Source organism: Tachyglossus aculeatus, chromosome 7 (genome assembly GCF_015852505.1).
Source record: "Tachyglossus aculeatus isolate mTacAcu1 chromosome 7, mTacAcu1.pri, whole genome shotgun sequence".
NCBI classification, from domain to species: Eukaryota; Metazoa; Chordata; class Mammalia; order Monotremata; family Tachyglossidae; genus Tachyglossus; species Tachyglossus aculeatus.
In genome coordinates this window covers 32,430,117-32,501,946 of record NC_052072.1, presented here as the reverse complement: position 1 = coordinate 32,501,946, position 71,830 = coordinate 32,430,117, and the positions used below count along the sequence as shown (strand labels likewise).

General features: G+C 45.9%; 1 protein-coding gene across 1 annotated transcript; it reads left to right on the top strand.

Annotated features, from left to right (window-relative positions):
* Window positions 1-21,381: 21,381 nt before the first annotated feature.
* TSPAN2 (tetraspanin 2) lies at window positions 21,382-69,964 on the top strand. The gene is made up of 8 exons (XM_038748715.1): window positions 21,382-21,516; window positions 45,870-45,972; window positions 53,997-54,094; window positions 59,629-59,703; window positions 62,239-62,337; window positions 63,623-63,694; window positions 64,511-64,594; window positions 68,735-69,964. Exons 1-8 carry the CDS (start codon window positions 21,436-21,438, stop codon window positions 68,798-68,800), a joined length of 678 nt encoding a protein of 225 aa, XP_038604643.1. The 5' UTR covers window positions 21,382-21,435; the 3' UTR covers window positions 68,801-69,964.
* Window positions 69,965-71,830: the final 1,866 nt, after the last annotated feature.

Here is a 71,830-nt window from a genome sequence, read left to right as displayed (position 1 = left end):
GACAATGTGATTTTATTTTTGAGTTGGTCCTAAGTGAGTTGTCCCTTAAACCCAAAATGTCCCCTCCCCTCATTTTTTTTTAATTTTAGTGGTATTCATTCAGTGCTTCCTATGTGCCAGGCACTGTAGTAAGTGCTGGGGTGGGTACAAGCAAACTGGGTTGGGAACAGTCCCTATCCCACGTGGGGCTCACAGTCTCGATCCCTATTTCACAGATGAGGTAATTGAGGCACAGAGAAGTGAAGTGACTTGCCCAAAGTCACATAGCAGACAAGTGGCGGAGCCGGGATTAGAACCCATGACCTTCTGAATCCCAGGCCTGTGCTCTATCCACTACACCATGCTGCTTCCCACTAGGCTCATGTGCCTAGTGCAGTGCTCTGCACCACTAGGTGCTCAGTAAGCATCACTGACAGTAATAATAATAATAATAATGGCATTTGTTAAGCGCTTACTATGTGCAAAGCACTGTTCTAAGCACTGGGGAGGTTACAAGGTGATCAGGTTGTCCCATGGGGGGCTCACAGTCATAATCCCCATTTTACAGATGAGGGAACTGAGGCCCAGAGAAGTTAAGTGACTTGCCCAAAGTCACACACCTGACAACTGGCAGAGCCGGGGTTTGAACCCATGACCTCTGACTTCAAAGCCCGTGCTCTTTCCACTGAGCCATGCTCTAATTGCTGAATCAAGATGGCACCCCACTTTATCATTCACTGCCAACTCTAAGTCCTTGCTTATGTGGAAACAGCAGCAAAACTCAGACTGGGAATAACCCTTCATTGAGTGCATAGATAGGTGCTATAGGTAAGCAAATTGGAAGCCTGAGAAGCAGCCTGGCCTAGTGGAAAGAGGACAGGCTTAAGAGTCAGAGGACCTGGGTTCTAACCCAGCCTCCACCACTTGTCTGCCATGTGATCTTGGGCAAGTCACTTCACTTCACTTTACTGAGAGCTCACCTCCTCCAGGAGGCTTTCCCAGACTAAGCCCCCTCTTTCCTTTCCCCTCCTCCCCCTCCCCATCCCCCCTGCCTTACCTCCTTCCCCTCCCCACAGCACCTGTATATATGTATATATTCATTCAATCGCATTTATTGAGCGCTTACTGTGTGCAGAGCACTGTACTAAGCGCTTGGGAAGTACAAGTTGGCAACATATAGAGACAGTCCCTACCCAACAGTGGGCTCACAGTCTGGAAGATAATAATGATAGCATTTATTAAGCGCTTACTATGTGCCAAGCACTGTTCTAAGCACTGGGGAGGTTCCAAGGTGAACGGGTTGCCCCACGTGAGGCTCACAGTGTTAATCCCCATTTTACAGATGAGGTAACTGAGGCACAGAGAAGTTAAGTGACTTGCCCAAAGTCACACAGCTGACAAGTAGTGGAGCTGGGATTTGAACCCACGACCTCTGACTCCAAAGCCCGGGCTCTTTCCACTGAGCCAGGCTGCTTCCTAATATATATGTTTGTACATATTTATTACTCTATTTATTTATTTTACTTGTACATATTTATTTTATGTTGTTAATATGTTTTGTTTTGTTGTCTGTCTCCCCCTCCTAGACTGTGAGCCCGCTGTTGGGTAGGGACCGTCTCTATATGTTGCCAACTTGGACTTCCCAAGCGCTTAGTACAGTGCTCTGCACACAGTAAGCGCTCAATAAATACGATTGAATGAATGAATGAATGAACTTCTCAGTGCCTCAGTTACCTCATCTGTAAAATGGGGATTAAGGCTGTGAAGGACAGGGACCCAATTATCTTGTATCTACCCCAGGGCTCAGTACAGTGCCTAGCATATATTAAGCGCGTAACAAATACCATTAAAACATGACTTACCGTACCAGTTTTCAAGATCAGGCAATGTGGATCGATGTATGTGCAGCAGGCCAGAGGGAAACAGGCTAAAACTAGGGCCTAAGGGTACTTGACTAGAAAGGGATAGAGAAGACTGTGGCAGATTGTATGTGTTTAGTGGCTGAAGGAGCCATCAAGAGGAGAGAGATGGAAGTGCTTTCCCCCAATTCCTTCCAAGTTCCCCCTTGTTGCCAGAACTGTGGGAGGGCTGCCACAGCCTTGGCTCCAGCTCTAGGACCTCATCAAGGCTGAGCCATTTGCTGGAATGGCTCCATCCTAGCACAGGGAATGGGGAAATGCGAAGCGGATAAATCTCCAGTGGCTACCAATCAACCTACGCATCAGGCAAAAACTCCTCACCCTGGGCTTCAAGGCTGTCCATCACCTCACCCCCTCCTACCTCACCTCTCTTCTCTCCTTCTACAGCCCAGCCCACACCCTCCGCTCCTCTGCCGCTAATCTTCTTACTGTGCCTCGTTCTCACCTGTCCCACCATCAACCCCCGGCCCACGTCCTCCCCCTGGCCTGGAATGCCCTCCCTCCACACATCCGCCAAGCTAGCTCTGTTCCTCCCTTCAAAGCCCTACTGAGAGCTCACCTCCTCCAGGAGGCCTTCCCAGACTGAACCCCCTCCTTCCTCTCCCCCTCCTCCCCCGAGCCTTACCTCATCATCATCAATCGTATTTATTGAGCACTTACTATGTGCAGAGCACTGTACTAAGCGCTTGGGAAGTACAAATCGGCAACATATAGAGACAGTCCCTACCCAACATTGGGCTCCTTCCCCTCCCCACAGCACCTGTATATCTCTATATATGTTTGTAGGTATTTATTACTCTATTTATTTATTTTATTTGTACATATTTATTCTATTTATTTTATTTTGTTAATGTGTTTTGGTTTGTTGTCTGTCTCCCCCTTCTAGACTGTGAGCCCACTGTTGGGTAGGGACCATCTCTCTATGTTGCCAACTTGTACTTCCCAAGCGCTTAGTACAGTGCTCTGCACACAGTAAGTGCTCAATTAATACGATTGAATGAATGAATGAATGAATGAATGAATGAAAAAGGAAGAGGTCTATTTCGAGAGATGTGTCAGGCAACAAAGAGAGCAGTGAGAGAGAGACAGAGTTTAAGGCAGAGACCAAGACCCCATTCAGGAGAGAAGTCACCTGGCCCAAAGGAGGTAGCCTCCAGAAATCTGCCAGAGAACCAAATTAGAAAAGCCAAGGTTCAGACAAGCTGCCTCAGAAGGAGGGAAAATTAGCAGGGTCCCTGGCTTTGGCCACTTCTCCATCACAGGCCACAACTAACTGGCTATACCAGCAGCACTCATGGGGCTAGGAGCCCAGCAGCTAGAGATGGCTGAGTCCTGGAGTGATGGGTGGCACAGAGAGCTGTGGGTAGCAACTCAGTCTGCACTGAGAGACACCACCTTGGAGATAGTCCTGCAGGACAAAGACTCAAAAGACAAGGTAAAGAGATTGGAACCTGGGAATCAGAAGGGCCAGCTTGAGCCGGCAGGAGACTTCGAAGCAAGCCTTTCTGAGGAAAAATCAGACCCTGCTCATCCAGGCCAGAAGACAAGATTCAGTGAGGTTGCATTTACCTCTGAGGCTGAAATGGACATGGCTGACTGGATATGGCTTCTTCCCCAGTACTTTCAAACATGCTCATGTGTCCCCTATACTAAATAAACCCTCCCTTGATGCCATGGCTCCCTCCAGTTGTTGCTCCATCTTCCTCCTGCCGTTTCTCTCCAAATTCCTTGAGCAAGTTAGTTACACCTGCTGCCTATACTTCCTTTCCAATCAATCAATCAATCGTATTTATTGAGCACTTACTGTGTGCAATTCTCTCCTTGACTCCTTCCAATCTGCTCCCATCACTCCACAGAAACTGCACTCTCAAAGGTCACCAATGACCTCCTTCTTGCTAAATCCAATGTACTGCACTCCATCCTAATTCTTTTCAGCTGCCTTTGATGCTGTGGACCAACCTCTTTTCCTGGGAACATTTTATCCAATCAATCAATTGTATTTATTGAGCATTTACTGTATGCAGAACACTGTACTAAGTGCTTGGGAGGGTTCATTAAAACACGGACACTGTCCTCTCCTGGTTCTTCTCCTATCCCTCTGGTGGCTCATTCTCAGTTTCTTTTGAAGACTCCCCTCCCTCTAACTGTTGGAGTCCCTCAAGGCTCAGTTCAGGGTCCCCTTCTATTCTCTATCTAAACATACTCCCTTGGGGAACTCATTCACTCCCACAGCTTCAACTACCATCCCTATGTGGGTGATTCCCAAATCTACCTCTTCAGCCCCAATCTTTCCCTTCTCTGTAATCTTGTATTTCTTCTCACCCTCAGGAAATCTGTGCTCGGATGGTCCGCCAACACCTCAAACTTGTCCCCAAAATAGAACTCCTCATTTTTCCACCTAAACCTTGCCCTCCCACTGACTTTCACATCACTGGAGACAGCACCACTATCCTTCCTGTATCACAAACCCATAATCTTGTCATTATCCTCAACTCATCTCTCATTCCACCCACATATTCAATCTGTCACCAAATCCTATCAATTCGACCTTCACAACATCACTGAAATCCACCCTCTGTTCTCCATCCAAACTGCTACTACACTAATCCAAGCACTTATCCTATCCCGCCTTGATTACTGCATCTGCCTCCTCACCACTCTCCCTGCCTCCTGTCTCTACCCACTCCAGTCCATACTTGACTCTGCTGCCCAGATCATTTTTCTAAAAAAAGTTCAGTCCATGTCTCCCCACTCCACAAGAACCTGCAATGGTGGTTGCCCTGTCACCTCCACATCAAAGAGAAACTAATTACTATCAACTTTGAAGCACACAGTCAGCTCTTCGCTTCTTATCTTACCTCTCTGATTTCCTACTACAATTCAGTCCACACACTTTGCTCCTCTACTGCCAGCCTATACACTGTACCTCAATCTCGTTTACCTCACTGCTGACCCCTTGCTCCCTCCCCCTTCATATATGACAGACCACCTCTCTCCCTATCTTCAAAGCCTTATTAAAATCACATCTCCTCAAGAGACCTTCCCCGATTAAGCTTCATTTCCCCTACTCCCTCTCCCTTCTGCATCACCCCTGTGGTTGGACTTGTCCCCTTTAACCACCTGATATTCCCCCCCATCCTCTCAGCCCCACCTCCCTTAAATACATGTCTGTAATGTATTTTAATGTCTGCCTCCCCTCTCTAGGCTGTAAGCTTCTTGTGGGCAGGTAATGTATCCACCAATTTCATTGTACTGGACTCTCCCAAGTGCTTAGTACAGTGATCTGCTTACAGTAAGCACTCAATAAATATCATTGATTAATTGATTGATTGAATATGGGAACCTGAAAGCCAAGGAAACAGAAACACAGAATTTTGGTGCCCAGCTGAGGACTAGGAGTGAGGTGACCAGAATTTGTGGGGGCTCAAAGTGGGGTGGGACCAAGAGGAGGTTGGGCTGCCAGAGGGAAAAGGGAGAGGAAAAAGGGGAAGAGAAGGGAACAGGAAGAGGGGAGAAATGCTGAGAAGGGGAGAGATAGTGATGGGGAAAGGGAGAGACTTACCCTCTTTCTCCTCTGTCACCTCTCCCTTCCCTCACCGGCCAGCCACCACCCTCTGCCAGCCACCATGCTCCACTGCCCAGCCTGGACAGCTGAAGGAAGCGGTGAGGAGCAGCAACCGTGGCGGCAGGTGGATGGGGGTTGCAGAAGTGGTGGAAAGTTGTGAGTGGAGACAATGGGCTCATCCACAGCCACCTGGCCCCTCAACCTCATTATAATGTGTCCTTCCAGGCCTGGCTTGGGGGCTGCTGGGCTTGGGGACTTCCTAGCCATGCCAGGCTTTCCCGTCTCTGCTCTGGGTGAAACAATTCAGCTGCAGAGATGAGAACTCCTCTACCTATAATAACAATGGCAACAATGATGATGATGGTATTATTAAGCACCTATTATGTACCAAGAACTGTGTGAAAACTGTAGATGAGATAGTCATCGTTCTACCTGAGGCTCACAGTCTAAGAGGAAGGGGAACGGGTATTTTATCTCCATTTTACAGACTGTAAGCTTGTTATGGGCAGGGAATGTGTCTGTTTATCATTATATTATACTCTCCCAAGCACTTAATACAGTGCTCTGCACACAATAAGTGCTCAATAAATATGATTGAATGAATGGCTGAAAGATGAGAGAACTGAGAACAGAGAAGTTGTGAGTTACCTAAGATCACACAGCAAACAAGTGGCAGAGGTGGGGATTAAAATCCAGGTATCCTCACCCCCAGTCCTGTGATCTATCCATTAGGCCCCACTGCCTCTCTGGTACCAGGGGCAGGGGAAGAGTAGGGCAAGAGACTGGCAGCAGGGCCCAGAAAAAGTTAAGCTGGGAGCACTTCAGTAGAGGAGTCAGAGCCATGGAGGTGAAGTTAGTTCATTCATTCAATCATATTTATTGAGCACTTAGTGTGTGCAGAGCACTGTACTAAGTGCTTGGAGTTAGTCTCGGAGAGAGAGTGCCATTCTGCTGAGATAAAGGAAGTGTGACTACCAACTCCATTGTATTATACTCTTAAGTACTTAGTACAGTCCTATGCAAAACATCAAATGTTCAATAAATGCCATTGATTGATTGACCCCTGGCTCTCGCCCTCCCTCCTGCTCCATTTCGCACAGGCCACCACTCTCCCTCATCTGCAAAGCCCTTCTAAAAATCATATCTCCCCCAGAAAGCCTGATTTTTTTTAATGGCATTTGTTAACAACTTACTATGTGTCAAACACTGTTCTAAGTGCTGGGGTAGGTACAAGATAATTGAGAGAGACACAGTCCCTGTCCCGCATGGCACTCACCATCCAACTAGGCAGGAGAATAGGTATTTAATCCCCATTTTACAGCTGAGCAACTGAGGCACAGAGAAGTTAAGTGACTGGCCCAAGGTCACACAGCAAGCACTTGGCAGAGCCTGGATTAGAACCCAGGTCCTCTGTCTCCCAGGCCAGTGCTCTTTCTACTAGGCTATGCTCTTTCTGTGGCTAACCTCTCTCCTCCCTATCCTGTTTTCCCTCCCTTCTGTGTCACCTAAGCACTCTGATACCTCACCCTCCACACTTTTTTGCATAACTTTATATTGTGCTGCTTCTACTTGTAATTCATTTTAAGGGCTTACTGGATCGTAAGCTTCTGGAGGGAAGAGATTGTATCAACCAACTCTGTTGCCCTCTCTCAAGCACTTAGTACAGTGCTCTGCATAAAGTAAATGCTCAATAAATACCAACTGATTGATTGACTGGACAGTAAGACTGGCTAGCAAGAGTGTTCCATGTCTCTAAGAGGCCAAAGACCCACCTCCCATCACACAGGAGTGATGCCACGGTTCCCCACAGTGACTAAGGCAGAGAGGGGGAGTCAGAGGAAGAAAGAATCCGAGTCAGAACCCGGGACAGTGCTCTGCACACAGTAAGTGCTCAGTAAATACCATGGATTAATAATACTAATGATGGCATTTGTTAAGCACTTACTATGTGCAAAGCACTGTTCTTAGTGCTGGGGAGGTTTACAAGATGATCAGGTTGTCCCACGTGGGGCTCACAGTCTTCATCCCCATTTTACAGATCAGGGAACTGAGGCTCAGAGAAGTTAAGTGACTTGCCCAAGGTCACACAGCAGACATGTGGCGGAGTCGGGATTAGAAGCCACGACCTCTGACTCCCAATTGACTGACTGACAGGTGGGCTCCCAGCAGGAGGCTCTCCTCTAAAATCCCTGTGTTTCTGCTCTGCACACAGTAAGCACACGATAAATACGAATATAGCTAAGACAGGGCAGACAGCCGTGTCCTTAAAGGCAGAGGAGGCATCCAGGGACAAGGGGGAGAGCTGTGACCCTATAAACACAGATCTCTCTATTCAGGAAACGCCCAAAGCTCCACCACAGCTGCGCCCTATTAGAAAAGCACGAGGGAGAGAGCTGGTTTGGGAAGCTTTAGCAAGGATAGTGTCTGGCAGCAGAGGGTGCCAGCATCCCAGCAAATGATGCTGCTAGGAAGAGTTGGGGAGGATGTCTCAGCCCCCGTAGGCCTGCCTGCTGAAGAGATGCTGGAAAAACACTCAGAGGGCGGAATCAGCTGCGGAATTTCAGAAGGACGGGAGTGCAGGGTGAGTGAAACTGACAGCAAGAATCATCACCGTGCTTATGGAGCTTGGCCTGGCCTCCGCTTCATTTCTGGCAACTCATTTCCTCCCATGCCCCAAACACCAACAGGGGACAAGGCAGTCTGTGGGAGGTGACAATCACATTCTAGTTGGGGCGGCTATTCCGGGCCCAGGAAGGGGTCCCTCCCGCCCCCGACGGGAACAGGAAGAGGGTGGAGGGGTATGTGAGTCAGAGCTGAGGCTTCCCGACAGCCAGGTGCTCAGAGGGTGATGGCCTCCGGGACCTCTGCCTGAGATCTCCGGGCAGGGCTGGGTCCTGACCCCGTTCGTGGCCCAGGCCCGAAGGACAGCCCCCCTGCATTCATGCTGATTGGATTCCATATCCAGGTTCTCCCCAACAGGGGTCGACCCCTGGCAGGAGCCCTTATCAATCCTGGCCCTGAAAGGTCTGAGAGGCTTAGCCAAATCCAAGGGGCTTCCGTGCTGTGCTACCTTATGAACAAAAGACCTATAACCCTCTCTCTGAACTCCTCTTCATTGCCATCCACCCCTGTGGCTGCTCTCAGGCCACAGTGGAGACCCTGAGACTCTTTTAGACTGTAAACCCACTGTTGGGTAGGGACTGTCTCTATATGTTGCCAATTTGTACTTCCCAAGCGCTTAGTACAGTGCTCTGCACATAGTAAGCGCTCAAATACAATTGATGATGATGATGATGATGATGGGCTCCTTGGGTGACCTGGGCCCCCAAATTCCCAATTCAAGGGTGTGGGTCAGTGTCTTCCAGTGCCCTCACCCACCCATACACGACTCTCTGTAATTATAAGCAGTGGCCTAGGAGAATGTTCTTAAGCCCAGCCATTCCCCTTCAGATATCCCATAAAAGTAGGCAGTCGGGCTTTCTTTCAAAAGTCCCTCCCAGTTTGTACTTCCCAGCATGTTAATGATAGCCCGAATCCCTAGGGAGCTAGAAGTGGGTCATTATTCTTAAATGTTTCCATGACCAGATTCTGGAAGGCCCAAGGTGGGACATGGCAGGGCTCTCCAGAAGGCAGGACTATGGAAAAGAGTGAAGAAATAGAGGAAGAGAGAGAAAAAGATATGAAGAGAGGGAGAAAAAAGGAGGAAGAGATTGAAAGAGGGATGGAAAAATAAAAAGGGAGATGAAGAAAGACAAGCAGTATAGCCTAATGGAAAGAGCACAGCCTAAGAGTCAGAGGACCTGGGTTCTAATTCCCGCTATGCCAATTGCTTGCTGTGTGACCTTGGGCAAGTCATTTAACTTCTCTATGCCTCAGTTTTCTCAACTGTGACATGGAGATTAAATACTTGTTCTCCCTCCTGCTTAGACTGTGACTGACCTAATTAACTTTTACCTACCACAGCATTTAGTACATAATAAGCACATAAAAGATACCAGATAAAAGATACTTAAAAGAGGGAGCGAGAAAGACAGAGGTGGGGAAAGAGAGAGACAAGCAGACACAGAGAAAGATAGAGAGAAGGAAAGAGAGAGTCAGGGCAGTTTGCAGGGACAGGCGTACACACACCCAATTTTCCTCTACCATCAGTTGTTCTCTGGCCACAGCCAGCAATGTTTCAACCAGGACTGCAGCTGCAGCTTGCTGCCCTGGACTTGCCTTCTGGAGCCATTCCTTGAATGGGAAACAACATGGCCTATTTAATAGAGCACCAGCCTGGAAGTCAGGTGGACCTGCATTCTAATCTGTGCCCTGCCATTTGTCTGCTGTGTGATCTCAAACAAGTCACTTCACTTCTCTGGGCCTCAGTTACTTCATCTGTAAAATGGGGATTAAGACAGTAAAAGCACCATGTGGGACAAAGACTGCGTCCAACCTGATAAGCTTGTATCTACCCCAGAATTTAGAACAGTGCCTGGCATTTAGTAAGTGCTAAGCAAATATTTGTTGCTGAATTGTACTTTTCTGAGCACTTAATACAGTGCTCTGCACTGTAAGCACTCAATAAATTGCAGTTTATGAATTATGATTGAATGAAATACCATAAATAAAAAACTTTCCAACCTGGCTGGAAAGGCATCCTACAAGTCATGATTACAAGAAGCTCCAAAGAATGACCCAGGCGGAGCAGGTATATCCACTGAAGTAGCGGTGAGTGCTGTCATCAAAAGGAAGAGGAGGCTATCAGTCTCTCCTCCTCTCCTCCTCCTTCCTCAGTGGCACTACAGAACCCACCCTGGCAATTGAGTCCCTCCCTGCCACCCTACTCAAAAATGGGATCTTGATAGATCTCAATAGAGGCCTTTCAGAAGGCAGGACAAAACCACCAGAATTGTGTCCATTCTGCCTAAAGCAGGATATTTGGTCATGGCTCTGGGCCTGGGCTACTGGGCAATTAGCCAGCCAGCTTCTCCTGACGTGCCTCCTGATGGTCACTTCAGGCAGGAGTAAAGTGTCAGCAGCAAACAAGCACCCATTTCTGTTAAACAGCACTTCCTCAGCCTCACCCCTTCATTTCACCCCACACTGCTCCATCCACCCCTTATCCTATCCAAATCTTCCTGGCCTTTCACAAGTCCAACCCAACGTCAGCCCCTTACTCTTGGAAAGAGAAGGAAATGCAGAAAAGCACAAAGGGGTGGAAAGTAGGGAAACATGCCTTTTAGATGAAAAACTTCTGGTGGGCAGGGAACATGTCTATCAACTCTACCGTATTGTACTCTTCCAAGCATTTAGTATGAGTTCTCTGTACACAGGAAGTGCTCGGTAAATACCATTTACTGATTGATCGATTGATATGGCTGAGAGGGCATGGGATCAGTCAGGGGACAGGTTCTTTAATCCCTGCCCAGTTCTGGATAGGAAGGATGTTTGCTATCACAGTTGCCAGCTGTCACTGTTTGCTTTCAATGGCCATAGCCTCTCTTCAACAGCCTGATCCCCGCCATATTATGAGTGATGACCCTGATGGAGAAGATGAAACGAATCAAAAACGTGAGCCTGGAGGAAATGGAGGAAAAGGAGGTCCCAGTTTCACACCTCAGCTCTCCACTGCTACCGACTCTCTAATAAATAATAATGATAATAATGCATATGTGCAAAGCACTATACTAAAAATGGGGTAGCTACAAGATAATCAGGTCAGACACAATCCCTGTCACACACGGGGCTCACAGTTTAAGCAGGAGGGGGAACAGGTATTGAATCCCCATTTTACAGATTTGGAAACTGAGGCCCAGATCAATTAAGTAACTTACCCAAGGTCACACAGCAGACAAATGGCAGGACCAGGATTAGACGCTAGGTCCTCTAACTCCCAGGCCTGTGCCCCTTCCTCTAAGCCACACTGCTTCTCCAAACATTTCTCTAATGTTTGGGCAAGAAATAGGCTGTTGTCAGGTCTGCAGAGTGAAAGAAAAGATAAAAGCACAGTGTCCCTCAACAACTCTGGACTGCAGAGTGCATCCTACCAGAAGGGGTGACACTGGCAGAGAAATCAATCAATCGGTGATATTTATTGAGCATTTACTGTGTGCAAAGCACTGGATGAAGCACTTGGGAGAGTACAACAGAATTGGTAGACTTGTTCCCTGCCTTCAATGAGCTTAGGGTCTAGAGGACTGTAATCAGGAATCAACACAACATTTAGAAAGGAGGAAATAGATATTAGAATGCCTTTTAATTGTGGAAGGATTAAAAAAATCCCAAGGCGCCTCAGTGGGTAGAGCTGAAACAATGTGGAGATTGAAGTTCAGCAAAGTGAAGACATCTGTTTTGGCAATGGAGGGTTCTGCCACTCCTAACTAAACTTCAGGAACTGAGGATTCATTCTACACTGTCATGTACATGTTACGGGACAAGATTTTTATCTCAGCAATAAAAATCCCCCTATTAGATTGTAAGCTCCTTGAGGCAAGGGAATCATGTCTACCAACTCCATCGATTGTTATCTCCCAAGCCCTACTAATTCATTCGTTCATTCATTAATTGTATTTATTGAGTGCTTACTGTGTGCAGAGCACTGTACTAAGCACTTGGAAAGTACAGTTTGGCAACAGATAGAGACAATCCCTACCCAGCAACAGGCTCACAGTCTAGAAGGGAAAGACAGACAACAAAACAAGTAGACAGGCATCAATACCACCAAAATAGATAAATAGAATTATAGCTATATATACATCATTAATAAAATGAATAGAATAATAACCATGTACAAATATACACATGTGCTGTGGGGCAGGGAAGGGGGTAAAGCAGTGGGAGGGAGTAGGGGTGATGGGAAGGGAGGAGGAGCCGAGGACAAGGGGGGCTCCACCTGGGAAGGCCTCCTGGAGGAGGTGAGCTCTCAGTAGGGCTTTGAAGAGGAGAAGAGAGCTAGTTTGGTGGATGTAAGGGGGGGCGGGCATTCCAGGCCAGAGGTAGGACGTGGGCTAGGGGTTAATGGTGGGACAGGCCAAGAACAAGGCATAGTGAGGGGATAAGTGGTAGAGGAGCTGAGTGTGTGGGTTGGGCTGTAGAAAGAGACAAGGGAGGTGAGGTAGGAGAGGGCAAGGGGATAGAGAGCTTTGAAGCCAATGGTGAGGAGTTTTTGCTTCATGTGAAGGTTGATAGGCAACCACTGGACATTTTTGAAGGGGGCAGGGATGGCATGCCCAGAGCGTTTCTGTAGAAAGATAGTCTGGGCAGCAGAGTGAAGTATAGACTGAAGTGGGGAGAGACAGGAGGATGGAAGATCAGAAAGGAGGCTGATGCAGTAATCCAGTCGGGATATGATGAAAGATTGTGCCAACAAGGTAGCAGTTTGGATGGAGAGGAAAGGGCAGATCTGGGCATTGTTGTGAAGGTGAGTCTGGCAGGTTTTGGTGACTTACTGGATGTGTTGGGTGAATGAGAGAGCGGAGTCAAGGATGAACTAATGATTGACTAACTGATTGATTGATCTCTATAGTGCAGGGGACCAATAATGCACTGGTCCATATTGCTGTAAAGGCTTTAAATCAGCACCTAACACTCTGCTCAAAGAGAAAAATACATTGGGTTGGACCTGAAATCTATTCGTATGACAAATAAAAATGAGCATCAGTCAAAATCACCCGTACTTTATTCCCAAAGCAGCTTTGCCTAAATGTGCATGGACTGAGTCAAAAGATGTGACTTTATGGGTCACAGCTATGTGCTTACAGAAGATGTAAACAGTTGCCACCCCTCCCACCAAGTCACTAGAGGAAGCAGGGGCAAACAAGCTGCAGATCCATGCCCTATATGCTCCCTACCAACAGAACCTGTGAGCTTGTTGTGGGCAGGGATTGTCACTCTTTATTGTTGTATTGTACTTCCCAAATGCTTGGTACAGTGCTCTGTACACAGTAAGCACTTAATAAATACAGTTGCATGAAATAATTCCCGCTCCCCACTTCCCAGGGGATCTGAGGAAGGCAGACCTCTTCTTGCTTCCCTAGAAACTTCAAGAGCAGGTAGTGCCCTTTCTTCCAACAGTGCAAACAAGAAACAGCAAGACCAAGGAAGGAAGCTGCTGAGGGAAATACAGAGGGCTGGCGGCAGCAGCTTGTGGCTGCAGAGAGGGTGTGCGAACTGGCATATCGAGCTGGCTTCCCTTCCTGCTTCCCTGAACCATTCAGCTGGAGTGTTGCTGAGAAACACTCAGTCCTGGGACTGTTTTCCATCATCAGCTCCTGGGGAACACAAACATTTCTCACCAGCCACTCACTGCAAGCTCTCCAAGCGGTGAGGCTGCCAGCTTCCTGTCTGTCAAAACCAGCATGATAGTATTGATTTTCATGAAAGAGCAACTTGGAAAGAAAGTGCAGGTGAGGCATGGCCCCCAGAGGAAAGCTTGTGGGAGGGAAGGCATTGTATAGTCCAGGATCATCCAATCATGATCCCAAGAGACAAATGAAAACTGGGCTGCTTCTGAGAGCTCTGGACTCAAGACACCAGACTATTTAAAAAATGGCACCAGAATTGTGTGTGTGTATCTGAATCACTTCTCCTTCTGAGGGAAAGGGTGAGAGCCCCTCCAGGGCCATTTTTGAAGAACTGGTCTGGCAAAGGACCACCTCCACACCCTCTGAGAATTGAGTAATGACTCCTCTTCCTCTCTAGCCTCCTTCCCCTAAAAGTCTGCCTGGAGTTGAGCAGAGAGCTAGTGTTTAGGTCTCAGACATGAGACCACTTTCCGACCCTCTCCTACTCCCCAGAAGTGACTTGGAAGCACAGGGTGGACCAGTACTTCCTTTCCCAGCCAGGATTGGTGCCTGAATCCAAATAGGTTGGCCCTACTTTGTATAGTTCAATTCAGAACAGGCTGTTAGATTCTCTGGGAACGGTACCTAAAACGTCCAGAATATGGAAATCAGCATGGCCTAGGGGAAAGAGCACAGTCCTGGGAGTCAGAGAACATGGGTTTTACTCCCAGCTCTGCTACTTGTATGACCTGTGCCTCAGTTTCCTCATTTGTAAAATGGGGATTCAATACCTGTTCTCTCTCCCCCTTAGAATGTGAACTCCATGTGGAACAGGGACAGGGTCCAAATCGGATTATCTTCTATCTGCTCCAGTTCATACTACAGTGCTTGGTACATAGTAAGCACAAATATCACAGTGATTATCATTATTGTTAGCAAAGATAGAGACAGAGAGAGAGCACTGAATACCCTGTACTAATCACTGGGGTAGATACAAGATAGTCAGGTTGGACAAACTCACTGTCCAACATGGGGTTCACTGTCAATCTCCATTTTGCAGATGGGGGAACTGAGGCATGGAGGAGTTGAGTGACTTGCCTGAGATCACACAGCAGGTAAGTGATGGAGCCAGGATTAGCACCCAGGTCCTCTAACTCCCAGGCCTGAACTCCTACCACTGGTCCAAACTCCTTCCCATGCTACTTTATTCCTCTTTTAGACTGTGAGCCCACTGTTGGGTAGGGACTGTCTCTATGTGTTGCCAATTTGTACTTCCCAAGCGCTTAGTACAGTGCTCTGCACATAGTAAGTGCTCAATAAATACGATTGATTGATTGATTGATTATTCCTGTGTGTGTAGTGGGGTTGGGGCTGACGGTGGCGGGGGAGGGGTTAGTTTGTCTGAAGAACAAATCTTATTCGTCTTTGACTTGAGTGCTCAGCTCTGTTTTCTAGTTTCCCTCGTCATCTCATTGTCTTTACAAGCCTCTGCTCAAAAAGGGTCTCCAATTCCTGATTACATAATAATTCCTGGAATTTATAGAGCACTTCATATTTTCCAAAGCACTTGCAAATCTATTGTCTCTTCTTTTCCTCATAATATTACTGGAAAGTATGTAGGAACAGGGAATAATGCCCTTTTTTACAGATGAGTAAATAATAAAGCCAGGTAATAGCAAGGGGAATGCAGAGAGATCTGAAGTTATCTCCAACAGAGATAAGAGTTTCCTCTCCCCCAACCTCCCCCACTATACAAACTCCCCACCACCCCTACTCCCACCAGAGAAAGGTTGATTTTTCAGTTGTGCAACTGTTTCACTACAAGTCCATTTACTGTTCAACATGTGCTTACTGTGTGCTGATCGTTGTACTGACTGCTGGGAAAGAATACACTGGTGGGAACTTGGAGATGGCTCCTGTCCCTCAGGGAGCTCACAATCTTGCTTTACTAGAGCCTCTGCTGTGAAATGCTTCCCCCCCAAATCATTTAATTTAGTACCAAGCAGGAAAAGCCAGCAGGAAAGAGCTGGCAGAAACTGGGGCCCTCCAATCTGAGCCTTCCCACCAGACACACACATCCTCAGGTTGCAGATTGAGCACAGAGACTGCAGATGGGAGTGTCTGCAGCTGCCTCATTGCCTATTAAGGGAATGAATAAGTAGATTCTCTCAACGGCAAGTGTTCAGGGAGTCTCTTTCCTCTCAATCTGTTCTTGACACAGAAGTTGCCATTTGCTTTTCAATGGAGTGAGGACCAGAGGTCTGCCATCAGTCTAACTCCATATCAAAATTCCTTGATTTCCTCACCAACTGAAATGTGCACAGTTGCTGTTGTTCAAGAGGGTCACTGAAGCTGCCATGGATCTTTCCAGGGACTCTCTGGGCTTTGAACCAGGTTCTTAGGAGCTCAGTAACTGAATTTTACCAGAACGTGTGATTATTGTTAGTTATTATTTGCCATTTCTGAAAGAAGTCATGTCTCAGGTGCTTTTGACAACACTGAACTTTCCGAAAAGAAGCCTGCGATTCAGGTGAAATACCAGCAGAAACAAATACAGAAGAAGAGAGAGAAAATGAAAGAAGCCCCTTTAAACTGTAAGCTCTTTGTGGGGAGGGAATGTGTTATCGTGTACTCTTCCAAGCACTTAGTGCAGTACTCTACACACAGTAAGCACTCAGTCAAAATGCCATTGATTGAGAAGGAGAAAACATCAAAAAGATCAAGCCAAAATCCAGGCACCTATCCTGCAGATGACTAGCATAGGATTACTCTCTCCTCCCCTGAAAGACAGGATAAGAGGCTCTTGGTTCCAGATATGGCTGGAGCAGAGAAAAACAATTAGAGGCCATGTGTCCTGGGATCCCAGTTTGGGAATGGCTTCTCTTTTTACCTATGTTGCTCTTTCCCTGTGTGAATTCAAGCCAGGGCCTAAGCATGCCATGCCTCTGTTTCCCCCTTCTGTTCAATGATGAAAGGAATAGTGGCTGGCCTGTGATGTGCTTTTAAGAATCTCGGAAAAGTCCCATTCTCCCAAAACCACACAAGTCAATGTACAAGATTGAGATGTGGCCGATATTAGCTTCAAGTCACCAGGGGAAGATCAGCATAGCTTGTCTATCATTCAGTAATATTTATTGTGACTACTGTGCACAGATCATTGTGCTAAAACCCTGGAGAGAGCACAATAGTGTTTGTAAAAATGGTCTCCGTCCTCAAGGATTTTACAATCTAGCAGGAGAGATAGACATGAAAATAATTTACAGAGAAGAAGAAGGATGGATCAGTGCCTGAACTAGAGGTTTAGAAAAAGGTATGTGAGATATACGAAAGTGCTGTGGGAGGGTGAGTACTCAAGTGCTCAGGTGGCATGGAAATGCTGTAGTGGCCTTTGGTGGAACATAACCTGGGGAGAGTAGAAAGTAAGACGCCTCCTAGATGAGATGCAATTTGGGGGCCCAGGTGAGTTTTGAAGATGGGAAGAGCTGTGATCTGTCACAGTTGCAGGGAGAGGGAGTTTCAGGCAGAGGGAAAGTTGAGGGTAAGGGTTGGCAGGGGGATCAACCAGTCAGTGGTATTTATTGAGCATTTACTGTGTGCAGAACAATTTACTAAGTGCTTGGGAGAGTACAGTACAACAGAGTTGGTAGACATGTTCTCTGTCCATGAGTTTACGGACCAGAGGGGTAGACAGGGATTAACATAAATGGTGTACAGAAGTGCTGTGGGACTGAGGGAAGGGTGAATAAAGGGAGCAAATCCAAGTACAAGGGAGATGCAGAAAGGAGTGGGAGGAGAGGGGGAGAGATGACAATGAGGCAGGGTGAATAGGTTAGCTAGAGAGAAGCTGGAGTCTACTGGGGGAAGAGAACGATTTAAGTAGGAAAGAGAACTGAGTGCTTTCCCATTGTTGGGTAGGGACCGTCTCTATATGTTGCCAACTTGTACTTCCCAAGCACTTAGTACAGTGCTCTGCGCACAGTAAGCCCTCAATACGACTGAATGAATGAATGGTCAGGAGCTTTTACTTGATGTGGAGAGGAATGGGTAATCATTACAGGTTTTTGAAGAGTGGGTAGATGGGGGCAGAACGTTATAAAAATATGATCTGGACACAAGAATAAAGTATAAACTAGAAAGGGGAGAGAGACTGGAGGCAGAGAGACCAGTGGCTGATGCAGTAGTCAACCTGGAAAATGATAACTTCATGCACCATGGTGGAGTTTGGATGGAGAGAAAGCGGCAGATCCTGGAAATGTTGTGGAGGTGAAAAAAACCTGACAAGATTTATTCACAGAAATTGAAAGAGAGGGCGGCGTCAATGATTATGCCAAGATTGTGGGTTTCAGGGATGAGGAGAATAGTAGCATGTAGCCAAGATCACCCATTCTCAAACTGGGCTCCTACAGATAGTTCACCAGGCTGTCCCCCTTCTCTGCCCCATTCATGACCTAGAACTCAGAATCTCCTATCAAGTAGAGGGATGGCCCATGCCAAGGTCGGGAATGCCAAACATCGCAGTCTAATGAAACCTCTGGATGAGACATTCAGTGATCGAATACCATACGCATCCTCTGTAGAAAAGAAAATGTTGAGCTGTGTGCTTAGGGTAAAAGCCCTGGTTCTCCTTTCCCTAGCCTTGTTGCCCTGTGGCTTCTGTCCATTTCTCGAGGGCAAGAACAGTGTCTATTGACCTGCACTGTACTTCTCCAAGGACATAGAAGATGCATTCAAGTATTGACTCATCTATTCCATCCTGAAATATTCATACAATTCAACTTCCTCCTAAATCCTTATTCTTCCTTCCGCTCCCCCATTCAATCAATTATTCATGAATAATTTTGTCCCCTTACTTTTTACAATTTCTTGAGGACCTGGGACATGTGCCTAGCCTCTCCTGCACAGTCTCAAGTGCTTAGTTCTCAATACTAAACCACTTGAGGGCAGGGAATTTACCTACCATCTCTGTTGTAATGTACTCTCCAAAGCACTTAGTACAGTGCTCTGCACATAGGAAGCACTCAATACTAAATTAATTTTGGGCGGAGAACTTGCCAACCATCTCTGTTGTATTATACTCTCCAAAGCACTTAGTACAGTGCTCTGCACATAGTAAGCATTCAATAAATACCATTGATTGACTGATGAATACCACTGGATCGATTAGTACAGAGTTTTGCACACAGATTCTCCATAAATTCATTCAATCATATTTATTGAGTGCTTACTGTGTGCAAAGCACCCTACTAAGTACTAGATTAATACCACTGATTGACTGATTGATTGGCCCAGTCAGACGATTTAAGGAGTTATTTCCCTCCTCCCACCCTTATCCCAGACTGTGGGAGAGGCAGGATGGTGTTATTGTAAGCAACCTTGTAAAAGTATCTCGCAATCCAAGTGGTCACCATGGAAACGAAAAAAACCCCGCTAGATCTCCCAGCTTGTGCCAGAAGGGCTGGGTCCTCGGACTGAGGGAGATCCGAGAAGTGGCGTGGCGGAGTGAATAGAGCATGGGCCTAGGCATCAGAAGGTCGTGGTTTCTAATCCCAGCTCTTACACTTGTCTGCTACACAACCTTGGGCAAGTCACTTCACATCTCTGGGCCTTAGTTACCTCAGCCGTAAAATGGGGATTGAGACTGGGAGCCCACGGTGGGACAAGGGACTGTGTCTCACCTGATTTGCTTGTATCCAGCCCAGTGCTTAGTACAGCGCCAGGCACATAGTAAAAGCTTAACAAGTATTCTTCTTCTTCTTCTTCTTCTTCCTTCTTTCTTCTTCTTCTTCTTCCCACGTGGGGCTCACAGTTTTAAACCCCATTTGACAGATGAGGTAACTGAGGCTCAGAGAAGTTAAGTGACTTGCCCAAGTTCACACAGCAGATGCTTGGTGGAGCCAGGATTAGAACCCATGACCTCTGATTTCCAAGCCCGGGCCCTTTCCACTGAGCCATGCTGTTTCTCTAGTTAACTGACTTGCCCAAGGTCACACAGCAGACGTATGGCGGAGCCGGGATTAGGACCCAGGACCTCTGACTCCTAATCCCGGGCTCTTTCCATTGAGCCACGGTGCTTCTCTGTACTCTCCCAAGCTCTTAGTCCAGTGCTCTGCACACAGTAAGCGCTCAATTAATACGACTGACTGAATGAATAAAATGGGGATTTACGAGTGTGAGCCCCACGGGGGACACCCTGATGACCGTGTATCTCCCCCAGCGCTTAGAACAGTGCTTGGCACATAGTAAGCGCTTAACAAATGCCATCGTCATTATTATTATTATTGTCTGTCTCCCCCTTCTAGCCTGGGAGCCCGTTGTTGGGTAGGGACCGTCTCGATCTGTTGCCGACTTGGACTTTCCAAGCGCTTAGTCCAGTGCTCTGCACACAGTGAGCGCTCAATAAATACGACTGAATGAACGGATGTCACGATCATTGTTATTATTATTGTGTGTCCCTGGCCCCTCCGCGTTGCCCCCGCCCCTCGTCCTCCGTGGCCCCGCCCCTCCCTCCTGCTCCTCCCTCTCCTCCTCCTGCTCCTCCCTCTCCTCTTCCTCCTGCTCCTCCCTCCCCTTCTCCTTCTGGTCCTCCCTCTCCTCCTCCAGCTCCTCCCTCTCCTCTCCCTCCTGCTTTTCGCCTCTCCTTCTCCTCCTCCTCCTCCCTCTCCTCCTCCTCCTGCTCCTCCCTCTCCTCCTCCTGCTCCTCCCTCTCCTTCTCCTCCTGCTCCTCCCTCTCCTTCTCCTCCTGCTCCTCCCTCTCCTCTCCCTCCTGCTTTTCCCCTCCCCTTCTCCTCCTGCTCCTCCCTCCCCTTCTCCTCCTGCTCCTCCCTCCCCTTCTCCTCCTGCTCCTCCCTCTCCTTCTCCTCCTGCTCCTCCCTCTCCTTCTCCTCCTGCTCCTCCCTCCCCTTCTCCTCCTGCTCCTCCCTCTCCTTCTCCTCCTGCTCCTCCCTCTCCTTCTCCTCCTGCTCCTCCCTCTCCTTCTCCTCCTGTTCCTCCCTCTCCTTCTCCTCCTGCTCCTCCCTCTCCTCTCCCTCCTGCTCCTCCCTCCCCTTCTCCTCCTGGTCCTCCCTCTCCTCTCCCTCCTGTTTTTCCCCTCTCCTTCTGTTCCTCCCTCTCCTCTCCCTCCTGCTTTTCCCCTCTCCTTCTCCTCCTGCTCCTCCCTCTCCTTCTCCTCCTGCTCCTCCCTCTCCTCTCCCTCCTGCTTTTCCCCTCTCCTTCACCTCCTGCTCCTCCCTCCCCTTCCCCTCCTGCTTTTCCCCTCTCCTTCTCCTCCTGCTCTTCCCCTCTCCTTCTCCTCCTGCTCGTCCCTCTCCTCTCCCTCCTGCTCCTCCCTCTCGTTCTCCTCCTGTTCCTCCCTCCCCTTCTCCTCCTGTTCCTCCCTCTCCTCCTTCTCCTTCTACTGCTCCTCCCTCTCCTCTCCCTCCTGCTCCTCCCTCCCCTTCTCCTCCTGCTCCTCCCTCTCCTCTCCCTCCCGCTCCTCCCTCCCCTCTCCCTCCTGCTCCTCCCTCCCCTCTCCCTCCTGCTCCCCCCTCCCCTCTCCCTCCCGCTCCTCCCTCCCCTCTCCCTCCTGCTCCTCCCTCCCCTCTCCCTCCTGCTCCTCCCTCCCCTCTCCCTCCTGCTCCTCCCTCCCCTCGTCCCTCTCCTCCCTCCCCGTCCTCCCGGTCTCCGTCCTGGTGGGCGGTGGGCGCTGAGGTCGCGGTGCCCTCGCCGCACCATGGGGCGCCTGGGCGGCGGCGGCGGCGGCGGCCTGACTTGCGTCAAGTACCTGCTGCTCGCCTTCAACCTGCTCTTCTGGGTGAGACCACGGCCTGCCCCGGGGGGCACGGGAGGCTGCCCCGGGGGGGCACGGGCTGCGGGGGTACGGGCGGCTGGGGGCACGGACTGGGGCCGGGGGCACAGGCTGCGGGGGCACAGGCTGCCAGGGCATGGGCTGGGACTGGGGCACAGGCTGCCGGGGCACAGGCTGCCAGGGCACGGGCTTGGGACTGGGGCACAGGCTGCCGGGGCCCGGGCTGGGGGCACAGGGGGATGGTCGAGGGCAGAGAGAAGGGGTCTTCCGAGGGGCACCGGGGCCGACGGGGAGACCCGCCGCTCTGCCCCACCTTGCCCCGCGGAGGGCGCCGACCCGGGAGGGGGAACCCGCCGCTGTGAGCCCACTGTCGGGTAGGGACTGTCTCTATGTGTTGCCAACTTGTACTTCCCAAGCGCTTAGTCCAGTGCCCTGCACACAGTAAGCGCCCAATAAATACGACTGATTGATTGACTGATCCAGGTAGCCCCCTCCTCCCCCTCCGAGCACGTTGTCTCGGTGTTTGCTTTTAGCAGCGCAGCCCCCGGGCGGTCCCAGCTGTTTCTCCCCACCCTGTAAGGACCCCAGAAGGGAAGGGGAGACCCTGGGTGGCAGGACAGGACCGTGGGAGAAACGCTTGCAGAGACCCCCCTGCCCTGCCCACAGCACCGGCCGTTCTACTGAGAGCAGGGGCTGCCCTCTTTAGGTATCCATGTCAGCATCTAGAGGATTGATTGACACCCCTTAGGGTGCAGGGCAGAGAACGTACAAAAAAGGACACACAGATTCATTCGTTCATTCAATCGTATTTATTGAGCACTTACTCTGTGCAGAGCACTGTACTAAGCCCTTGGAAAATATGCTCTCCCTCCCCCCGAAGAGCCTACAGTCTTGGGTGGAAAGGCGATCTGACCCCGAGTCCAGGAGCTTGTGCTCATTCAGGGAAAGGGCAGTCCCTAATCATTGAGTTGATCGATGAACAAAATGATACTAAAATCTCGGATCTTGTCTGGCTCTGGTTGGAGACTGGGCCTCCAGTTTATTGGAGGCCCAGAGTGAGTGGCATCTTCCAGCCCCAGACAGCCAGCCCCGAAACCCTGCAGTCTCCCTGAATAATTATTCTCCAAATTCATTAAGCCTGAATAATTATTCTCCTAATTCATTAAGCAGCTTTCCAGGAAAAACTCGAATTTCCTTTGTTTGGGGCTGATTTTTTTTTTCGTGGATGCAGTCCCCAGTGGTGGAAAGGATTGCATCCCAAGCACTTAGTAGAGTGCCTTGCACATAGTAAATGCTCTGTAAATACCATCGATCGATTGATTGATCCCCACATCATTCAACTAGCCTGAAGCACAACTGGAATTAGGATTAAGAGAACTTGGTTTTCCTACCGCCCCATCCCTGGCTGTGATCCTGAGAAAAGGGCTTGGGGGTTAGCAATGTAAGTTTGGTCTGCTATCTGATCAGCCTCCTCCACTTGAAGATGAAGAGCCACTGTTAACAGTGAAGTGCTGGAACAGGCTCAGCTCACCTCCGCTAAATCTATCCTGGCGGATGCGAGGACACCATGAGGGTAAATCAATCAATCAATCATATTTATTGAGCACTTACTATGTGCAGAGCACTGTACTAAGCGCTTGAGAAGTACAAATTGGCAACATATAGAGACAGTCCCTACCCAGCAGTGGGCTTACAGTCTAAAAGACCGTAAACCCCCAGGAACCCCACATTCACACGGTCTGGGTTAACCCCTGCTGCTGACTCCAAGCAGCATGGTTAGGGAATGGGGTGGCTCATGTTGCTACCTCCTAAAATAGCTAAAGTCCACGATTTCGGCCCATCAAGGCATCAGCACTAACCCTATTTAGAACTCAGAGCACCCACTGTTCTTTCAAGATGTTTCCGTTTCATTTTCACAGGACTCGGGGAACATGTCTGGTTGCCAAATCACTGGGCCTGATTTTGTACAATTTGCTCTGATTTTATAAGGCTTTAATCGATCAATCTTATTTATTGAGCATTTACTGTGTGCAGAGCACTGTACTGAGTGCTTAGGAGAAGAGTTGATAGTCATTTCATGTTAGCAAAGACTGAGCCAAAGAAACCGCAGGAACTATAAGGATTCTCCTGGGTAGGAGAAGGCCATTGTGTTGCAGTGGAAAGGATGTGGACTAGGAATCAGGAAACCCAGCATTCTGATAATAATAATTGAGGTATTTGTTTAAGCGTTGCTATATGCCAAGCATGTTAAGCCATAGGGTAGATATAGGATCATCAGGTTCCACATGGGGATCACAGAGTAAAGTAGGATGGAGACCAGGTGTTGAATCTCATTTTGCAGATGAGGGAACTGAGGCACAGAGGAGTTTAGTGAGTTGCCTAGATCACACAGCCGATAAGTAGCAGAGCCAGGATTAAAAGCCAGAGCCTCTGACTCCCAGGCGTGTGCTCTTTCCATTGGACCATGCTAATTTCCGCTTCTAGACTTGATTTAATCACTAATCTGCTGGGTAATACTGGGCAGACCCTGTATCCTCTCTGGGTCTCAGTTTCTTCATCTTTAAAATGGGGGTAATAATCCCTGCCCTTTCTGCCTCAAAGCGTTGTTGTGAGAACATATGAGATAAGTGATGTGAAACTGCCTCGGGCATAAGTGTGATATCCGTTCCCACAGAGTAGTAGTAATAATAATAATAATGGTATCTGTTAAGTGCTTACTATGTGCCGTGCATAATAATAATAGTAGTAGCATTTCTTGAGTGGCCAAGTGGTGTGGTGCACTTGGGAAGCACAGAATAACAAACTGACACATTCTGCACCCCCAAGGAGCTTTCACTCAGATGAGGGAGACAAACATAAAATATTCACTCAACTGGTCATAGTAAATAAATTGAACTGACATTTACACACAAGTGCTACAGAGTGTTTGTTAGTAAAATGGGAAGCATGGGAAGCATCGTGGCTCAGTGGAAAGAGCACGGGCTTTGGAGTCAGAGTTCATGGTTTCAAATCCCATCTCTGCCAATTGTCAGCTGTGTGACTTTGGGCAAGTCACTTAACTTCTCTGTGCCTCATTTACCTCATCTGAAAAATGGGGATTAAGACTGTGAGCCCCCCGTGGGACAACCTGACCACCTTGTAACCTCCCCAGCACTTAGAACAGTGCCTTGCACATATTAAGTGCTTAATAAATGCCATCATTATTATTGTTATTAAAATCTTAAGTGTTGCATTGTCTGGGAGGATGAGTAGGGCCAGGGATGCTGAGAAATTCATTAGGGAAAATCTGTTAGAGGAGGTGGGATTTTAGGAGGGATTTGATTAGAAGTACAGCTTGAGATCTGTCTGAGGTGAGGAGGAAGGAAGTTCCAGCCTGGGGAAATGGTGTGAGCAAAGGGATGGAGGCTGAAGAATCAAGAGTGAGGTACAGGTAGATGGTTTTGGTTTTTGTTTTTCTAATAATCGTGTTATTTGTTAAGTGCTTACTAGGTGCCAGGTACTGTACTAAGCCCTGGGGTGGATATAGGCAAATTGGGTTGGACACAGTCTCTGTCCCACCTGGGGCTCACAGTCTTCACCCCCATTTTACAGATGTGGTAACTGAGGCCCAGAGATATGAAGTGACTTGCCCGAGGTCAGACAGCAGACAAGTGACAGAGCTAGGATTAGAATGCAGGTCCTCTGACTCTTGCTTTTTTCATTGGGCCATGCTGCTTCTCTATTCCCAAGAATGTCTTGACCATTCTGATTTGCTTGTATCTACCCCCGTGGTTAGTACAGTGCCTGGCATATAGTAAGTACTTAACAAATACTTTAATTATTTATTATTATTATTAATAGTAAGTGAGAGAGCAGATAGGTTAAGGTGAGGCCAGGTGGTGGAGAGCCCTGGAACCAGTTTTGAGGAGTTTTGGTTTGATGCAGAGACACCAAGAGCCTGTGGAAGGTTTTGAGAAGAGGAGAAATGTGGGCTGAGTGATACTGGAGGAAAGTGATTCATGTAGCAACCTGTAGTAAAGATTAGAGGGGGAAGTCTGGAGGCTGGGAAGTTAGTGAGGAGTGGAATGTAATAGATTAACTAAGACAAGACCGGAGCTATTATCAGCTTCTTTTAGTAACAGTTTGGGTGGATCCAGGAGATGTTGTTTAGGAAAAAGTGGTAGGATTAGGCAGTAGGGTTGGACGAGAGTGAAAACTTCAGATCGACACCAAGGTTGTGGGCTTCTGGGATAGAGTAGTATTGTCAACTGAGATGGAAAAGCTAGGGGGAGGAGTAGGTTTCAGGGAAAAGATGAAGAGTTCTGTTTTAGACATGCTGAATTTGAGGTGCCAGGCAGACACCCAAGAGAAGATGTCCTGCAGGCAAAAGGATTACAGATTAGATGAGAGGTCAAGGTTAGAGAAAGACAGATTTGGGAGACACCCACATAAAGGTGGGTTGAGGACACATGAGCAGCTGAGCTCTCCACAGGAGAAGTGATCCGCGTAAAGTAGAGTCCTTTGGATCTGGCTATAAGAGGGTCATTGAAGAATGTAGACTCGGGAATGAAGTAGTCAAAGGCCAGGCAGTAGGGTCGAGAAGACGGTTTGTAGAGAGGGAATTAGGGCAACGGATGTATATGTCCTCTTCTAGGAGTCTGGATAGAAATGAGAACCAGGAAATGGGACCGCAGCTGGAGGGTATCATGGGATCAAGAGGGAGCTTTTTAGAAATTGACTTCCTAAAGATTCCATGTGTTTAAAAGGCAATCCATTCATCATTGATATTTACTGAGCCTTTACTCTGTGCAGAGCACTGAACTAAATGCTTGAGGAGTTGGGAGGCACATTCCCTGCCTTGCAGGAATTTACAGGCTAGGCGGGGAGAAGGCCAAGGGCAGCGAACCATTGCAGAGTGAGAAGCTGAAGAGGTGGGGGGAGGAAAGTAGGAACAAGTGATTTTAGGAGGCGGGAGATTATAGAGTCAGAAGTGCAGATACAGGGGGTGGATTTAAGGAGCAGTTGGGATACTGCTGGGAAGGAAGAATAGATGTTCCAAGGGGTGATGGGGAGAGTCTCACAGAGTGGTCTCCACATTGGCCCATTACGTGGAATCACACAGCAGTCGCAACTGACTGCTTCTCAGTGGCCATTATGCACATTTGCCGTCGGCTTCCTCACTTCATAAGGAGAGAGCTCTTCAGTCTGTATATTTTTCCCTCAACTCCGTCATCAAATCTGGACCGTGTTTCCACGGCAAAGTGGAATGCTAAAGTAAATACTTCAGTAATTTGGGGAAGAACACTTAATATTTGCCCCACCCTCAGCCCCACAGCACTTATGTAAATATCTGTAATTTATTTATTTATATTAATGTCTTTCTCCCCCGCAAAATGCGAGCTTCTTGTAGCCAAGGGAACATATAACTCTGTTATACTGTACACTCCCAAGCAATTAGCCCGGTGTTCTACACACAGTAAGTGCTCAATAAACACTATTGATTGAAGAGCCTTTGGGGGAGAATGAATTATCCAGATAATGACCTCAACTGTTTATTTCCCTTCACTCTGGAGACCAGATGTAAAAAGCCTTGATCTGGTTACAAAGTGTTTCTTTCCTGGAGCAAAGTGTATCGTGTTTGGGGGAGGGATTTGTGGTGGGCGCTGGCAGTTGTCTTCCTGAAGAGAAGTTAGCTGTAAATGCAAAATTGTTACATGTACACTTGCTCTGGCTCTTCCTCATGAAGTGCCTTTTTGAGGTAGGCTCATTTGTCAGCCACATAACTTCCTTTTCAAGATCTCAACAGTTGGCCCTGTCTGTGAACAGCAAGGGCCAGCGGGGGTGCATTTTCTGATCCACAGTTTGCCAAATACCTTCACGGACTCCTTCGAGAAGTTTAGTTTAGGTTTCCCTAAGCTGTGACCCTAGTTTTACTTTAAGCGTTCAGTTATGTCCTGCCAGTCCTTACAGGGTGCTCCCTCCGAGAAAGCTTCTAATTTGAATTCACTGTGGATTTTTTCAAAAGCAACAAACACCAAATGAATGTCTGATATCATACTCCGTCTCCAACAAACACACCCCTCCCAAAATCTGGCAAGGCTAAATTCTAACCTCGTCATCACATAGGACAAAGTATTCTTGTGCCCTTGATGAAAATCACCTTTTTTTCCCCTCGTTGCCTAGCAATAGAAAATAAACCGCTTTGAACCTCCCCAGCCGTGTAGGTTGGTTTTGAACAAAGTCCTGGGAGTGGTTTGTTCCTTAGGGTTGTTATATTGTGAGCTTTTTCCTAGCATTGTGCTGCTGCCCGCGCTGAAGCTGCTAGCTGCTGCTGTATATTCTGACCCAACAGGAAACAGGGTTTCTCTTTATTGAAAGCTCAGCACCATATTTGGCAAATGAAAAGCCGTTACATTCAACTGCACTTTATGGGTCCTACTAGGTGAAGTCATTCCTCTTGGTGACTTGAGGGGGATAAGCCAGGACTGGGGAGGAGAATGGCCCCATTGAAGAGTCATTTTCCACTGCCATTCAGTTGCAGTTAGAGCAGGAGACTGTCCCCGTTCATTTTAGAGCTGTGACTTTGCAGTGAACTTAGCAAAATAAATTGCCCCCCCAAAAGAGTATTTCTGAGCTATTACGTACATCCACACGGCCTGCTGTTGGGTAGGGACCGTCTCTAGATGTCGCCAACTTGTACTTCCCAAGCGCTTAGTACAGTGCTGTGCACACAGTAAGCGCTCAATAAATATGATTGAATGAATGAATGACAATCTCATGATTCAGAGCTACGATAACAATGTTGGTCCTATGTGCCGAATACTGTACCAAGTGCTTGAGGAAGAAACAAGATAATCAGGTTGGACTCATTCTGTCCCCATGGGGCTCACAGCCTAAGTAGGAGGGAGAACAGGTATTCAATCCCCATTTTACAGATGGAGAAACTGAGGCATAGAGCGGTTAAGTGCCTAAAGGCACTCAGCAGACAAGTGGCAGAGCCAGGATTAGAACCCAGGTCCTCTGACCCCCAGGTTTGTGCTCTTTCCTTTTGGCCATGCTGCCAAGTATGTACAGGGAGAGGTCTGTTCTAACTGTAGGGTAGAGAGGGAAGGGAGAATTTTTTTTTAAAGGTATTTGTTAAGAGCTTAAGAGGTTCCAGGCACTATATTAAGTGCTAGGGTAGATACAACCTAATCAGGTTGGACACAGTCCATGTCCCACATGGGGTTTACAGCGTTAATCCCATTTTGCAGATGAGTAAACTGAGTCACAGACAAGGGAAATGACTTGTCCGAGATCACACAGCAGACAAGTGGTGGAGCCGAGACTAGAACCCACGTCCCTCTGACTCCCGGGCCCGTGGTCTATCCACCAGGCCATCGCTGCTTCTCGTCACTTTTAGCACAGACACCCCAGCTCCAGTGCAAAGCATAGTTCCAGTTCTACAATCTGCTTGACAGCCAGTGGCTGCCATCCACTGCCAACCAGCCGGACCATTTGGGCCACTGAGTTGGGATGGGGGAGTGCACACTGGGGAGTGCGAGAACCTAGAGTCACCCTCTTCCCACTGATACAACCCCTCCTTGGGAGTGTAGATGGTGGAGAAGGATATTGTCACAGGTCGACAAAGGGTTCTGCCTAACCCTGCTGAGATGTACCATTCACCCTGGGATATGGTGATCTCTGCAGGCGGGAAACTGACACCGCAAAGCCCTCCCTCTCTTGTCAGCAGCTATAATCGGGTCACCTGAGCCCCTGTTCAGTCTTATAATAATATTTCTTAAGTTCTTACTACATACCACACACTACACTAAGCACCGGGTTGGATACAGGCAAATTGAGTTGGACGCAGTCCCTGTCCCGAATGGGGCTCACAGTCTTAACCCCCATTTGACAGTTGAGATAACTTAGACATGGAGAAACAAAGTGACTTCCCCAAGGTCACACAGCATGCAAGTGGTGGAGCTGGGATTAGACTTCAGGTCCTGTGCTCCTTCTAGTAGGCCATGCTACTTAGAAACCCTGGGATATTCTGCCTGTGTGGCAAAATCAAATGTTCACTGAAGACTGTGACTGCGTAGATCACAGTGGAATTTCTGCACTTGTGCCAGGCGCTGTCGATGAACTTGGCCCGTCCTGAGCTCGTGGGTTCACCGTTAGGAGAGTTCACGAGCTATAGCTGCTGGAAAGAGGGAGCAAATCTCCTGGCTAAACAGGAGTTGACTTGTTGGTTTGTTTTAGTTTGCCAATACTTTCAGACCTTCTCCAGCCTCTTTTTTCTAATGGAGGATGGTGTAGTTGAAGGCTTTTTTTTTTTTAATGGTAGTAATTGTGGTATTTAAGTGCTTACTATCTGCCAAGCACGGTAGTAGCGCTGGGGTAGATGCCAGCATATTAGGTGGAACACAGTCGCTGTCCCATGTGGGGCTCACAGTTTCAATCCCCATTTTACAGATGAAGTAACTGAGGCACAGAGAAGTGAAGTGACTTGCCCAAGGTCACACAGCAGACATGTGGGGGAGTCAGGGTTAGAACCCATGACCTTCTGACTCTCAGACCAGTGCTCCAATGCACTATGCCCTGTAATGGCATTTGTAAAGCACTTACTATCTGCCAAGCACTGTACTAAGCACTTTCCAGAATATGGGGGTTGTGAGGAGGAATACCAAAGAAAAATAGAAGGGTTGGTAAACGGGGAGGCAGATTATCCTGGTGGAAGGAGAAAAGAACTGGGAGTCAGAAGACTCAGGTTCTAATCCCACCTCTGCCCCGGCCTGCTACGTGTCTTTGTACAAGCCACAGCCTCTCTGAGCCTCAGTTTCTTTACCCTTAAAATGGAGATAAGATACCTGCTCGACTATCAGTCCTGGGTGGGAAAGGTAACTGTATCTGATCTGATTATATTTATCTACCCCAGAATTTAGCACTTAGTAAGAACTTATTAAATACCCTACATAACTAAGGGAGCCTTAGAACAAAGAGACTGTTGTCCAAAAGTGTGCATAAAGATGATACACATACTCTGGTAGGGTATTTTCCCTTTCTATAATTTATTGTAGTGTCTGTAGTCCGTCTAGACTGTAAGCTCCTTGTGGCAGGGATCATATCTACCAACTCTGTTGTGTTGTACTTTCCCAAGTGCTTACTTAGTACATTGCTCTGCACACAGTCAATACTCAATAAATACGATGGATTTCTTGATAAAATGTATGGGCTGAGAGAAGCAGCATGGCCTATTGGAAAGAGCATAGGCTCTGACATTTACCTACTGTGTTACTGTGGGAAATCACTTAACATCTCTAGGCCTCAGTTTCCTCATCTGTAAAATGGGGTATAAATACCTTTTCTCTCACTCCTATAGATTAGATTCCCCGTTGTGGGAAAGGGACTATATGCAATGTGATTATTTTGTACGTAACCCAGTGTTTAGTATAGTGCTTGACACATTTAAAGCAATTAAAAGATATTGTTATTGTTATAGAGAAGCAGCGTGGCTCAGTGGAAAGAGCACGGGCTTTGGAGTCAGAGGTCATGAGTTCGAATCCTGGCACTGCCAGTTGTCGGCTGTGTGACTTTGGGTAAGTCACTTAACTTCTCTGTGCCTCAGTTACCTCATCTGTAAAATGGGGATTAAGACTGTGAGCCCCACTTGGGACAATCTGATCACCTTGTAACCTCCCCAGCGCTTAGAACAGTGCTTTGCACATAGCACTTAATAAATGCTATTATTATTATTATTATTATGTTAATTATTATTAGGATGGTGAAGAAAACAAAGAGAATCAATCGTATTTATTGAGCACTTACTGTGTGCAGAGCACTGTACTAAGCGCTTGGGAAGTACAAGTTGGCAACATATAGAGACAGTCCCTACCCAACAGTGGGCTCACAGTCTAAAAGAGAAGAGTTACAGGAAAGAGCAGAGTGTTCGAGGACCTAGATATGGTATTGGAGCTTTAGCTGGAAGTTGAGGAAAGAGCATCCCTTGAAGGGAAAGTACGTAATCAAAGAAATGAGATGAGAAAATCATTTTAGCAGCATCAGTTTGCATGGCCTAGAAAGAGAAGAGATAAGAGCCAGAGGAACGAGCACAAAAGGCTGCAGTAGCTGAAGTCTGATGATGTTTTGTATCTTAGATTTATTTTTTTGCGAGGTTAATGTCAATTCTGGGTTGCCTGCATTTTCCCTCTAAGACACCAGTTTGCATGTTCCTTTCTTTAATTCTTCAAAGGATTAAAATTAAGGGGAAACAACTTGTTGCTTCAAAATTTTGGAAGCTCAAGAAGATGTCACCCAAAACTAAAAATATACTGCCCAGAGTTAGAAGGCCAGATTACTTGAATTGAGAACATCATAAGCTTTAGATTCCCATTTCACAGAGAAGCAAATTTTCATCATTCAGTATTGCTTCATTTTGTCTTTTTTTCATTATAGTAGAGGCTTTAATATTATATGGGGTTGGGTAGGGACCGTCTCTATATGTTGCCAACTTGTACTTCCCAAGCGCTTAGTACAGTGCTCTGCACACAGTAAGCGCTCAATAAATACGATTGAATGAATATCAAAGGGAAGCAGTTTGGTCAATCCCCAGAGTAGGAGTCAAGGATCTGAATTCTAGGCCTGGCTCTGCCCTTTGCTTGACAGTGAGTGAGTATAACTGTCACTCGGTTCTTGTAAGGCATTCTGTGGACACTGTCAGAGACTGGATGGATCACGGATCTAATACACAAAGGCACTTCTTATGCACACAATTCATGAGTCCTTTGGGCTCTTCACTTAACCACTTTGGGCTTCTGTTTCCCCATCCCCCACAACTACATGAAACCACATGGGAAAAAAGGGTTACTGAAGTCCCAATTGTAGTTCACTCCCGTGGTACCACTGTCTGTAATATTCTGATTCAGATGCTTCATAAAAAACATCCATGTCCCTTGGAAAAGTGGGGTGTCACTGGCACTCCCCCCTTCTAGACCGTGAACCCCTTGTTGGGCTGGGATTGTCTCTGTTGCTGAATTGTACTTTCCAAGCGCTTAGTACAGTGCTCTGCACACAGTAAGCACTCAATAAATACGATTGAATGAATGAATGAATGGCACTTTGCCTACCCAGTGGTAGGGGCATTAGGAGAGAAATAGTTTTCCTCTCCCTCTCCTCCAGCCCACACCAATGCTGGTCTCTGTGCAGTATCACCAACTCGAAAGGTAACAGAGCACAAACAAATGGGAATTCCATGAGCCCAGACCACTTTAATAATAATAATAATAATAATGATGATGATGGCATTTATTAAGTGCTTACTATGCGCAAAGCTCTGTTCTAAGCCCTGGGGAGGTTACTAAGTGATCAGGTTGTCCCACAGGGGGCTCACAGTCTTGATCCCCATTTTACAGATGAGGGAACTGAGGCCCAGAGAAGTGAAGTGACTTGCTCAAAGTCACACAGCTGACAATTGGCAGAACCGGGATTTGAACCCATGACCTCTGACTCCAAAGCCCGGGCTCTTTCCACTGAGCCACGCTGCTTCTCTAAGGTAATCAGGTTGTCCCACGTGGGGCTCACAGCTTTAATCCCCATTTTACAGATGAGGTAACTGAGGCACAGAGAAGTGAAGTGACTTGCCAAAGGTCACCCAGCTGACAAGCGGCGGAGTCGGGATTAGAACCCATGACCTCTGACTCCCAAGCCCAGACTCTTGCCACCAAGCAATGCTGCTTCCCTATCTCCATGACATGACAGTGTCTGGGAGCTGAGCCTTGCCCCACGTGGAAGCATGGCTCTCCAGGGTCCTTTCCTGCTTTAATATGGCTGAGTTATTATTGTGGAGAGGGACCATGTCTCCTGAGTCCCCTCATTATAATGCAGGTATAATAGATATCATTAGCCAATATTTTCTAATGGATTTCACACCTGATTTAATTTTTACGTGAGCTTATTTCTCTATGGTAAGGATCCTTTGGTAATAGAAACTGTGCTCACCACAGACCTCAAGTGAATTAGCCCATAGTTCATTGCTTCATAGTTCATAGTTTTAAAGGAGACCCCCCCAAATCACTTGTTCTTTTAATGACTTTTTTTCTCTGCAGTGATAACAGTTTTTACCAAACGTAGAAGTCAGTTCACCAAAATTTAACTACAGTAAGTTCTCTACGTCCTCACCTACATTATCCACCCTGTATACTATATTTGGTGGCAGATTTCTAACCATCATAGTAATAATAATAATAATTATGGTATTTAAGTGCTATGTGCCAGGCACTGTTCTAAGCATTGGGGTAGATAAAAGATAATCAGGTTGGACACAGTCCCCATCATCATCATCATCATCAATCGTATTTATTGAGCACTTACTGTGTGCAGAGCACTGTACTAAGCGCTTGGGAAGTACAAGTTGGAAACATATAGAGACAGTCCCTACCCAACAGTGGGCTCACAGTCTAAAAGGGGGATCCATCCCACATAGGGCTCACAGTCTTAACCCCCACTTTACAAATGAGGGAACTGAGGCATAGAAAAGTAAATTTACTTGCCCCAGGTCACAAAGCAGACAAGTAGTAGAGCCAGGATTAGAGCTCATGAATTGTGTGCATAAGAAGTGCTTTTGTGTATCAGATCTATGATCCATCCAGTCTCTGACAGCATCCACAGAATGCCTTACAAGAACCAAGTGACAGTTGTACTCACTGGCATCGATCCCACATCCAGGCATATATCCAAATCTTTCTTGAACCTTCCAATATTTTTCAGCAGGGAGGCCTGATTATTTAATTGTCAACATCATCATCACCACCATCATCAGAATTCAGAACCACTGTAAGCCAGAAACTACATGGAGCACTGAGGGGTCAGGATTAAAAGGGTCTATAATGTAAGGTTCTTGTGGGCAGAGAATGTGTCTGTTTATTGTTATAGTGTACTCTCCCAAGCGCTTAGTGCAGTGCTCTGCATGCAGTAAATGCTCAACAAATACCATTGAATGAATGAGCCTTCAGAAATTAGAGAGGCATGAATTCTTTTCTTACAGAATTTACAGACTTGAGCAGAAAAAGTGAACTTGCAAATCCAAGTCATTTCTTACCACTATGGGACAGCAAAGCCTCTGGCTTTCTTTCCAGTGTCTCATCTTTTGCTGCAGAAATTTTGTAGCCAACCATCTTTTGAGCCATTTGCTGGAGGCTGGTGTCAAATAAAATTTCAGTTTAAACCAGGTTGTTCCGCATATTTCCCCCCTTCCTGAGCCATCTGGAGAAAAGAATTGACAATACTGTAATAAATTTTAAAAATTATAATTTATTTCATGAATATGATTTATTTAAATTCAAATTAAATGCTTTTAAATAGATTTAAATTTAAATGACTTAAATAAATACATAATATATTTATTTATAAATAAATACATAATATATTTATTTATAAATAAATTTTGTCATAACTATTGTAATGAAGCAGTGGCTTTCTGAAGTTTTCTCTTCATAAGGTCAGACTTAGAGTTTGGTTTTCATAGTACACAAAATGTAGAGTATTGTAATCAGCTGTCCTAGAACTGCTTTACACATAATCAATCAGTTCTATTACACCTTGGTGGTCTAGCAGTTCTCTGAGATTTTGTTTCTCGAGTTTTAGTCCTACCACAGAGGGTTGGGTTGTTAACCGTTATCTGTTCTGTGTGTTCCATTGAGTGAAAAGGAGGTGTTACTTTCTCTCTCTCTCACTTTCTTTCATTTCTACTCATAGGGTCTGAACTGTCTGATGCAAAGAGCTCACTTTGCCCTCACCTTGATCTCAGCATTCGCATTTCCAACCAGGATCCCCCTGACCCCATCAGTCACATCCTACTGGGTGGAGCTCTTACAGAGAAGGATCAGGGTTGGAGATGTAGATTTGGGAGTGATCCATATAGAGGTAGTAGTTGAAGCCATGGAGGCTGTTGGATTTGGCAAGAAGAAGATAATTGGTGACCTTTGAGAGGGCAGTTTCTATGGAGAGAAGGGGACAGAAGCCAGATTGGAGGCGGTCAAGGCGAGAATTGAAGGAGAGGAAGTGGAGGCAGCAGGTGAAAACAACTCGCTCAAGAAGTTTGGAGAGGAGTGGTAGGAAGGAGATGGGTGGTAACTGGAGGGAGCCATGAGGTGAAGGGAGGAGTTGGTTTTTTGGGGTTTTTTTAGGATGGGGGAGACCTAATAATAATAATAATGATGATGATGGTATTTGTTAAGCGCTTACTATATTCAAAGCACTGTTCTAAGCACTGGGGGGATACAGGTGATCAGGTTGTGATGATGATGATGATGGCATTTGTTAAGCGCTTACTATGTGCAAAGCACTGTTCTAAGCGCTGGAGGGGATACAAGGTGATTAAGTTGTCCCATGTGGGGCTCACAGTCTTAATCCCCATTTTACAGATGAGGTAACTGAGGCACAGAGAAGTTAAGTGATTTGCCCAAAGTCACTCAGCTGACAATTGGCGGAGCTGAGATTTGAACCCATGACCTCCGACTCCAAAGCCCGGGCTCTTTCCACTGAGCCATGATGCTTGAAAGCAGTGGGGAAGTAGCCAGGCAGGATCACTGTCCATTAACGGTGTTTTTTCTTCATGGAATCATGGATACATATGGAACTAGAGAAGCAGCATGGCCTAGTGGATTGAGCAAGGGCTTGGGAATTGGAAGGATCTGGGTTCTAATCCCGGCTCTGCCACTTGTCTGCTGTGTGATCTTGGGTAAATCACTTCATTTCTCTGTGCCTCCGCTACCTCATCTATAAAATGGGGATTAAGACTGTGAGCCCCATGTGAGACATGGACTGTGTCCAACCTGATTACCTTGTATCTACCCCAGTGCTTAGAACTTAACAAATTCCAAAAAAATAGGAAGTCTCTTAGCTGAAGCTGAGTAGGAGTCTCACATCATGAGTTTTTTCAAAGGAAGCCCAGTGGTGAGGTTAGTAGTAGGTACTTTTTCAGTGCTTACCATGCCAGTCACTGTACTAAGAAGTGGGGTAGATTCAAGCTAATCAAGTTGGAAACTGTCTATGTCCCACATGGGGCTCACAATATTAGTCCCCGTTTCTTCAGATGAGGTAACTGGGTCACAGAGAAGTTGAGTTGTCCAAGGTCACACAGTAGACAAGTAGCAAAGTCAGGATTAGAATCCAGGTCCTTCTGACTCCTGGGCCTGTGCTGTATCCTCTAGGCCATGCTGCTCCCAGCGCTTAGAACATTGCTTGGCACATAGAAAGCGCTTAACAAATACCATCATTATTATTCTCATGTTCTTGTTCTTCCTCCTACTTAAACTGTGAACCCTATGTGGGACAGAGGCTATTTCTGGTCTGATTATCTTGTATCTTCCCCATCCCTTAAAATGGTGCTTGACAATAAGCGCTTTACAAATTCCACAATTATAACTACATGGTGCTGCAGATTATCTTCCTGAATTATTGCTCGGTCCACTTCTCTCCTCTCCTCAAATTCCTCCATTGGCTTCCTTTGTCTCATTGGAGCAAATAAAAATTCCTCTCAGTCAGCTTCAAGGCTCTCAGCCATCTGACCCCACCTTACCTGTCTGCTCACCTCCTTGGCCATTACCCAACTCATGGGCTTCATTCCTCCCAAGGCAACCTTCTAGCTACATGTTGCTCTTGAACCTCCCAACTTTGTCCTTTTGCCCATATGGTTTCCCCAGCTTGGAATGCCCACCCTCCCCACATCAGACAGATCACAACTCTCCCTACATCCAGATATCACAGCTCTTCTTAAATCCAAATCCCTCCTAAAATCCCACCTCCTCCAACAGACTTTCTCTAATTAATATCCCAATGCACAAAATCCTTTGCACTCATTTATAGCTGTCCCATTTGATCACTTTAGTAAATATTCTTATGTTTATCTTCCTGTTAGCATGTAAGCTTTTTTGGTGCAGGATCTTGTATCTTGTTGTACATCATAAGCAGTGTGGTCTAGTGGATAGAGCATGGGTTTGGGAGCCAGAAGGACCTGGGGTCTAATCCCTTGCCACTATACGCCTGCTGTGTGACCTTCGGCAAGTCACTTGACTTCTCTATTCCTCAGTTACCTCATCTGTAAAATGGGGAATAAGACTGTGAGCCCCATGAGAGACAGGGACTGTGTTCCACCTGATAAGCTTATATCTACCCCAGCACTTACTACAGTACCTGGTACATAGTAAGTGCTTAACAAATACCAATTTTAAAAAAACCTAGTTAGTGGACTGCACCAAAAGTGTACTCAAATGATACTACTACTACTAAGTTAATAATAATAATAACAATGTTACTTATTAAGCACTTATTATGTGCGAAGCACTGTGGTAAATACAAGTTAATCAGAGTTGGACACAGTCCCTTTCCCAGATTGGGCTCACACCCTTAATCCCCATATTTTACAGGAGGTGACTGAGGCACAGAGAAGTTAAATGACTTGCCTAAGGTCATACAGCAGACAAATGGTGGAGTTAGGATTAGAACCCATAACCTTCTGACTTCCGGACCTGTGCTTTCTCCACTATATCATGCTGCTTCTTGATGACTGATGGAGTGAAATGATCAGAGAAGGGATTAATTAAGGAGTGCTTCCTAATAAAGGAAATAATTTTTAGAAGAAGACTTTGAAGGTGGGAAGGGTTGTGGTTTGGTGGTCCTGACTTGAGGGAGTTCCATGCCCAGGGGAAGACATGAGCAATGAATCAGGCATGGGAGAGTCAGGAGTGAGATACAGTTTAGAAGGCTAGCTTGGGAAGAGGGAAGAATGTGAGCTGCGGCTGGAGCTGGAGAAGGGAACAAATAGGTAGGGAGACAGCTGCTGGAAAGCCTTAAATCTAATGGTCAGGAGCTCCTGTTTGATGTGGTGACCCACTGGAGGCTCTGGAGGAGGGGGTTGACGGTCTCTGAATGGAATTTTAAGAAACTGAGTAAATGAAGAAAGCACCTTCTGGAAATAAATGTTTAAAATGGAAAAAGAAAAGTAATTTTTCCCCTTGATTTTCATTTTTAGTCTTTGCAAGGATTGGTAGCCAGCTGGTAATTATAGTAGGAAGCTCCGGAGAGACATTGGAGCATTGTATCAAAGATAATAATCGGAGCAGAGGCCTGTCTCCAGCTTCTCCAAGGAAAAGCTCATAATGCAACCCGCCATGGTTTGGAGGCTGTGGGAAGTGTCTTTCTGCAGCAGCCTGCCCTGCAAGTGGAATTTCAACCTCCAGCGGCATCTCTGAGCCACCTCCTTCCCTGCCTGGGACAGGGTGGGAAGGGAAATGCTGACAGTATGCAAGTGACAAAAAGGAGGCTGTTGAAGATGCATTAGCTTCCTGATAGGAACTGCGTTTATTGCATTTTTTTAATGATATTTGTTAATCGCTTTCTATGTACCAGGCACTGTTCTAAGCTTATCAGGTTGGACACAGTCCATGCCCCACACGGGACTCACACTTAATCCCCATTTTACAGATATTGTAACTGAGGCACAGAGAAGTTAAGTGACTTACCCAAGGTAACACGGCAGACAAGTGGAATCACTGGGATTAAAACTCAGTGCCTTCTGACTCATTCATTCATTCATTCATTCATTCAGTTGTATTTAATGATTGCTTACTGTGTGTAGGGCATTGTATTAAGCACTTGGGAGAGTATAATACAACAATAAACAGACAAATTCCCTGTCCGTAATAACTTACAGTCTAGAGATGGGGGAAACAGACATAAATACAAATAAATAAATTACAGATATGTACATAAGTGCTATGGGGCTCACTCCCTGTGCTTTTTCCAAGGCCACACTGCTTCTCACACTGCTTCTGGTGTCCACTTCTTAGTACTGTGCTTTGCACATAGTAGGAGATCAGTAAGTATTACTTATCCAGTGAAGGTGTTCTTATCATTTGACTTACTGAACAAGTCACTACACACTGCTATTACCACTGATGAAGTATGCTGGGGTGGGTAGACCATTGGACTGACCCAGTAATGACATGTCTTATGTTCTTATTTTTGATATTATCCTGGTGCACTCTGGAAACTGAAACTGCAAAATATCCTTTTGCGTATGCTAATAATTGTGGAGGAGTAGGAGTATAAAATTCACCTCACAAAGACTCCATGTTGCTCTCTTTTCAAAGCTGGGGAAAATGGTGTAATATTTTTACACACATTTTTTCGGTGGGTAGAGCTCACTGTTCACATATTATCTGGCCACTTTCAATAGGAAGTGTTGGGCTTCAACAGCATGTACCTTTGGGATGTAGTGTACACAATGCTTTTCACCTGTGGATGTTCTCTGACAGTGTCTCATAAAGACATTTCCTTTGATTACCATGTGCCTGATTGTTCTATATCATCCTTGTCAACATTCACAAATAAGTTTTAATAAAGATACCTTACTGTGCTTTCATATTATAGCAAGGATGGAGGCCTTCTGCACAGCCAAAACTATAGAGATTCACCCTGGAAACTTCCCAGAAAGATTCTACAATCCATTCATTTGTACATAAATTAGAGGTTTGCTGTTGAGTTGAAGTAAAGAAGATAAAATGAATTGGCCCAACAAAACCTTGCTTATTAGCAGATCAAAAGAGGTGTTTCATGTTTCTGGTGATTCATAAACCTCTCCAGGCCAACTCGACATCACTGTATTTACACTTCTAGCCACTGGGCCAACTTTATGGGGAATCCCTGAGAAGGGGAGAAACCCCTAGTTAATTAAAAAAAGAAAGCTTTAAGGTCCTCGTGTGACGCTGACAAAGAAATCGTTTCAGAAGAGTTGATTCAGTTCCTTCTGGGAACCTTCTTTATCAAGCTTAGTGAATGAATATTGTCCACTTTTCTAGGCGTTCAGAGTCATGCCTGGAGTTCTTCCCTCTGCTTTTTGACTTTTTGAATATGAAAAATCATCTCTAAAAAGACATGTGCTTGTAATTTATAATTTCATAGTCTGCAAATCCCCTGGAATATGGTTAGCTACTGAAATTTCCAGTGAACCAGCTCCCTAAGAATGGCCTGTGGAAATACACAGTGCTCTCCAGTGCTTTTGTTTCTTCTGTTCCTTTCCCCTGACAGTTCTGGGACTGTCATCTTCTGGATATAAGTCTGGTGGAGAAATCAGAGGGAATAGAGGGAGATTCCTCAATAGGGAGGTCCTCAGAGGCTGGGGGTAGGAGGTCTGCAAGAGACTCTTACCTGCTGTCATTTGGGGGTATCAGGGTGGACTGGTAGACTTTTTTTTTTAATCCTCCCCTCTCAGTGAATCTTTGCCCAGCCTAAATGTTCACTCTTCTGAAGCTATTGTTAATATTTGTCGAGATCTCTGTGAGATAATCTCTTCACTCTCTAATAGAAACATGTGAACTAGGGTACCTGAAGACAAAGAACCTTAGTCCCTCTATTATAATATAGAAGAAGAATGGGTGAGGTGATTTGGTAGACGGGTGGTGGAAGGGGTCAGTTCAGATAAAACTGTAAGACTGCATGGTACAGTTTCTAAAAAGCTATCAGTTCAAATGCAATGATTAGTCACTCTCGAGGCTTTTCTTTGATATCTTCATTTGCCCCACGGTTTTCCTGCTCAGTTTTTAAGTGATGATAGCACATTTCTCCTTCACATAGTTTTGTCCATTCAATTTTCAAATGTTGACCCTTGCAAGGGGGCTTTGGGAGACAACTAGACATCAAAGTAGGCAGTGCTGTGCACCTAGTAAGTGCTCAATAAATGCCACTGATTGATCCTTTGTGTTTGACTCATGACTTAGTGACAAGAGAATGGGCCTAGGAGTCAGAGGATATGGGTTCTTAATCCTGCCTCTGCCACTTGTCTGCTGTGTGACCTTGGGCGAGTCGCTTAATTTCTCCATACTTCAGTTACCTCATCGTAAAATGGGGATTAAGACTGTGATCTTGGACTATGCCCAACCTGATTACCTTGTATCTACCCTAGTGCTTAGAACAGTGCTTGGCACATAGTAAGTGCTTAACAAATACCATAATAATTATCATTGTTATTATTATTATTATTTTTGAATCGTGACCCCAGGGGCCACAACTGAGGTAAACAAACTATAGGTTTTACTTGGCCATGATGAGAAGACAGAAATTATTCTCTAAAGAGCAGCACTTCTGTTCATGCTTTTCTGCAGGAGCTAAACAGGGATGCGAGCTGGAAGTAGCAGACAGGTTGTTAGTTTGTCACAGTTCCTTTGTTCTTGGCTAGATTGTGATCAGAATGAATTTTTATCGATCTATGTCATAATAGATTTGATGAGCCCCACTGAGAGCTAGCTCTTTTTTTCCATTTGTTTATTTGTTTTTTAATGGCATTTGTTAAGCATGTACTATGTGCCGGGCACTGTTCTAAGCGCTTGGGTAGATACAAAGTAATCAGGTTGGGCGCGGACCATAGCCTTTGTAGGGTTCACAGTCGTAATCCCCATTTTACAGATGAGGTAACTGAGGCATAGAGAAGTTAAGTGACTTGCCCAAGGTCACACAGCAGACAAGTGGTGGAACTGCGATTAGAACCCAGGTCTTTCATGGGTCCCAGAGTCATGCTGTATCCACTAGGCCACGCTGTCCTACTTCTCTGCTCTTCATATGTTGTCTGTAGTAAATAAATGTTTGGAAATCATAAGAACCAGGCAAGAACGAAGTCATCAGTGGTGACTTGTTTACCAATATCATCTTCCAAGGAATTCCCTTTTGTCCTTCATGAAAGGTAAAGGCCCCGGTTCTGACTTTACCATATGTACCCTTACTCAGACCGATGAACAGTTTATGCCAGGCTCCTTGCCTTCTGAACGATGATAAAATTTGTTCCAGTCACAGTTTCCTTTACCCAGAGGGAAGTCCGTGTGGTTTAGAGGAAAGGAGCTGGTCTCTCATTGCCCGGTGGCTTTAAATTGCAACCTCTCTTCTAATTTTCCATTCTGCATCAAATGTGTTTCCACCAGTGCTGAATAAACGTGTTCCGTCTGGGTGGAATTATTCCAGACAGCTATAAATTACAGTGTGTGTGTGTGTGTGTGTTTGTGTGTGTGTGTGTGTGTGTGTGTGTGTGTGTGTGTGTAGATTCCCAAAATGTGGCCTCGTGGTGGGATCTCCCTGGGACTTGCTGTTCAGGGTCTGTAGGTTTTGGCTTCAAGCCTGTTTCAATAGCAGTTGTTCTGCTTTGTATTTGGAAACTTTGCTTTTCCCCAAAATAGCTGCAGAGGCTAAATCTGTTGGTTTTGGCTGTGAGGCTTTGTCTGGCAGGGTTGATGTGAGCAGCCTCGCACCCTTGCCCAGAGGGGCTCCCCGCCTCGGGGCACCAGTAGTCCCTTTGCTGCGGAAGTGACTGTAACAAGCAGAGCTGGTTTGGGGGACCATCTGGATTCTGATGACCTCCTTCTTCCTGGTGTGTGAAAGCGAATCATCGTTATCCTTGTCACCATTACAATCAGCATCCCACCGACATCCCTTAAAAAAAAATCCTCCATAGATCCCCAAAGGGTCTTGAGAGCAAGTCCGGTCACCTCACTTAGCTACCCCTTCCATTATCCAATTAATGTTTACCTCTTAGTATTGGAAAATGTTAGTTATTACCTACTGGAAAGTCCAACTGCTGAGCTTCTGCTTCAGACAGATTTTCTCACTTCTCCTGACAAGCCTGAGACTCTTCACTTGCAGAGGCTGTGAATTCTTCCTTCCCCACCCCACGCCCCTTCCAATCCCACATTTCTCCTCCACTGATCCCTCCTTGCAGTAGTTTGACTTTGGGGGCAGATGTGAAGCTCTTTGCCTTCAATTTTTTAGGATAGTAGAGCTTTCATATGAAGGATGGTGCAAGGAGATAATATAGTTAGAGTGTGTATTAAGGTATCACTCTGTGTTGAGCACTGGGGAAGTTACAAGATAATCAGACCGGACCCAGCCCTTGTCACAAAAGGGGTTCGCAATCTAAGAGGCAGGGACAAGAAAGGAAATGTAACTTTGGTAGTAGCAGGGCCTTGGATGGGGAGGCAGGCGATTCGGGTCTGAGCCCCAGCTCCATCCCTAGCCTACCGTGTGACCTTGGACAAGTCACTTAACTTTCTGGGTTTCAGTTCCCTCCACTGTAAAATGGGGATAAGACAGGTTGGGAAGCCCTATGTGGGGCAGGAATTGTGTTCGATCCCATTACCTGGTATCTACGGCAGGGTTTATTTTATGTTTTTTTAATGGTATTTGTTAAGTCCTTACTATGTGCCAGGCACTGTTCTGAGCACTGGGGTAGGTTCAAGGTAATCAGCTTGGAACCAGTCCTTACAGCCTTATTCCCTATTTTACAGATGTGGTAACAGGCACAGAGAAATGAAGTGACTTTCCCAAGGCCACACAACAGACAGGTGGTGGCCCCGGGACTAGGAGACCTTCTGATTTCCAGGCTCGTGCTTTAACCCCGAGGCCACGCTCCTTCCCTGTATGTTTAGCACAAAGTAGTGCTTAATAAATGCCGCATTTGTTGTCCACTATCACGCAGCAGGCCCATAGCAGAGCTATAGCTAGGGTCTCCTGCCTAGTAGACTGGCACTTTCTGTTAGGCCACCGCTGCGTCCCAAGAGATGACATCTTGTGTTTGCTTTTTCTGCCAAACTACAGAGGGCATTTGCAGAGCGGAGGTTGTAGGCTTGGAACAGTCTTGGCTGGCCTAGCCGGCCACTCTGACCAGCCTGGAGAGGCTAGTTGTATGTTGGCAGGGATGTTTTCCAGCTTTAGTTTCTAAAATTCAGCCACCCCAAAACCCTCAGAATTTGGTGGAGGAAAGGAAGTGATTGCTATACCATCCTGCTGACTCTGCCCCAGCTGCCCCTCAGCTAAGACTGTGCTTTGGGTCACTCGGCAGGCAGACTGAAAACGCCTCTCATCGAAGTTAGTCAATCAATCAATCGTATTTATTGAGTGCTTACTATGTGCAGAGTACTGTCCTAAGTGCTTGGGAAAGTACAGTGTAGCAGAGTCAGTAGACACGTTCTCAAGTCACTTTGTGACTTTCATCGGGAGCATAGGCCTGCAACGGTAATCTGACTGGACTCTCTCTGCATATAAAATCAGGACTGGCCAATGCCTGGACATGGAAACTATAGATAGAGTGGGTGTTGAGGACTAAAGAGTTAATAAAACCGGCTTTGGAGGAAACTTTCTAAGCAGAGAGTGCAAATCCCTAAAATAAACTACTTTTAGTGGGTGGGATCATCATCACCATCAATCGTATTTATTGAGCGCTTACTATGTGCAGAGCACTGTACTAAGCGCTTGGGAAGTACAAATTGGCAACATATAGAGACAGTCCCTACCCAACAGTGGGCTCACAGTCTAAAAGGGGGAGACAGAGAGCAAAACCAAACATACTAACAAAATAAAATAAATAGAATAGATATGTACAAGTAAGATAAATAAATAAATAGAGTAATAAATATGTACAAACATATATACATATACGCAGGTGCTGTGGGGAAGGGAAGGAGGTAAGATGGGGGGGATGGAGAGGGGGACGAGGGGGAGAGGAAGGAAGGGGCTCAGTCTGGGAAGGCCTCCTGGAGGAGGTGAGCTCTCAGTAGGGCCTTGAAGGGAGGAAGAGAGCTAGCTTGGCAGATGGGCAGAGGGAGGGCATTCCAGGGCAGAGGGAGGGCATTCCAGGCCCGGGGGATGACGTGGGCCGGGGGTCGATGGCGGGACAGGCGAGAACGAGGTACGGTGAGGAGATTAGCGGCGGAGGAGCGGAGGATGCGGGGTGGGCTGGAGAAGGAGAGAAGGGAGGTGAGGTAGGAGGGGGCGAGGTGATGGACAGCCTTGAAGCCCAGGGTGAGGAGTTTCTGCCTGATGTGCAGATTGATTGGTAGCCACTGGAGATTTTTGAGGAGGGGAGTAATATGCCCAGAGCGTTTCTGGACAAAGATAATCCGGGCAGCAGCATGAAGGATGGATTGAAGTGGAGAGAGACACGAGGATGGGAGATCAGAGAGAAGGCTGATGGGTTAGTTTTCTTCCGATACAGAAATGTCTAAATTGATATATAATGGTAGGAAACAGGGTTTTCTGTCAGCACCGTGGGTTTTGCCTCTCTCATTGGGACCCTGCAGATCTGAAACCCCATCCAGGAATAGTTCTCATTCTGTGATGAGCCTGTATGACTGCTGCCGAAGCTACTATAGCTGAGTTAAGAACTTTTGCAGGTTGAGAAGCCTAGGAATGTTGAATGAGAAAGTAAACAGGCAACTCTAACCTAGAAAGATGCTTTAACCTTCCAAGCTGCGTCTTGAATTCTCCACAAAATGTGAGCTGACCTTACATGCACTCTCCAAGTTTTCAAATACTTTCCAAACCTTTACAAAGTAAATACGAAAATGTCATTGTTTGTCTTTCAGTTGGCAGGATCTGCTGTTATTGCCTTCGGCCTGTGGCTTCGGTTTGGTGGTGTGGTAAAGGACTTATCTTCAGGAGACAAATCCCCAGAATATTTCTATATGGGTAAGTGAACTCAAGCTTTCTGCACTCAGCCCAGCTGATTTTTGATCCACCCTGTGGCGGGATTGGCAGGAAGAAATGACGTCACCCTCTTTGAGCAAAGGAAGTCAAAGAAAATGCTTAAAGTGAAATTGCTCAAATCCCTTTTGCTTCAAGGGATGAGAAGTGATGTCCTGTTGTTTGTTACATATAACCCATCCTGAGTAATGCATAGTTCTTCTGAAGTCAGAATGCTGTGTTTGTTTTTTGCCTTTTTTAATGGTATTTGTTAAATTTGTACTCTGTGCCAGGCAGTGGACTAAAGCACTGGGGTAGATACAAAGTAATCAGGTTGGACACAGTCCCTGCCCCACGAGGGGCTCACTGACTTAATCTCCATTTGGCAGATGAGGGAACTGAGGCACAGAGAAGTTAAGTGACTTGCTCAAGGTTGCGCAGCAGACATGTGGCAGAGCTGGGATTAGAACCCAGGTCCTTTGATTCCCAAGCCCTTGCTTGCTCTTTCCACTAGACAACGCTGCTTCTCAGATGGGAGTCATGTGTTCACTTACTAAATACTTGAAAGGAAATGTCTAGGACACACCAGGGGCACAGTGACTAAACAACAGGATGCAAACCTGGCAGCCAGTGCTTCTACTCCTGCTCTCATTCGGTCTTACTGGGTGACCCTGAATAATCCTGCCTCTTGATTGCCTTTCTGTCAACAGCAACACCAAACTCACTTTCAAGCCTGTGTAAAGAGTGGCCAAGAAGAGATTGCAAAGCATTGAATAACGTTTTAAAAAAATGCTTTTTGGCAGGTTGAAACTAAAGCTCTGAGACTGTTAGAGCTAGTAAAAGCTTTTGAGTATTAATTAGCTGTTAAATCTCTTCTGAACAGTGCTCTATATAGCCTGTATATGGACTTTGCTCATTCTGTTCCATTTCATGAGCAGCATTTCCAAAATGTATGTGTGTTCAGGTTGGTAGGTCCATAGCGATTGTCAGTCCTAGGTGATTTTTTATTAAAAAAAATAAAAGAATACCATCAATACCCTTTGTGTTATTTTTCTTTTTGTTGTTGATCTCACTCTATTTTGGCCTGTCCTTTTTCCCTCTCACTTTTTTTTAAAGTATTTGTGATCATGGTATCACTTGTTTTTTTCGTTTTCTCTCTCCTTCCCCATCTTTATGTATCTTCACATTTCTCCTTTTCCATCCTCCACAAAGCAGAGGGCAGGGTAGTTAGCTCAAGATGAGTGTTTCCTTGGGTGTAGGCAATTCAGAGTGTGCTCATTCCAATCCCTCAACACAGCATGCCTTCTCCTTAGCTGTAGGGCTGAAGGAGCCACAATCCCCTCACCCCTCTCCTCCTCCTCCCAGGCATGGCATTGCTGGGAAGAAAGGATTGGGAAAAAACAGGGCAGCATAATTTGTCCCACAGATCCGTTCCCTAAGAAGGGGAGTGGTTGTTTCCTGGTGAATATGTACTAAGCTGATTTCTAGACTCCCAGCAAGCCTGGCCAAGGCCCAGGTTCCTGAGAAGACCCAAGCATTCCTGATCCTCTGAGCAAGGGGATTTGATCTGTCCATCAGAGATCACTTTTAACTGCAAAAGCAAATGGGGCTTTTTGTCTCTGCCAAACCAAGCTACAGTGCATAGACAAGGTTGATTTGCTATTGTAACTTTACGGGGCATTCTGTAGCTAACGTGTTGTTCATCTGGCCTTTACTGGAAGTTGGTAGGGATAAACACTGGGACTGCCCAAGTGGTCATATTTATGTCATTTTTTGTTCCTGGCCATGGCCGCCAGGAATTCCCAGCGTTCAGTTCTGCTATAAACTGTCCTTAAGTGCCAAAGCATGTCTGTCTCTCTCTTCCTCTCTTCCCACCCCTTCCCCCAACCCCTCTTAGTGGCAAGCCCCTAAACAAGGAAAGCAGATTCCTCATTGTAGCAGAAAAGTTTTGGCTCAGAGGAACTCGGAAACCTTTCCGTAAGTTGCTTTATGAGAGACACTTAAAAACATTTTTTTTTCCATGTGGAGGAGGAAAGAATGCCAAATGATAAACAGACTTGCTAAGAAACGGGCCTAGAACTGATCAAGAGAATGATCAGAGAAACTAATTGGTAAGAATCCCGCAGCGCACAGGGGCCGATACATTTCACATAAAAGCTCCGGTCATCGTGCCCAGGCTGTGACTCATCCATATTTGTTTTTATAAATAATAAAAAATGACTTTTCTTAGCAGTTAACGATTCTAAGTTTATAGTTGGGAAACTGAGACCCAGAGTTACTGCAATCTAGAACTCACCCAGTGGGTCAGGAATGAGCCACGGTCAGAAGCCAGGTCTAATGGCGTGGCTCAGTGGAAAGAGCCCGGGCTTTGGAGTCAGAGAGTCATGGGTTCGAATCCCGGCTCTGCCACTTGTCAGCTGTGTGACTTTGGACAAGTCACTTAACTTCTCTGTGCCTCAGTTACCTCATCTGGAAAATGGGGATGAAGACTGTGAGCCCCCCGTGGGACAACCTGATCACCTTGTAACCTCCCCAGTGCTTAGAACAGTGCTTTGCACATAGTAAGTGCTTAATAAATGACATTATTATTATTATTATTATCATTAATGGGTAAAAGCCAACAACATCCACTGAAAGGAAAAAGTCATTGAAAGCATGCTTCCTTCTATTTTGAAAAATAAGTTTGCAAGACAGGAGATGTATTTTTTGTAGCAATGAAGAGAGTTAGTCAAAAAACAAGATACAATTTACAGTATTAAAGGAAGTATGAGTTGGAAAACAGGACTGTATTGGAAAATCCAGAAATCAGTAAGAGTTCTCACTGAGTACAGCAGGGCTCCCATTACTAATCAGTGGGATGAATATTCTAGGCAAAAATCCCATCCCAAAGCAGTACAGTCCTGCCCATTAAGAACTCATTGCCACTCAAAGTGTGTTTATATGAGTTGATCTTTAAAATGGCCCTTTGAGGAAATTCTACATGGCTATGGGCTTCCCATCTGTGTGCTGAAGAACTGGTTGTGATCCCTTCAGTCCTTGAGAAGCTATAAAGGCAGCACATGCTTTAGTATATGAAGTCATGTCTGCAGCAGAGGATATTAGCAGAATTTCTGCATGAGGAGGGTGCCCGGGACTGGCACAGCTAGGTCACATGTGTAGCAGCTGTCTCTTTCAGTCATGTATCCCAAAACCAAGCTGGGTTTTGACTGGGCCTAGGCATCATGGCTTAGTGGAAAGAGCCCCGGTTTGGAAGTCAGAAGAAGCACGTTCTAATCCAGGTTCTGCCCTGTGTCTGCTGTGTGACCTTGGGCAAGGCAGTTAACTGCTCTGTGCCTCAATTACCTCCTCTGTAAAATGGGGATTAAGATTGTGAGCCCCACTTGGGACAGCCTGATTACCTTGTATCTACCCCAGTGCTTAGAACAGTACTTGGCACAGGCTAAGCACTTAATAAATACCATCATTATCATTATGTGATCTGTTTCTGAATCATTTTGGGGAGTGTGATCCCACCTTTTTAAGACTCTAATGCAATCCTAAAACCCAAAATTTCACTCCTTTTAAGACCAAAAGAAGGTAAGGAATGTGAACAGACATAGTACATGTAAAGGAGCACATAGAAAGAGATGGGACACAAGTAGCATGGATGCCATGGGATGGAGAGGTGCTTTGGTCCTCTCTTTTCAAAAGAGACAAAATAATTTCTTGATTTTTTTATCCCCTAACTTGATCCCAGACTTTAGACCTATTAAACTTCTGATTCCCAAGGAACCTTTCTAAATAATGAGAAGCAACGTGGTCTAGTGGAAAGAGTTCAGCCCTAGGAGTCAGAGGACCTGGGTTCTAATCCCAGCTCTATCACTCTTCTGCTGTATGACCTTAGGCAAGTCACTTCACTTCTCTGTGCCTCGGTTATCTCATCTATCAGTCAGTCAGTGGTATTTATTGAGTGCTTACTGTGTACAGTGCACTGTACTAGGCACTTGGGAGAGTACAGTACAACAAAGTTGGTAAGCACATTCCCTGCCCATAATAAGCTAACAGTCTAGAAGAAACAAAATGACAGAGAACCAGTGTGGCTTAGTGGTTAGATTCTGGGCCTGGGAATCAGAAGGACCTGAGTTTTAATCCCGGCTCTGCCACACTTGCTGTGTGACCTTGAGCAAGTCACTTAATTTCTCTGTGCCTCAGTTGCCCCACCTGCAAAATGAGGATTAAGACTGTGAGCCACACGTGGGACATGAACTCTGTCCAACCTGATTATCTTGTATCTACCCCAGCACTTAGTTCAGCCACTGGCACATAGTAAACACTTAAGAAATACCATAACAAATAAATAAAATTATGAAGAAATGTTTTTTTTAGCTTGGGCATGTCTAAGAAGTAGAGATTAAAAGCGACCATATTTGGGGAAGGTGGGGACAGATAAGGTGTGTAGGGGTGGGGCCTCTAAGGTAAGTGGCCAAAAAGGCAAGAGAGAAAAAGAGGGGTGGAAACGGGGGCACGGGTTGGGGGAGAGAAGAAGGAGAGAGGGAGAGAGAGAGAAAAAAAAAATCATGGTATTTGTTAAGCGCTCACTGTGTGCCAAGCACTGTTCTAAGCACTGGGGTAGATATAAGGTAATCAGGTTGCCCCTCGTGGGGCTTACAGTCTTAATCCCCATTTTACAGATGAGGGAACTGAGGCACAGAGAAGTTAAGTGGCTTGCCCAAGGTCACACAGCAGAGGTGGGACTTGAACCCACGTTCTCTGACTCCCAAGCCCATGCTCTTGCCAGTAAACCACGCCGCATCTCTTAAGAAAGAAAGAAAAAGACAGACGAGGGGAACACAGTGAAGGTATAGAGGAGGGGTCATAGAAAGAGAGGAAGATAAAGCAGAGGAACGAACACACACACACACCACCGCCACCACCACCATCCCCCTCTCACCAAGCCTGCTTCTGTTTCCTCTGCTGAGTTCCATTACAACCCACTTCTGATCACTACTGCGGCTGCTAAGGAGGAAGGTTGGGCATCCCGACTTCTACTCCTCCATCTCCCTGGTAATGCCCTCACCCCCATGAAGTCAGATCTCATCTTGCCACTCCAACCAAAAATGGGGTCCTGCTTGCGGCTTTTCAGGTAGCAAACGAAACCCTCCCAAAATTGTGATTGTCCTACATAGTGAAAGATGTCTAGTCACTTTATGAGAGCTACTGAAATGGATGAGGAGGGAGAAGAAAAACAGGGGAGCTGTTTTAAAATGAAATTTTTATGTAAACAAAGCTTTTAGGTGCTCTTTGAAGTAAACTAACAAGCCCTACTTTCTGAAGAACAAAATTATTTTGATGCAATACTGAAGATGGTCCTTAAAGAAAGAGATCTGAAGCAGAAAGGAAATTGATGCCATGGTTACAGGCGGGAATGGATTAGGAAGAATTCAGTCAATAGTTTTTGCTAGAGAATTGTATTAAAAATTGCTAGCATTGCTGCTTCTGGGAGCTACTTAAATTTGCATTTATACAATAAACGCGCTTTATAATAACAATGAAATTTTAAGCTTTTCCACTGTCAAAATTAAAGTTGGATTTAGGGAAAATGAGCCTCAGACAGAGCAAGTGACAGGGGCTAAGGTAACAAACGTATCAAATTCATCAAGCATGTTGTTAGAGAATAAGATTGCATAAAAAAGTTAATCTCACTGGGGAATCACCTTAAATGGACTTGTGTACATCTTAACCAAAATGTACCTGTAACTGAAAAACAGAAAAGGGAGAACGGTAGTTGAAACAAGTCGATGTTACAGTGAAAAGGAGTAGAGGCTTTAACTGAATTAACTAGATAATTATTTACAAATCGTACAGATTATTTTTCTCCAAAAAGAGTTTAATTTAAATTATCCCGATTCTTAGGGCCTGAAATATCTGGAGAATGCAGACCAAAACCTTGGGTTTAGCCGGGTTTAGAACCCAGGGTCTTCTGACTCCCAGACATTTGCTCTTTCCACTAAGCAACACTGCTTCATGGGACATCAGGATCATTTTTGCGGTTTTGTGATCTGGAGCATTTGCGTATGCAGTCTCGTACTGTGTCCTTTGACACTCTTTACTGAGCCCAGCGTATTGTGGGAGCTCTGAGAATAGCTGGTGATAATCTTTCCCAGCCCTGAACTCTTAAAAAGGCTATGGGTAGCTGCAGTCTGGGTGTACTTTGCCTCTGTGGGAGATAGCCCTCTCCTCCTGGAACATCTCAGGGTGCTGAAAATCCTCAGTGCAGGATGAGGGGATTGTAATTTAAACCATGCGCCCACACCCCCTTCCCTTCAGGCCTAGCCTCTCTCCACAGGAACCTTGTCTTTCCTAAAAAAGGAAGAGGGAAGAATGTCAAAGCATGAGCTGAAGGCAATGAGGAGATTATTCTGGCAATAGGGGAGAGGCACATGCCCATTCTCTAGAGTGGATGGTGTTAATAACATTTGTGTTTCTATGACACCTTTCTCTTCAAAGCCAGAAGTGCTGATAAGTAAAGTTTCACAGCTCAGCACAATAGCGCCTTTTGTCCTTTTATCCTGAGGTTTCCTGGCCTTCATTAGTATCAACAGTATAGCCCTACCCTAACCTTCATTCCACATTTTTTGGGTATCTGGAAAGGTACCAGATGGTTTAGCATTCCAGACGCCAACCAGAGTTCTGCAAACATAGGTGGCCTAGGTCAGGGCAGTGCTTTCAGATGTGACTCATACAAATCATTCATTCATTCATTCAATCGTATTTATTGAGCCCTTACTGTGTGCAGAGCACTGTACTAAGCGCTTGGGAAGTACAAATTGGCAACATATAGAGACGGTCCCTACCCAACAGCGGGCTCACAGTCTAGAAGGGGGAGACAGACAAGGTTCAGCCACCGAATCGGGTAGGAATCTAAATGTAATTAAAATTCTTCAGAATGCTCCAGTCACCCCAAATCTAGAAGTCAGCAAGAGAAGGAAGATGATAGCTTGATTTTGTCGCCAGCTTTGATTTCTGTACTTCCCCAAATGTATTTTTCATTTGGGCATTTTGATCTTTCTTTGACTGTACTTTTTTCACCTCTTTAGGGTTAACCCTAGAGTGGTCGTTCACCCTGTTTTATGTCAGAATGGGTTTCTGTACTGTTCTGCCCAGTATAGGCTCAACAGCAGATGCTTTTATGCCCGGTATTTTTAAGTGCATGGCCTTCCTCTGTCTAGGCTCCTGCCATTGAGTTCCATGGTTTGGAGGTGGTGCCCAGGGTCTGAGGAACCTAGGAAGAGATTGCAATGGCTCTGGAGAAGCGGCGTTTGGAAGGGACAAGTCTAGTGTCATATGGACCGGGCCAGCTTCCGCAAAAGGGTGCCTATACCTCCATCTTGTTACACTGTTGGACTGCATACCTGGCACAATTTATGTAACATTGGGTATGCTTATGTGTCCAGGATTCTCTAGGGCTATGGTAGCCACTGCACCTAAACCACACTCTATGCCATTCAGCCTTTACTTCTCTCTCACTTCCACCTTGTAAACTGGCAATTTTTCCAGCCTCTCCTGGCCTAGACTTCAAATCATTACAATGATCCCAATGTCCCATGAAGCAGCGTGGCTTAGTGGATAGAGCACAGGCCATGGAGTCAGAAGACCCTGGGTTCTATTCTCGGCTCCTCCACATATCTGCTGTGAGACCTTGGACAGTCACTTAACTTCTCTGGGCCTCAGTTACCTCATATTTAAATGGGGATTAAGAGTGTGAGCACCATGTGGGACAGGAACTGTGTCCAACTTGATTAACTTGTATCTACCCCAGCGCTTAGAACCGTGCTTGGCACACACTAAGCACTTAAGTACCATTATTATTATTATTATTATTATTATTATTATTATTATTATTATTATGATATGGTTCAGAAAAACAGCAAGTTCCAAGGATGCCTCTGGCTGGGAAAGCTTCAGAGAATTCTCATTTACTTTCCTCTTGGTACTTGTGTTGGCATGAAGGTTTTCCTTCCCTGCTCTCTGAGTTTGCCTTTTGCCTGTAGGACTGTACGTGCTGGTTGGAGCCGGGACCCTGATGATGACGGTGGGACTCTTCGGCTGCTGTGGAGCTGTCCGGGAATCCCAGTGCCTGCTCGGATCGGTAAGCCAAGGGCACAGGAATTGGGGGAGAGGGGAAAGGAGAAGATTGTCCTTTGGAACTCAGTGGCCGGATCTGCATAGCGTAGGGGAGTTTTTTGAGCAGATCTTTATCTCACACCAGCCCCCAGGCAGAACGAGGACCTCCAGCTAGCCTGCCTGGGGGACAGACTCTTCCCTCCTGAGCCCAGCCTCTTGCTTTGCCATTCTCTTGCCTGTCTTGGTAAATGGGGGGTTTCTCTTCCAGAATCTCATTCTTTCCCCCTCAGCTCTTCCGTTGCTGCTCAAGCAAGAGAACCCTGACCCTCCCAAAACCCCTTGCTGCAGAGCCATCTCACTCCCTTCTCAGATCCCTCAGACCCTGGGTGCCACCTCCCACTATCTCTCCCACCCTCTTTCCATGCTCCCCGAGGGAGGGAAGGAGAAAGGAGAGGTACTGTAAAGAGAGAGTGTAACCTCTAGAAGGGTTGGTGCTCTTCCAAGTGCTTAGTGGAAGACACTGCACACAGTAGGCACTCAGTGACCTGGAGGTTGGGGTCCCTGCCACTGCAGACCGAAGTCTGTTGCCATTCCCTCTGACTGCTGCCCCACTGTCCCTGAGACCCCCTCAGCCCTCTTCCTTCCCAGAAGGCCGGAGGGAGCTTGAAGATCATGTTTGCTGGGTCCTGTCACTACAGCATGGGCTTGGAGAGACATGTTAACTCTCTGAAATAATTCTAATACTCATTATGGTATTTGCTAAGTGCTTACCATGCATCAATCACCGAACTAAGTGCTGGGGAAGATAAAAGATAATCCAGTCCAGTTGGACACAAGCCCTGCCCCATGCAGGCTCACAGTCCAAGGGAGAGAGAGAGCAGGTATTTAATCCCCATTTTACAGATGAGAAAACTGAGGCACAGGGAAGTAACTTGCCCAAGATCATACAGCAGGCAAGTGGCAGAGCCAAGATTAGAACCCAGGGTGCCTGACTCCCAGACTAATGCTTTTTTCCACTAGGCCATGCTACTTTCCTGGAACATTCGAGAGTCAAGCCTGAGGATGCATACATTTACCTAACAGTTTTCTGATGTATAAGCTGCAGCAGTATCTGCCATAGATCATCCTGACTCCACTGTGTTGAGAACAAAGCTGTGGAATCTTAGGGTTATGGAATTTTTCTTCAAATGGTTACATTCAGTTCTCCCTTAATGCAGGGACTGTTTGACTGCAAGGCCCGGCATTAAGGAAAAGCCACACTGTCAAAATCACCCTAGGTTCTAGTGTGCTGTAGCTCTTGGTTCCTGAGGTTCTAGGTTCCTGAGGTTCCCACCTCCGGAATTTCTGGCCTATTGGGGTTCTGAGGTTCTTGGTCCCTGAGGTTCTAGACTCCTGGGTTTGTAAGTCCCCTGAGGTTCAAGGTTTGTTCCAGCTTCCTGAGGTTCTGGGTCTCTGAGGTTCTAGGTTCGTTCCAGCCTCCTGAGGTTCGGGTCAGTGAGGTTCTAGACTCCTGGGGTTCTAGACTCCTGCCCTAGTTTACAGACTCCTGAGTTTCTGGGCTCTTGGGACCCCGAGGTTCTAGACTCCTGAGGTTCTAGGTCCCCGAGGTTCTAGGTTTGTTCTAGGTCGATGAGTTTCTAGATCACTGATGTTCTAAGTTCATTCCATCCATTCTAAGCTCCTGAGGCCCTAGGTTCTTGGCTCCTGTGTTTCTGGCCTCTTGGAGTTCCAACATCCTGAGGTTCTAGACTCCTGAGGTTCTAGGTCCAGGCTCCTGAGTTTCTGGCCTCTTTAGGTTCCAGCCTCCTGAGCTTCTGGGCTCTTGGAGCTCTGAGGTTCTAGATCCCCCCACAAAGTTCTAGACTTCTGAGGTTCTGGACCTCTGAGGTTCTAGACTCCTGGGGTTCAAGGTTTGTTTTAGGTTGATGAGGTTCTAGATCGTTGAGGTTCTGGGTTTGTTCCACCCTCCCACGGTTCAGGTCACAGGTTCTGAACTACTGATGTTCTAGACTCCTGAGGCCCTAGTTTCTGGGCTCCTACATTTCTGGTCTCTTGGGGTTCCAGCATCCAAGTTCTAGACTCCTGAGGTTCTGGGTCCAGGCTCCTGAGTTTCTGTCTTCTTGTGGTTCCAGCCTCCTGAGGGTTCAGCTCCTGAGGTTCCAGGCCCCTGAGTTTCTGGCCTCTTAGTGTTCCAGCATCCTGAGGCTCTAGCTCCTGAGGTTCCAGGCTCTTGAGGACTTGAGGTTCTAGGTTCCTGAGGTTCTGGACTCCTGTGGTTCTAGGTTCCTTAGGTCCTGGGCTCATGAGGTTCTGGACTCCTGAGGTTCCTGCTTCCTGAGGTCCCAGGCTCCTAAAGCTTTGGGCTCCTGAGGTCCCAGGTTCCCAAGGTTCTGGGCTCCTGAGGTTCCAGGTTCTGGGCTCCTGAGGTTCCAGTTTCTGCACTCCTGAGATTCTGGTCTCCCGAAGTTCCAGGTTCCTGAGGTTCCAGGCTCCTGAGGTTCCTAGCTCCTGAGTTTCCGACGGTCCCTGTCCCACATGGGACTCACAGTCTTCATCCTCATTTAATAGATGAGATAACTGAAGCGCACAGAAGTGAAGTGACTTGCCCAGGTCACACAGCAGACAAGTGGCAGAGCTGGGATTAGATTAGAACCCAGGTCCTTCTGACTCCCAGCTCTTGCTCCACCCATTAGACCATGCTACCGACTCTGTTATAGTGTACTTTCCCAAGTGCTTAGTACAGTGCTCTGCACACAGTAAACACTCCATAAATACCATTGATTGATTGATTGAGAATCTATGCAGTGGAATTGATTATAGTGATAGAGGCTTGTGCAGTGCCGCACACACGTGCTCCTGCTGGAACATGGAGTAGGTGGGCAGAAGGGCCTGTGATCTTTGCTCACGTTAACCAGCTTCAGGTAGATCAGGGACTAGAACCCAGATCTCCTGAGTTCCAGATCAGTGCCCTTCCCACTGGACCGATAGCAGGGCTGCATCATGAAAACACACAATACGGTAGAACTCGGGGTGAATACCAAGTGCCCAGAGAATACAGATCCAAATTCTTCTCCTTCGTTATCATCATCGGCTAGGTTAAATTGTGCTAGGACTTGGCAGCTAACACTGACACCTAAGGGAAGCAACATGATGTAGTGTATCCAGCATTCATTCATTCAATCGTATTTATTGAGCACTTACTGTGTGCAGAGCACTGTACTAAGCACTTGGGAAGTACAAGTTGGCAACATCTAGAGATGGTCCCTAGCCAACAACGGGCTCACAGTCTAGAAAGGGGAAACAGACAACAAAACAAAACATGTGGTCAGTTGTCAAGTCATCAGAATAAACAGAAGTAAAGCTAGATGCACATCATTAACAAAATAAATAGAATAGAAATATGTACAAATAAAAGCATGGGCCTGGGAATCAGAAGGTCATGGGTTCTAAACTTGCCTCTGCCTCTTGTCTGCTGTGGGACCTTGAGTAAGTCACTCCTTTTCTCTGTACCTCAGTTACCTCATCTGTAAAATGGGGTTTGAGACTGTGAACCCCACGTGGGACAGGGATTGTGTCCAACCCGATTTGCTGTATCCACTCCAGCGCTTAGTACAGAGCCTGGCACATAGTAAGCGCTTAACAAATGCCACTATTATGAGAAACAGCAAGGCATAGTGGATAGACCATGGGCCTGTGAGTCAGAAGAACCTGGGTTCTAATCGTGACTCTGCCACTTACCTGCTGCATGACCTTGGGCAAGACATTTAACTTCTCTGTGCCTCAGTTACTCCATGTGTAAAATGGGGATGTGAGCCTCACATGGGACAGGGACTGTGTCCAACCCAATTTGCTTGTATCTACCCCAGCACTTAGTTCAGTGCCTTGCACATAATAAAGTGCTCAACAAATACCATAATTAGTATTATCATTATTATTATTATGGGCATCACCCAGAACCTGTAGCCATAGGGAGGCATGATGTCCCAATGGATAGAGCACGGACATGTGAGTCAGAAGGACCTGGGTTCTAATCCTGGCTCTGCCACTCATCTGCTGAATGACTTTGGGCAAATCATTTAACTTCTCTGTGCCTCTGTTACCCCAGCTGTAAAATGGAGATTAAGACTGTGAGCCCCATGTGGGACAGAGACTATGTCAAACCCAATTTGCTAGTATCCACACCAGTGCTTAGTACAATGCCTGGCACATAATAAGTGCTTAACAAAAACTGCAATTATTATCATTATTATTATTATCATCATCATCATCATCATCATCATAGCTCTGGGGCTCAGAGGAGTAATCCTGAAAGAGTATGACTCCCCCATCCTCTACCCAGTGCTTGGCACATAGTAAGTGCTTAACAAATACCATTATTATTATTACCCACATAACCCATCTCTTTCTAGTCCTACACCTCCTCCTCCACCTATTTTCCCTGCATTCAAGATGATGGCGGTGGAAATGTTACCAGCTGTTAGAAGCTTGCACTTCTTCCGGGATAAGTTAAGTACTGGTCTCTGGGGAAGAACTGTGCTGTGAAAAAGAGGCCCTAGAAAAAAATATAGTCAGAGCAAATCTTCTTCCCCACAATTGTCCATTCCCTTCTCCTCAAGTAGAAGTAGTAATTGTATTTATATAAGAGTTTACTCTGTGAAAATCACTGTACTAGGCACTGGGGACAAAATCCACAAAGGAGGTAGACATGGTCTCTGGCCCCCTCGAGGGGTTCACTGTCTAAAAATGAAGAGGGGATTAGGGGACTGGTGACAGATGCATATGGTAAGGGAAACAAAAATATGAAGGGCTAAGATAAAGACTCAATGACATAGATCCAGGAAATCCCTGAAACCACATACTCTTACACGCACATTCAGTTAGAGAGGACACTCGCTTTGCTCCTCTAATGCCAGTCTTCTTACTGTACCTCGATCTTATCTATCTCTCTGCCAACTCCTCGCCCACCTCTTGCCTCTGGCCTGGAATGCCCCCCCTCCTCAAATTCGACAAACAATTACTCTCCCCACCTTCAAAGCCTTATTGAAGGCACATCTCCTCCCAGAGGCCTTCCCTGACTAAGCCCTCCTTTCCTCTTCTCCCACTCCTTTCTGCATCACCCTAACATGCTCTCTTTATTCATTCCCCCCTCCCAGCCCTTCGGCACTTATGTACATATCTGTAGTTTACTTATTTCTATTAATGTCTGTCTCCCCCTCTACACTGTAAGCTCATTGCAGGCAGGGAATGATTGTTATATTGTAGTCTCTCAAGTGCTTAGTACAGTGCTCTGCACATAGTAAGCACTCAATAAATATGATTGGATTAATGAGTGAATGAATGCTGGAGCACTGCCTCAAACGATGGTATTTATTGAATGCTTTCTGTGTGCAGAGCACTGTGCTAAGCATTTGGGAGAGTACAATACAACAGAGTTGGTAGACACATTCCCGGCCCACAACGAACTTCCTCTGCAGGGCCCTGGGAATCTGGTCTAGGGAGAAGAGGGTGTCCAAAGTGAAATATGTCTCACTGATCAAGTCCACCTTCATCTCTTTTCAGTTTTTCACCTGCCTTCTGGTGATATTTGCTGCTGAAGTAACTATTGGAGTATTTGCATTTCTAGGGAAAGGGATGGTAAGTAACAATACCCTTAATGGTTCTGTATTTAAAGCACCCTTCTAGAGGGCTCCAGTGTGAAATTGTCAGGATCCCACATGAAATTAAGGAACCCACATCTCATCCAAATCTGTCTGTTAGCCTGCCTGCCCAAAGGCGAAGGAGTTTGGGGCTTTTCCCTGGCTCTGCCCTCGTGGCTTACCTTAGGCAGGAGGACAGTGGGTTAAGGGGAACAACACAGGCCCCCTCCCAACCTTCCTAGACAACAGCTAACAATCACGCTGTCCCCAGGCCTAATTAAGAGGCCCAGTCAGCAGCATATCATTGCAAGCCCCTCTGCCCACATCCACATGGGATCAAACCGAAAAAGCTTTCAGACAATCTAGAACAAAGAGAAGTGACTACGCATGAACTGGCTTTACTCTTCCTTTGGCTTGGTTGGGAAAAGGCTGTGCCTGGGCATCACTGAGAAGCATGTGAATTGATCTAATCACGGCTCCGCCACTTGTCTGCTTTGTGAACTTGGGCAAGTCACTTCACTTTTGTGGGCCTCAATTACCTCATCTGTAAAATGGGGATTGAGACTGTGAGCCCCATGTGGGACAGGGACTGTGTCCAACCTGATTTGCTTGTATCCACCCCGGCACTTAGTACAGTGCCTGGCACATAATAAGCGCTTAACAAATACCGTAATTATTATTATGTTTCCCTAAATGAGAATTAGTTTGCCCTGAACCGTCACAGAGATGGTCCAGGATTATCTCCAACTTGTTGAGGTGAGGGTGTTCTGTTCCCTGCTAGGCTCTCGATCCTCCTGATGGTTGATTCTGATCGAAGCTACACTACAGGATGTTTTCAGCAGAATAAGATCTGATGAGCGTTATTGGGGGAAGTTTTTTTTTTTCTTAATGTGCAATGTGAAAGAGACTGTTAACTCTACATCAGTCCGTTCCACCACCTGAGTGCCATCAATGTCATTCGATTCAATCAGTCATTGGTATTTTTGAGTGCTTAATGTGTGCAGAGCACTGTATTAAGTGTGTGGGAAAGTAGAATATAACAGAGTTGGTAGATGCGATTCCTGCCCAGAAAACAGTCTATGAGGAGCAGCATGGCTTAGTGGAAAGAGCATGGGCTTGGGAGTCAGAAGTCATGGGTTCTAATCCAGGCTCTGCCACCTTTCAGCTGTGTGACTTTGGGCAAGTCACTTCACTTCTCTGTGTCTCAGCTACCTCATCTGTAAAATGGGGATTAAGACTGTGAGCCCCACTTGGGACAACCTGATTACCTGGTATCTACTCTAGGACTTAGAACAGTCCTTGGCACATAATAAGCACTTAACAAATACCATCATTATTATTATTACAGGGGTAGTCAGGCATTAAAGTGAATTTCAAAAGGGGGAAATAGTTGATTATAAGGATCTGTGCATTAGTGTTGTAAGATTGGGGTGAATGCTTAAGGGGCACGATTGCCAAACACAAAGGACAGTTTCTCACAAGAGACTGACTGAGGTGTTTCTTCTCAACGACAAATTAAAGAAAAGGCAAGAGAGTTATCTGGTTGGGACTGTTTGTGGTGCAGGACTGCTTGGAGGCAGGGGGATGGACTAGATAATCCCTCTAAAGATCCCTTTCAGCCCTGGAATTCTATGGCCTTATGTGGGCAGAGGATCCCATAAAGAAAAAGGCTTTATCTTCATTTTCTCTTGTGATGGGCCAGCCCCATTGCCTTGTTGTACAGAGCCAAAAAGGAGCCATGTAGAAGAAGAAATGTTTCTGCTTCATGAAAACAGTGATTGGTTATTATTATTAGGATAACCATCCATCCCATCATACCTGGGAAAGCTTCAGCTCTAGGCAATTAACCCTGGTAATTGCTGATAAAATTCTGTACAATCCAGGCTGAGAGCTGTGGGTCTTAGAGCTGGAACTGAAACATGGTGGGGAAGCGTATTTTTATTTTAAACTCTCTCCTTTCGAAGTCCTTTATTTTTGAGGGACAGGAGAGAGCCAGGGCCCTCTCCCCACTATCCTCACTAACTTGAATACCAGGCTTGGAGCAAAGAATCCACCACCATCACTGCTCCGTGCCCTCCCCATCTGATGCGCTTCCCAGAAAAACACTGGATTCAGTCAGAATTTCCAGTTCTTTGAGAGGCAGTCGTAGCTATTCTTAAAAGTGGTCACCTTTGTTATTGTACATTTCAACCTCAAAATACATCTGTGAAACTCTGGAAACTCTGTTCAGCCACACTGGGTGCTTAGTTGACAAGTTCCTCTCAACCATAAGCTCCTTTGGAGCGAGCATCGTATCTACCAACTCTTTATATTGTACTCTTCCAAGTGCTTAGTACAGTGCTCTGCACACAGTAAGCACTCAATAAATGTCATTAATTGATTCATTCATTCATTAGTAGCCACATAAAATGCAACCAAGCCTAAGGAATGCAGTTGCACATGTGAACTATTTTTGCTTGGGAAATAAGAGATTGACTTGGATTTCAGAGAAATGTTAGAAAGCACCCACTGAATTTGATTGTCATTTCTTCAGGCTATTCATGAAGTTCAGGCTATGTATGAAGAAGCATATAATGAGTACCTGAAAGATGAGGGAAAAGGAAACCAGACTCTCATTGCCTTCCACTCCTCTGTAAGTATTTTCAGCAACTTCCTACACCCATATATGCATCAACTGCATATCTGCATCAACTATCCTGAAATATGAATGATGAAAAGAAACAGAGCAACTTAACTACATTTTGCAGCAGTGTTTCTTCAAATATGATTTCTGCATTTCTCCCTCAGAAATTTCAGTGAAATTGCTGCAGGGCCACTACTAGGTTCTGGGAGTCCTGACCTATTATCTTCTGGACCGCTGCCCTCCCTCCCTGCACCAGAAAGTGTGAGATTGACAGGAAAAAGTGTACCTATATGCACTAAATCAATCAATTAATGGTGTTTATTGAGTGCTTACTGTGTGCAGAGCACTATACTTCTCTGAGAAGCAGTGTGGCCTAGTGGGAAGAGCCCAGGCTTGGGAATCAGAGGTGGTGGCCACCTTGTTGTGGTGGTGGTATAGTGGTGGCAATATGTTGCCAACTTGTACTTCTCAAGCACTTAATACAGTGCTCTGCACACAGTAAACGCTCAATAAATACGATTGAATGAATGAATGAATGATGGGTTCTAATCCCGCTCCGCCGCTTATTAGCTGTGTGACTTCGGACAAGTCACTTAACTTCTCTGTGCCTCAGTTACCTCATCTGTAAAATGGGGATTAAGACTGTGAGCCCCACTTGGGACAACCTGATTACCTTGTATCTACCCCAGTGTTTAGAACAGTGCTTGACACATAATAAACGTTTAACAAATGCCATCATTATTGTTATTATTACTAAGTTCTTGGGAGAGTACACTAGAGTCAGTGTGCCGTTCTAGGAATTGCCTGAAGATGTGGCTGAAGAGGCGTTATGGTGGTCTCCTAATAATAATGATACTAATTGTTTAGTGCTTACTATGTGCCAAGCGCTGTTCTAAGCACTGGAGTAGATACAAGGTAATCAGGTTGAACACAGTCCCTGTCCCACATGGGGCTCACAGTCTTAATCCCCATTTTACAGATGAGGTGCCTCTGTTACCACAGAGAGGAGAAGTGAGTTGTCCAAGGTCACACAGTGGGCATGTGGCGGAGTCAGGATTAGAACCCACATCCTCTGGCTTCCAGGATCGGGCTCCTTCCACTGGGCCAAGCTGTTTCCAGAGCAAAGTTCATCTGCACCAAAGAGCCTTTTTACTGCCTATTCTCTTTCCATTTATTTGAATAACAGCTACACTGACATATTGCAGCCTTGCCTTCCGTGCCATTGGCAAGGTTTTCTGTGCTTAATCAACAGTCTTCTCTGCCTTTCCTAAAAGTCTCTTTTCTGACTCTCTAGCTTCAGTGCTGTGGTAAGGGAAGTCCTGAGCATGTACAACCCACATGTCCAAAGGAACTCCAAAGGCATAAAGTGAGTCTCCTCTGTTTGGTTTGCTTCCCTACTGACCTGTCTTTGCAGCGAGGCCTCTGGTGTGAAATTAGGCGACAGTAACAACTCAGAAAACTAGGACTGAGACACAGGAGCCTTGATCTCATCTCCTCCTTGTGAGACCCTGGGAGACATTCTGCCCCTAGATCCAACCTCTCTAGGTGCCCAGTGAGAAATTAAGTTGGGCTTTGTTACTGTTGAGCTGGCAGACAGGCCTGCCCATAAGCCAAGTGTCCCGTCTCCTTAGCCAATGCTAAGGAAAGCCAAGGAGAGAAAGAGAGAGAAACTCAGAAGACAAAGTTAACCCTGCCAAGTGGTAGGAAACCTAATAGTAATTCTGATATTTGTTAATTTACTATGTGCCAAGCACTGTAATAAGCTCTTGGGTAGATACAAAATAAACCTTCTATTTGATGCCCATTTCTCCTGGGAACCATTTTCCTTCTTCTGGGAAGGTGCCAGTGGTGGGACAGGGCTATCGCTCTATGTGATCCTCTACCCTTGCTCATAAGTGCTTCTCAGCCTCAGTGGTTGGCACGGGTCATGATTAGGAAAAATAAGACTAGCGAGTGGATACATTTTTTTCTGCAACTGCTTGGCCACTTAACCCATCAAGGGAGGTGGTTTCTAAGTCAAAGGAGTGAGTCGTGTGGAAACCGAGATTTCAGAAAGTCCAGAGTTTTCCATCCCACATCAAGATATTTATCAGAAAGAAGGAAAGGAGTCGTGGGGGGAGATTTTCCCAAATCATTCTATGGTAATGAAATTCCATTGTTATTCCTATCTTTTTCAAACTAGAATTGCCTAGTTGAAATTCACAGTGTAATCGATGCTAAGCTTCAGCTGGTTGGAATTGTGGGAATTGGAATTGCCAGTGTCACGGTAAGGACATGTTTGAATGTATTGCCCCACTGTGGGGTTCTGGTCTGGGTGTGTAAGCTGCTGTGACCTCGTCCAGTCCAAAGCATCTGAGTTATCAGATACGTGTGCGCTTAATACAGTGCTCTGCACATAGTCCTGCCCTTATGGGTGATGGCGAGACTGTGGCAGAGAGAGGGGGGAGTGCCCAAGGAGTGGCTGGTATGGAGAGGGCTTATCTACATCACCAGAGCCCTTTTTATTGTGGCTGTGCTCTAGACTGTAGCTTGTTGTGGGCAGGGAACATATCTACCTACTCTGTTATATTGTATACTCCCAAATGCTTAGTACAGTGCTCAGCACACAGTAAGCACTCAATAAATACGATTGATCGATGGCTCAGAGGCAAGGACAGATGGGTGAGAAATATGATGGGGAAGAGGGAGCCACTTAGAGCACGGGGAGGCAGTCAATCAGTCGCGCTTAGTACAGTGCTCTGCACACAGTAAGTGCTCAATCAATACGATTGAATGAATGAATGAATATTTACTGAGTGCTTACTGCGTGCAGAGCACTGTACTAAGCATTTGGAAGAGTACAGTTTCCACTGAATGACTGATTGATGGAAATGTAATTTCATTGAAAAATAGAGTCAGGAAACTACCAGAATGTCTATGACAATTTAATTAAAATTAGTGTTGCATAAATTATGTTAGTGCCTGGCATGTAGTAAGCGCTTAACAAGTACCATAATTATTTTAAGTTGATAAGTGTGGTGAGTGGGCCTTTGACATACTGGGACATCCCCTGGGTGTTAAATTGTGACAGGCTGAAGGATGGCCAAGTTTTTCCTCATATGGTACGGTCATGCGTTAATTTTGTGTTTAAGAAGCCTATTGCATCAGAATAGCCTGATCAGCTTCTAGGAAGTTATTTATGTCAAGCGTAATGGCAATGAGAATAGGCAGCGTGGAGAAGCAGCATGACCTTGTGTTAGAACATGTACCTGGGAGTAGGAAGAACCTAGCTTCTAATCCTGGCTCTGCCACTTGCCTGCTGTGAGACCTTGGACAAGTCACTTGACTTCTCTATGCCTCAGTTACTTCATCTGTAAAATGGGGAATAAGACTATGAGCTTCATGTGGGACGGGCACTATGTCCAACCTGATTGAACTGTACTAAGCATTTGGGAGAGTACTAAACTTGGGAGAGTACAATACAATAGAATTGGTAGACCCATTCCCTGCCCACAATGAGCTCACAGTCTAGGGGGAGAGACAGGCATTCATATAAATAAATTACAGATATGTACATAAGTGTTGTGGGGCTGAGGGAGGGGTGAATAAAGGGAGCTAATCAGAGTGGTGCAGAAGGGAGTGGGGAAAGAGGAAAAGAGGGCTTAGGGAAGACCTCTTGGAGGAGATGTGCTTTCAATAAGGATTTGAAGGTATGGAGAGTAATTGTTGGATATGAAAAGGGAGGGCATTCCAGGCCACAGGAAGGATGTGGGAAAGAGGTTGGCAGCGAGATAGATAGATGTGATCGGGGTACAAAGAGTAGGCCCACAGTAGAGGAGCAAAGTGTGCGGGCTGGGTTGTAGTGAGGTGAGGTAGGAGGGCAGGGTGATTGAGGTAGAGACACAGATGCCAACAAGTGCTCTTGTCACATGCATATAAATTCGACTCACTTCTTTTACATATTTTCTTCCTCTTAGATACTTGAAACAAGATAAGGGAGTGTCAGACTTTGATGTGGTAGTAGAAGTAACAGTATTTATTAAGCACTGTGTGCAGAGCACTGTTCTAAACACTGAGAAAGAATACACCGGCTGAAATTAGTCATGGTCCCTGCCCCTCGAGGGGCTCAAATCCAAGATGCCACTCTCCATGGAGTCTTCTACTTCTGTAACTCCTAGGTTGGAGAACTTTTGCATCAGCCAAATAGCTACTCAGTGTCTTCATTGCTGCACAGATGTATTGGAAAGGGAAAAGGAAGTCAAGGTGCATCAGCCAGCCAGGTGTTTTTCATTCTACATTTAATATTCCTGCATCACTTACACACTCAGAAGCCAGTTTCTTGGGTACATGACCGGTTCTTAAAAAAACATCTTCAGTGGCTATCTCAAGTAGACTTAACACCATGACATAAAGACTCAGTACTCTTCTTGGTGATGCCATAAGAGTTGAGAGTTGAAGCTGGCATTCATGCTTAGAAATGTGCTGGAAATGATGTTCTAACTTTACAGTTCAGTTTTTTATGGTATTTTAAAGTGCTTACTATGTGCCAGGCACAATACTAAGTACAGAAGTAGACACATGGTAATCAGGTTGGACACAGTCTTATGTCCACATGGGATTCACAGTCTTAATCCCCAGTTTACAGATGAGGTAAATGAGGCACAGAGATGTGAAGTGACTTGCCCAAGGTCACACAGCAGACAAAGTGCCATACTGGGATTAGAATCCTGGTCCTTCTGACTTCTAGGCTTGTGCTCTATCCACTAAGCCACACTGTTTCTCAAGTGCTTCTCAGTTCAATGAAGCAAGAATCCAAACATCTGTCCCCAGAGGGCTATTTAAATCAGTCAACGATATTTACTGAGCATTTACCGTGTGCAAACACTGAACTAAGTAGTTGGGAGAGTATAATACAACAGAGTTGGTAAATATGGTCCCTGCCCACAGGAGTTTACAGTCTAAAGGGGGAGACAGACATTAATGTAAATAAATTACTGATATGTACATAAGTGCTGTGGGGCTGAGAATAGGGTGAATTATCAAGTGCTTAAAGGGTACAGATCCAAGAGCATGGGTATCCATGAAGGGAGAAGGAGTCGAGAAAAAAAAGACTTAATCAGGGAAGACCTATTGGAGAAGATGTGATTTTAATAAGGCTTCGAAGATGGGGAGAGTGGTGATCTGGCTTATATGGAGGGAGAGGGAGTTCCAGGTCATAGGAAGGTTATGAGAAAGGGGTCGTTGGTGACACGAGATCAAGGCACAGTAAACAGTGTGGCTATGAGAAGCAGCATGGCTCATTGGAAAGAGCACGGGCTTTGGAGTCAGAGGTCATGGATTCAAATCCTGGCTCCACCAATTGTCAGCTGTGTGACTTTGGGTAAGTCACTTCACTTCTCTGTGCCTCAGTTTCCTCACCTGTAAAATGGGGATTAAGACTGTGAGCCCCACGTGGGACAACCTGATCACCTTGTAACCTCCCCAGCACTTAGAACAGAGCTTTGCATATAGTAAGTGCTTAATAAATGCCATTATTATTATTATATTAAACAAGCAGGTGCTAGAAGAGTGAAGACCAGGAGGTTTTATACAAGAAGGGCCTATGTGGATGTTTCTCATGAGGCTTTGTAAATAAGGTGGCCCTAGATTAAATCAACCTGAATGCCGGGGCTACCTTTTTTTTATGATATTTCTTATGTGCTTACTATTGCCAGGCATTGTACTGAGTGTTGGGGTAAAAACAAGCCCATCAGGTTGGACACAGTCCCTGTCCCAACTGGGGCTCACAGTCTTATTCCCCATTTTACAGATGAGGTAACTGATGCAAGGAGAAGTCAAGTGACTTGCCCAAGGTCACGCAGCAGACAAGTGGCAGAGCCAGGATTAGAAGCTAGCATCACTCAGTCATGCTGATCCACGCTGCCTGTTCTCATTGTCATTACACTTTCCACAAATAACTTCCTATAAGCTGATCAGGCTATCCTGATGCAATAGGCTTCTTAATCACAAAATTAATGCATGGCAGTACCATATGAGAAAAACCTGGCCATCCTTCAGCCTGTCACAATTTATTTTAACACCCACAGGATGTCCAGGCAGGTCAAAGGCCCACTCACCACACTTATCAACTTAAAATAATTACGGTATTTCTCAAGTGCTTACTATGCACCAGGCACTAACTTACAATTGATGCAACACCAATTTTAATTAAGTTGTCATAGACATTCTGGTGGTTTCCTGACTCTTGTCAATTAAATTACATTTCCATCAGTCAGTTATTCAATGCTTGAAATTATTTCTTGCTGAACTCAGTGCTGGGGAGAGTTCTATAGAGTTGGTAGACACATCTCTGCTCTCAAGGAGCTTATAATTTAGCAAAGAAATTGGACATTTGGAAATGGCTAACCTGTCCTGCCTTCTATTCCAGATCTTTGGAATGATATCAAGTATGGTGCTTTGTTGTGCAATCCGCAGCTCCAGAGACACAATGTAGCACTTTCCTGCATGAATACTACATACCAGAACCTTCATACTGAATGCCACAAAGCAATGTCTTCATTCCTGGTTTTAATAATTGAAAGACACGTAAGGTCTAAAAAGAACTTGGTTTTAACTGTATATTTGCACATTTAATATAAGTGTAACTGATATTCTGTTTGCAGTGTGGGTGAGTATATAATGTGTACCAGTGAGCTCTCATTTTTTTAATGGTATTTGTTAAGCGCTTATTATGTGCCAGGCACTGTACTGAGCATTTTTCACATGTACACTTTGTGTTTGGTGCATGCAGTATGCTTCTTGAAACTCTGTTAAGGTTGAAGTCCTGTTATTATTGTCATATAGGGATAAAGGACTATTTTTTTAAAAAGGGCTTTAATCAGCTTTTAAAACTTGATACTCAAAAGAAGTGAGGAAAGAAACTTAGTGAGTCAGTTGATATGAATCTGAGCAGAGCAGACTGCCCGGTGAGTACAATAAACTTCCAAAGTTGAGAGCTTTATTTGATTAATCAGTAGTAAACATGGCACCATGGAAGGTGGATTTCCCCAAGTTTATTTCAGATTTGGTTCCATGCCAGTATCACATTTTAAAAGCAAAAAAGCTCTAAAAATACTATTAAAATGGCATTTGAATTTGAATGTCATCATTTCCTCAAGTTACAGAAGAACTTTAAGTAGTGGCCTTTTCAGATGAATCTGGGCCTTTGTGAGGCTAAAGATATGTGACATGTTTTTTTTAAGGGAAAGACCCTTGTTCTTATAAGGATGCATGTATAAATAGCACTTCAGTAGTTTTCTTTTCTAACTGTTTGCTTCTATTGCGACTACCACCGTTTTTAAATGATTTTTATACCAAATTTCTAACTCTGTTGTTTGGGTTAAGGCAAGAATTTCAAGCAAGAAAGCTGGCATGTACAAACTGTAAGAGAACTGATGCGCTGGGCCTTTGGGGGTCACCTTTGGAGTGTGTGTGTGTGGTTTTTTTTAATAGTACTGTTTTTGTAAAATACCTCACAGCTTGAGTTTACATATTTTTCATAATTACTTTTGTATTTTTCTTATTTATTCAGTCAGTGAACTTTTCTCTTTAATGAACTAAATAGTCCAAAAGGTTTCCCCCAGTCCACTGGAAATAAAAATCAAAGGTTTGAAACTTGTATATGATTTCATGGGCTTCACTGCCCTAGGAGAGAATAGATTCTCCTACGTAGGTATTCAGAGCAGGTCTAAGACACGGATTTTGAAAAACATGGTAAAAGACCCATATGAAAATTGGACATGGTCCCTGGCCTCCAAGGGGCTCTAAGGTAAGAATAAGAGGATACAGGGGGTTGGTATTAGGAAAGGATGAAACAATATGAGACAAAGATGATAATAAAAAAAGCAGTAGGGCATTGTGGCTAGAGGAGCAGAGTTGTCAGTCTCGTTGTTTCTCAATAAGTCAATCATGCAATGGTATTCATTGAGCACTTACTGTGTGCAGAGCACTGTACTAAGTGCTTGAGAGAGTACAATACAACAAAGTCAGTAGTCACGTTCCCTGCCCACAAGAAGCTTACAGTGTAGAGGGAGAAGCCTCTCAAGCCAACAGTCCTGATGGTCAAAGCCCCAGTGTTCCCATCAGTCTGGAAGTTGAGAAGGCCTCCCTCCACCAGTCTCCTCTCTCTTTCTGGTCTGGAATCCAGAGTCAACGGGATTTCTGGGGATGGAGAGTTGGGCAGGGAGCCTCTCTTCCCCGCAGCCGCCCCGGAGGTCTGGTGTGAGGAGAAAACCCAGCAAACATCCAACTCAACCCCTCATTTCTGTGGTAGGCTTGTGTTTTAATCAAAGATCAGAATCTAAATTGACGTGTGTAGCAAAACTTCAGTAACCTCACCTGCTGAGCAGCATAGTAGATTTAAAAAGCCAGGGTCATGCAAAAGCATGGGGGACATCAAGAGGCATTCACTAAGGGTGTGCAGGTAGTGGTGGCTTCAGGGGGGCATGCACAGTGAAGCAGCAGATAGGAGCTCATCTCTTCCCCCAACCATCCCGCATCATTTGATCTCATGATTCCATGCAACACATACCTTTTGACTTCATTACACTGTAAGTCTACACAGCAAAGAAATAAGAATAATAATGACTGTGGTATTTAAAAGTGCTTATATGTGTCAAGCACTGTACTGAGCTCTAGGACAGACAGAAGATAATCAGGTCAGACACAGTCCCTTCCCCACATGGAGCTCACAGTCTACCTAGGGAGCACTTTTTGGTTCCCCTCATGAACTTGGGCAGCAACTGACTGCCCACTGAGCCCTGGGAGGATGAGGTAAATCAGGTGCCAGGACGGGGAGGTGGAGAGCAGAAGCAGGTCCTCCCCAAGATGTGGCAATGGCAGAACCAGAGAAGGAGCATGACCTAGTGGATAAAACTAGGACTTCCAAGGATGGGCTTGGAAGTCAGAAGGACCTGGGTTCTAATCCCAACTCCACCACTTGTCTGCTGTGTGATCTTGGGCAAGTCATTTCATTTCTCTGTGCCTTAGTTATCTAATCTTAAAATGAGGGATTAAGACTGTGACCCCCCATGTGGGACATGGACTGTGTCCGAACTGTTTAGCTTGCATATACCCTAGAACTTAGTATAGTGCCTGGCACATAGTAAGCAGTTAATGCCACTAAAAAAAAAAAACTGTGCCCACCAGTTGATGTGGGTTTGGGAGAGGGGGACACCAGTCAGGAAATGTCTCTGGGTTACTGGGGTGGAGCAGCTGAATGCCCCTGCCATCCTTACCCCAGCCCTAGAGCCATTCCTGGAGGAGGGACCCTCCGGCCCCCAAACTCACAGGGTGCAGCGCTGAATCCCCTCGACCTCTGGCCCCTCCCCAGGGCATCCCTCTGAGCCCAGGCCAAGGACCAGGATGGCCACTGCCACAGCTGTGGACCCTTATGGGCTCAGGGGTCAGCAGGGTCCAGGGATTCAGGTCTCAGTCCCAGGGATGAGGTCAGATGGATAGGTCAATCAATCCATGAATCAATAGA

Excerpts from the sequence above, each read along its gene's own strand:
- TSPAN2 (XM_038748715.1), top strand. The coding sequence starts at position 21,436 with ATGGGGCGCCTGGGCGGCGGCGGCGGCGGCGGCCTGACTTGCGTCAAG. Across the intron at positions 62,338-63,622 it reads TCATTGCCTTCCACTCCTCT|CTTCAGTGCTGTGGTAAGGG; the intron begins GTAAGTATTTTC and ends CTGACTCTCTAG. Across the intron at positions 64,595-68,734 it reads TTGGAATTGCCAGTGTCACG|ATCTTTGGAATGATATCAAG; the intron begins GTAAGGACATGT and ends CTTCTATTCCAG.